At 42.6% G+C, this 72089-nt stretch overlaps 1 long non-coding RNA gene across 1 annotated transcript; it reads left to right on the top strand.

Annotated features, from left to right (window-relative positions):
- Positions 1 to 25396: 25396 nt before the first annotated feature.
- On the top strand, positions 25397 to 31213 carry LOC308397317. The gene is made up of 3 exons (XR_013971716.1): positions 25397 to 25700; positions 30673 to 30873; positions 30954 to 31213. It is a non-coding gene; the product is annotated as an uncharacterized lncRNA (long non-coding RNA).
- Positions 31214 to 72089: the final 40876 nt, after the last annotated feature.

Raw genomic sequence — 72089 nt, 5'->3', positions numbered from 1 at the left:
GGCCCAGGAACAGAGCGATGAACCGAGACCAGCTCTGGGGTTTGGTTCCTAAAACATGCGGCATATGGGCGAGTTACACAGTGTTCTCCTGGAATGCATTACACAGACGTTTGAGTGATGGGACGCTTACAAATGTGATTTTAGGTCGGCGCTGGATCCGAGGAGGAGCGACGCGGGTAAAGTGGTGTCGCTGTTCCTCCTGCAAACCTTGTTTTGCCATTTGGCGGCTCGCCTGCCGACCGACATGCTCCGAGGCCCGTGCTTCCACGGCTCGGTGGGCAGGTGACCTCGCTCTCCCCCTCTTCTTCTCTCTCCTCCTCCTTCTCTCTTCTACGCCCACCCCGGGCTTGGCACCACCAGCTGTTGAATGCATCAAGGCCCCAAAATGGCTCCTCAGCTGCTGCTGTGGTACAGAGCAGGAGAGAGAAAAAAAGCCAGACAGGCTGCAGCTGCTGGGCTCAAATCTGGTAAGGTCACTCTCAGAATGAAATGTAGCTTTAGTACCTGCTCAAACACTATTTGGTACCGTGTTATTGAATCAATCCAGCTCGAGAGCTGGACAAATTCAACTGAGAGTTATCAAAAGAAGCACGCAGAGTCATCACAGCGGTCTGAGTAACACTGTCGATACGTGCATCCATGAAACATCTCAATCAATGTGCCTGTGGCTCCAAATATGAGTCACTGACTGCTCTAAGTATCTCCTCTTTACTCAGTTACCACTTTTTGTAATAGGATTAGCATCATTTGTAATCAGATTGATGTAATTATGCTCCATAGGATTTGTCACTCTCCAATCTCGTTAACTGCCGTGTCAGTGGTGAGATAAAGAGCGGGCAGCTGATTTACTGTTGGCGTTGACACGCAGCGAACGCGGCCCTGTGGCAGTATACGGGGGCACCACTCCCACATTAGGGTCTTAAAAGACGGCTGTGTCTAATAAAGCAGCCGGCGGTGTCAAGTTCATGGAACATGTGGCATGAAGCGGTTTCATGTCATCTGCTCTTTGCCAATACTCCCAGAGGGCGAAGCTCCGAGTCGGGTTCAGTTTGCTCAGTTGGTGGATGGATTAATAGTTCACAGCGAGGGGGCGGCGCCCCTCAGGGGGTGGGCTACTCCTGCAGCAGACGGAGGGCACAGAAAGGACTCCTTCAATTTATAAAAAGAGAAAATATCATTTAATAATAAAAAAAACCCTCCATGTTTTCTCAAACAATAAGAATGACAGTTAATTAAAAACTGTGTCTGACTGAACTCACTGTTGAGAAAAACAAACAGCCTCCAACCCACTGAGTTCTGCTTTCCTCACATTAGTGTTTGGGCTAAAACCTGAGAATAATAATAATATCAATAAACATTTTTATAGCACTCACACATGTGAGGCTTTCAAAGAAAGTGTCAAACACGGTGGTGGCATCAAGCTCTCTGGCTGTTTTGTACATTTGATGGAAAGGAGATGGAATAATGAAATCAGCAGCTACACAGGTGAAACTTGTAGGCAGCCAGGATCATGCCAGATGCTTGCTGATGGCTACCTGTGAGTTCTGGTAAAGGTTCAGCTTGCTAAAGGAAATTTAACTAAATATAAACGGAGCGGTATGTTGAAGTAAAACTTGAAAAAGTGCGATGCAAACTGGAAATGCAGAATTTCCCCTTCAAAGTAAAAGCTGTCCTTTGGCTCACCGTTTCCTCTTAAGGCGAGCAGACTTTGTCGGCAACTGCAACTGCTGGCAACCTCAAGTTACCATTTGCAGAACACACATTTTTCCCAAGTAGCTGGTGGTTACCAGCAGGTCACCGATCAGTCTGTAGCTGTGCTACTGGGGTTACTGGGGCTTTAGTAAAAGCGGTTTCACAGCGACTTCCAGCAGCTTCCAGCAACTACTCCAAACCAGTTGGGAGAATACAAATTTATCCTTAGAGACCAGTGCCAGGCAGTTACCAACCAGTGTCTAGCTCTGTGTGACTGGGATCTTAGTAAAAGTGTCCACACCTGTAACTTTAATCGCTAACAAATTTGAACAAGTGATTAAAAAAATTCCCCCATTGTACAGTTGTCTTGAAAAGAGTGATAAGCTGAGACTGAAACTGCTGTTTGTAGCCGGCTGTAACTATGTTACCTTCATAGATGACGTTGGACATTTGACCATGGGAGCCAATGAGGTTTCACTTTCTTAGTCAGCAGCTGTTTAAACTGCACTTTTTGGCATTTCAGCAGTGGATTATCTTTCACCTTTTATACTATTCAAACCAAGGGAGCTATAAAACAAAGGTCTGCCTCTGGCACAAAATAATAATAAGAAGAAAATAACATAACAAAATAAGAATAATAACAAAATAAAATACAGGCATGCTACCAGCTTGTAGCAGGAAATACAGTATCTGTGTTTGGGACAGCATCCAAGCATGATTACAAATCGCTGTGATGCTGATTTTTGTAGATGGTGCATGTCATATTTAAGCTAGCAGCTATGACTGTCAAGGACAGATGATGGAACGAACAGTTGAGCTGAAAAGCACAACTAACAAAAAGCCAAAAAGAATTAGCCCCAAATACTGGATAAAGACGTGTTGGGCGGGTACGTCAGACAAAAAAGGTCTCAGCTAACATCCAAATGGCCCTGAGAGCTTTAGACCGGCTGATCCACTTATTAACGAACACTAAGCAGACCGACGGCTTTCCTTCTGAGAAAGGCCCGATCCTTGGAAAGTCCATTTGATTGACTTAAACAACCCCTTCCCACCCACCTACTCCATCTAGCCGGTGCTAAAAGGGTGTTTCCTGACAAGTGAGGTCGTTTTACATTTATGCGTAAAGGTTTTAAGGCCAAGGCTTAGGTTCAAAATTTATTGGCTATTGTATAATGTTTCACGTGGGAGACTGGGCGACTTTGCCTTGTGTTTTGCCATCGGCCCGCACTCAGGAGAGAGCCCATGTATTTTGATAGCAGTGAGAGCTGAAGCTGTCAAAGGCTTTGCCTGAGGGAAGCTCACCTTTTGCATTTCTGACTGATTGCGTAAACTCCTGTCACACAACAAAAGCAGCTCTGTGAGGTCCCCGCCACTGTAATTAACTCTGACTCTGCCTCGGCGGACTGCTTTTACACGAACCTCAAGGTAGCAAATGTATCAAATATTAATCCGCGGTGTGGCGCACACAGATAATTAATTATAAATGCGTATTTGCACAACACGGCACTCTGTTGAAAGCATCCAGCAAGGAAAAATGGATAAACATTGTTAAGGTCGTTCCAACAGCTTCCAGAAAGAGGGATGGCTCGGCTCGATTCAGGTGTTTTCGCTGATTTCAAAAGACCGGCTTCAGGTAGCAGTTTCACTTAAAGGAAATTTAATATAACCTCTGATTGAAAGTCAAGGGCGAGTTTGAGAGTGGGAGGTAAATAAAGTGATGTGAATAGTTCTGCTGCTGCTGTCGCGGTGTCAGCAATAAATGTTTTATCCCTCTGCACTAACCTGCTCATCACTGAGACTCCCGGTTTAGTTATGGCTGCCTTGACCTTAGTCAACACTTGCGCTCGGCATTTCCTTTAGGATGTACTTTTTTCTTTTTCCCCTTTAAAATGACACCCACAGAGTTCAGCAAGCATGAGAAAGTGCCCCCGGAGGTTTTCCTGTCTACGTGTTCCTGCAATAAACCCTGAGAGCCAGTGTTCAAAAATGTGGACAGACGCACGCACGTCGCACCCTGACAGAAGTTGGCTCATGAGGTCAGCAAGCACACACCGTAACCCTTTAACCCAGCAAACACACACTAATGAGTCATACGACCGGCCGTGTGGGTGTGTGTCACCGCAAAGATGCAGAGTCAGTAAAAAGTCTCTTGTTAAAGTCAGCTGAAATATGGATTCAAATTACGCCTTAAGACTCCTCTACCTTCCCCATCTAGATAAACAGGAAATCAGCTTTTGTGGTTCCACAAATGTGAAACGAAGCCAAGCTGATCTGTAATTTTGTTTATTGCAGGGCTGCATTAGACTCGCCGCAAGCCGCTTATTTTGGCTTCTCTGGGGCTTCTCGTGTTGCTTTTTTTTAATCTTTCCACCGACTCCTTCCTGCTGACTTTCTTGCATTATCATCACGCTTCATTGACTGAACGTGCAGTCCCAAGTTGCATCGAGCATTTTTTCCCCTCCCCTTCCTCTTGTACTCAGATAAACAATTTAAAAACCTCGGATGTGCCGCACACACATCGGAACAAATTACATGGTCCGGGTATTTGCACGCTCCTGCAAAAGCAGCCATTATGGCACAATTTTTTCATTGTAAACACAATTATGCAAACTGAGTTGGATCTATTTATCTGCTGCTGGGAATTGATGTGCAATTTTCCAAAAAGTGTTTGCCTTGCATTTAAAAAAATAAAATAACATCAGTTGCTCTACAGTTTGTATATGCATATCATTCCTTGATATTGAATATGTGTCGAGTTAGGATTGTACAAAAAATGAAAGACAAATAAACAAATGCAAAAAAAGAAAGAAGGAATCTTCAGCAGGGTTTTAAGAACGAGGCAGTTAGTACTGTATATGTATGTAAGCTAATTATTTTGTTTGGATGTGTTTGTTAGTTTAATTGTGAAAATGCACATAATTATTCACTCTGTCGTGTCGAGGCATTAGCGCAGTCAGGCGTCACTTTTACCGGCGGAAGTAGCTCTAAGAAGTCACAACAGCTCAAACTGTGAGCAGGGTGTGCAGTTTCTCAGGCTCTATCGCTGACAAGAGGACATATCCGCAGGTTCTGAAAGCTGTCAGCACACTTGTAGAACAACAGTGCGTCTCCCATAGTTTCTGTCTGCAGTACATACATAATTGACAAATACAACTAGAAAGCTTGAGTTCTTGCTCAGCCCCATAGCGCTGCTGAGCTCTGCATTAGGAATCATTACTTTGCTAAAGAAATAAAAGGATCCTGTTTTTCGTTATGAGTATGCATGTTCCAAAGCAATCGAATCAGTGCCTATGAATGAGCCCAAAGCCAAAACATTGTATTTATTAAAAGTAAAGAAGCCAATACAGAAGTGCCTTGAACCTGCATTTTTCCCCTCCGATGGCCCCATGGACCGAGTCCTGCCGGTGACGTAGTTGTGTAGAAGTCTTTGTTAAATTGCCCAACTTCTTATGTTATGTATGACATCAGTAAATATTTTCTTGATGACTTTATTGGGTTTTAAGTCTTTTGGAACAGCATGACTTTTGTATATAAACCGGGTATGACTTTGTGTGCTGCTAGCATGTGACTCACAAACTGCTATATGACCATAACAGATACAGACGGCCGAAACGAGGAACTCGAGGCTTCAAAGCAAATGGGTGACATCACCATGACCACATCGATATTTAGCTATTACAGGAAGATACGGCAAGCTAAAGTTAGCTTGTGCTGTCAACTGAAGAGTTGGTTCATGTCATGTGATATTAGCTACGGACTTGTGTTTAAGACTCATAAGACAACATATGAACAAGTGGTCAGATAACTTCACTCATTTCTTTATTATTTGCTTCAAAAGAGCCAAAGCTTCTGCTAATATTTTTCACTTTCAGTCAAGTCCTTGTTTCTGACTGGTTGTTGTTTGTTAAGCCAGTTATCGCTGATCTATGAACCATTCAAGCAGGAAGGCACCAAACCCAAGAGATGAACCAGTGTTGCATCTACACAAACATCAAAAAACCAGTTAGACTGAAAATGCCAACGATAACAGAGTATGAGAGACATGGAAAAGTATTTTTTTCACCAAGATGATTCCCAGAGAGGGATTAGCCAAACACTCAGCAGACTGGACAAGTGGGGGACAAGAGAAGAAGAGTCAGGCCTAAAAACTATCTACAGTAGATGAACACTATCTAAGGTCGCGTCCTTAAATAGGGAAAGAAATCCAGCAAAGGCTTGACACAGGGCCTTCAGTTGGTCCATCTACTGTTTGGTCTCCCTGGAGGGTGGCTGTGAAGAAGTCGTTGTTAACAGGGAGAAAAGGCTAACATATGCCGCATTACCTGTTTAAGGTATACACATTACATACCTGTTATTAATCTCTGTCTCTCTTCCCAGCATGTCTTTATCCTGTCTTCCTTCTCTCACCCCAACCAATCACAGCAGATGGCCCCGCCCCTCCCTGAGCCTGGTTCTGCTGGAGGTTTCTTCCTGTTAAAAGGGAGTTTTTCCTTCCCACTGTCGCCAAAGTGCTGCTCATAGGGGGTCATATGATTGTTGGGTTTTTCTCTGTATGTATTACTGTAGGGTCGATCTTACAATATAAAGCACCTTGAGCCGACTGTTGTTGTAATTTGGTGCTGTATAAATAAAACTGAATTGAACTGAATTACAAAATAACTGGACTGAAGATCAGTGGCAACAGTAAAAGGCCCTGACGATGTACCTGTGGCACTTCTTCCTTAACTTTAGTGTATTTATTGTAGACTGAACTATTTTTTATTCTTAATCTTGCTGCTGTAACACAGTAGTTTTCACCTGTGGGATCTATCTATCTACGGGCAATAGCTCGTGGTCATGGATTGGCCTCCCCAGAGCTCAGACCTCAATTGTCTTGAGGCAGTGTGCGATCGATTTTGACAGAGAAAAGAACAAAAGCCTGAAACATCTAAAGAAGATCTTTGAACCTTCTCCAAGAAGCCTGGAGAACTATTCCTGAAGACTACTTAAAGAAATGAGATGAAAGCGTCCTTTGTTCAGATGTTTTAGAGCTCAGACGTGTTGAAAATTTGACTTTCAAACAAAATATAAAGCAATGAGGCTACCTCAAGATTTTTGGACATTACTGTATGTGTACTGGTGATTATTAGTGCCATGGAGGCATTAATGAAGGAAACCCACCCGGCATAGTAGCTAAAGAGTCTGATGTTCTTGAGAAGTAAACAGCTAAAAAGAGAGTAAAATTATGAGGTGGCCTCCTCCAAATGAATCCTAACATGGCTCTGAAAGTTTGGGCATATAGTCAGGCAATGTTTTGCTTTGCTGCCAAAAAACGTGGACATAGCAGGTCTGTTCACGTTCAGGTTATGCTGCGTGCCGCCATCTCTTCAGCAGCATCGTGTCCGTGGGTCATAGCTTAGATCCTGTGCTGGTTGTCACCTGTGCGTTTGACTGGACAGTGAGAGAGAAAAATAAGAAGGCCTGAAGGAAATGAAGAAGAAAAGTATATGATATCAGACAGTGTGACATCATCATATTTCTTTCCAGGAGCTAAAAAAAAAAAGAAGAAAACGCAGCAAACCTGTTCCAGCAATCCTGTGAGCTTGGGCATAAACACTAATGCTTTTCTCCTGACCTTTTAACTTACCTCTTCCTGGCCAACTCACTCTTACCCGCCAGGTAGTGCCATCTCCCACAGATGGAGAAGAAATGCTGAGACAGGCCTTAGCAGCTGGGGGCCACAGAGCAAAACCGAAAGCAGCATCATTACAGTCAGTCACCCACCGTTTAGCAGACATGCCCTGTGTCTCCTGTACCTGCTGCTGAACAAAGCAGTGAGGCCGAATCAAACCGTTCAGCGCCTCAGAGCCGGGCAGGGAGTGAATGCACCGTAGCTGCAGTAATGGACACGCAGCCGAGTTTGTACAAAAACTTGACAGACACAAAGTTAAAGGGCAAGAGCTCCACTGCGCCGAGTGTCCCTCTTCATGAACTTTAGTCGGGCAAAGTCATATCCTTTAATAGCCTGTAGGATGTTGATGTTTCCTGCTAGCAGAGTAAGAAAATCAGGGAAAAAGAGAAGAGGAGGCAAAAATGCTACACATTTTTAGCTGCTTTGGCAGGATGACAGCTGGTCATTTGGGCTTTAATATGTTCCGCCAATTCTTCCGTGAGCTCCAGTGAAATTTTGTACACATTCAGGGTTCCAAGAAGATGAATCACATTCAGTCATCTTCATCTGCTCGATGGACTGGCACAACGTTCAGCAGTACTATTCCCAATTACATATTTTTAGAAAGTTGTATTTAGCAGTACTGACAACTCCTGAGTAGATTGCCATACAAGTTGATTTCATCCAGTGCTGACAAGCCAAACGTTGAATCCTCTGCTTGATGACGAGTTTGATTTTAGCTGTAGTCTTTTTGTGTTTTGTTCTGCTGAGAAAATGTTAGAATGTTAACACACGCGCACAAAAAAACAGTAATTAACATCATCTACCTTATACATGCTAAACATTAGCATGCTTATGTGAGTATGTTAGCATATATGTCTTAGTATTCTGGTGTGCCCAAGTATCTCAAAGCAACCCATTTTAAATCCCAACAATGTTATCAAGAGAACCTCAACAATCAATCCCCTGGAAGTAATGACTTTGTGACTGTGGCAGTGAAGAAGTCCCGTTTAACAGGAAGAGACCAGCTCAGGGAGAGAAAAACGTTACACTGGCTCTGCCTACAGTGCTGATTATAATTAATATATAGCTTTAGGAGCAACACCAGGCTCTTCACAGAGCTGTTACCACAGCTGCCACAAAAGACGAGGAAGATGTTGTCACGATGCGTTAATCACGATACAATGATACAGCGATTTTGCGATGTGCCGTGAATTGCACGAAACTATATTGCAATAAACTGCGAGTTATATCATCTGCTTTCTGTAATACAATAAATTAATTTGATTTGGTTCAGTTGCTTTTGTTGGTGCACAGCGGGACTGTGAAGCAGATAAACTGACCACAAGTGTCATTAAAACTTGTGTATGTGCATGAACATGACAACCAAGTTAGTTGTATTACAGTCTAGGTCAACTGAAAGCACAAATGTGTGGACTACTGTGCTGCCAGTGTTGGGAAGGTTACTTTTAAATGTATTCCACTACAGATTACAGATTACATGCCCCAAAATGTATTTTGTAACGTATTCCGTTACGTTACTCAATGAGAGTAACTATTCTGAATACTTTGGATTACTTAATATATTATCATGCTTTTTACAACTACATGAATGTCCTATTGCTGTGTGATTTATTACTATTACTGAAGGTTACTCTCCACACCAACACCAACTAGATGTTTAAATCTTGATATAAATGAGTAACAGTAGGTGGACATTAGGTAAGGCTGCACTTTTTGCAGTGATCTCGTGTAGAAAACTATTCCACGCGTATATAAAACAGGTCCGCGGCTCTGAACCGTAGTAAAGGACCTCTGACTAATACGTCGGGTTCGTGTCGGGCTCGTAGCCGAAAACTAGCTTTACTTTGTTGTCTGGGTCAACTTTGCTAGCAGAGACAGAGAGAGGCGTTGAAAGGCTGCTTATTGTTTCAGAGGAAAACAGGAACACAGCGTACAGTCGAGTCTTAACAGCTTACTTACAGCTGGGCTCGACAGGCTCCCTGTTTGGCTGCAGTGGTTATTATTATATTTACATGCTTCCAGCTCCCATTTCTGCTCCGTGACAGCTCGTACTTTTCCTTTTTCTCCCTCCCTCGCTCACAGACACATAACGGGTATGGCAGTCCATCCTCCCTGCAGCACGGACTACACTGCCCATCAGGCTGCATGCTTTAGGGCGATGCCTATAACACTCTGCTATTGCCTTCATATTAAATCATATTTTGAACAATAATTTTTAAAAATATTTCTTCACGTCATTATGTGGCCGCAAGTAGGGGCAACATGGGCCGCGAGATTGAGACACAGACATGAGAGCCTCTGAATGTGTGTTTTGTTTGTGTTTGTTTGGAATCACCAAAATTAGAGAGGGGACAGCCTAACATATGAAACAGGAAAAGACCGCCATGTAATCCATTTCAACAAAGTAACTGTATTCTGAATACCACCTTTTTAAACGGTAACTGTAACGGAATATAGTTACTCATATTTTGTATTTTAAATACGTAACAGCGGTACATGTACTCTGTGTACTGCTGCACTGTGACCGTGAGACAGCAGGCTCCTCTCGTCCTGTATGAAGTAAATAGCTGTTATAATCACATATGAATTCACAGCCTGTGATACCCACACATGTAACTCGTCACCTTTCTCTAGAGTCGGGGTCTCTGCAAAAAACTGCAGTAAAAGTATCAAGTAACAGGGTTCCAGTGTCTTGAGTAACAGAAGCCCTTGATTTCCACCAAGTTGTATAGACACGGGTCATTTCATATGAAGAAGATGATAGATTGTACTATTTTCTTAGCTCACTCTTAACTGTCAGGTAGCTTTGTCAAGCTAAGTGTCTCCAGTGTTTGTTGGTTTTTCAGTTGCGTTCATTTAAGGTTAGCTTCCATAGCTAACATTATCTCAGGCGTCCTTGCAAACCACACATCATATCTACATCAGAAATGCAGCCAAGAGGCCCATGGTGACTCTGGACAAGCTGCAGAGATCTACAGCTCAGGTGGGGGAATCTGTCCACAGGACAACTATTAGTCGTGCACTGCACAAAGTTGGCCTTTATGGAAGAGTGGCAAGAAGAAAGCCATTGTTAACAGGAAACCATAAGAAGTCCCGTTTGCAGTTTGCCACAAGCCATGTGGGGGACACAGCAAACATGTGGAAGAAGCTGCTCTGCTCAGATGAGACCAAAATGCAAAACGCTATGTGTGGAAAACTAACACTGCACATCACTCTGAACACACCATCCCCACTGTCAGATATGGTGGTGGCTGCTTCTCTTCAGCAGGGACAGGGAAGCTGGTCTGAGTTGATGGGAAGATGGATGGAGCCAAATACAGGGCAGTCTTGGAAGAAAACCTCTTGGAGTCTGCAAAAGACTTGGGACTGGGGTGGAGGTTCACCTTCCAGCAGGACAACGACCCTAAACATAAAGCCAGGGCAACGATGGGATGGTTTAAAACAAAACATATCCATGTGTTAGAACGGCCCAGTCAAAGTCCAGATCTAAATCCAATCCAGAATCTGTGGCAAGATCTGAAAACTGCTGTTCACAAACGCTGTCCATCTAATCTGACTGAGCTGGAGCTGTTTCAAAGAAGAATGGGCAAAGATTTCAGTCTGTAGATGTGCAAAGCTGGTAGAGACAGACCCTAAAAGACTGGCAGCTGGAACTGCAGCAAAAGCTGGTTCTACAAAGTATTGACTCAGGGGCTGAATAATTACACACACCCCACTTTGCAGTTATTTATTTGTAAGAAATGTTTGGAATCATGTATGGTTTTCGTTCCACTTCTCACGTGTACACCACTTTGTGTTGGTCTTTCACGTGGAATTCCAATAACATTGATTCATGTTTGTGGCTGTAATGTGACAAAATGTGGGAAAGTTCAAGGGGCCGAAAACTTTTGCATCCACTGTATCTGATTTGTCCCATCATTGTTAAAAAAAATGCAAAAAAATTTGATATTTGATTTTTAGAATATGAAGGATTTTTTGAATATAGTTTTTGGCCTTTTTGTGGCTTTATTGGACAGATACAGTGAACACTCACAGGAAAGCGAGAGGTGGAGACAAACGGCCACGGGTCAGATTGAAACCCGGGCCAGCTGCTCTCAGCCATACGGCATCTGGTCGCTTTCTCATCCAACTGAGCTAAACCAGCACCCGAATCTAAAGTGATTTAAAGCAATGCCACCATGTTTGTTTTACCAACTTCCTTCTGCACACTTTATCACCTCTGCTGACCTACCAGCTGGATCCACATGTTTGATGTGGCACAGATTTGATGCCAAGTTGAGTTCCTGACACAACCTTTTCATTTAAGCTTGTGAAGTTTACTAACTTCAGACTCTTTGAGGTTGTGTCTGTTCCCAAAATGAAATCAGACTTCTGCATATGATCACTGTGTTAACAGCTTCCCAACAAAGTACTAATACGTTCAAGTTATACGAGCAAATGATATTAAAAAACAAAATATTGCAATGTACATTTTTTAAAACTCTTTTTTTTATTTGGTCTTACAAAACAATTAGTAAAATCATGTTGTGGTAAAAGCTGATGGGTAAAAAGTAACAGATGGTTTAAACACTGCAACATAAAAAATTCTTTCACAGTTACACTCTTCAAACTTTGTGATTTGATGCATTTTTTTAAACGCAGCAGTTGTTCCAATCACGTGAAACGACCCTTGAAACACTCTGAAAATGCATTCGAGTACCATATGTTTGATGTGTCTCCAGCCAGTTTTTACATAAGCAGTCCTCGCTAAATATTCCCAAAGTAATGTTTCATTTCCACAAATCTCATGAGTCTTAGCAGCGAGGAGACCTTGATTCTCCCCACTTTGAATAGACCTTCATGTGAACATTATTATTAATTCATCAAGCTGCCAGGCCGGGCTTTAGCCTTAATACATTTTGAGATTGAGCTATCTTCCCTGGCAAGGCTCGGAGTGATTAATGATTGAGGAGAGGTGAGAGCATCAGCTTAGTCCACTACAAACGTATGAACCCGTGAAGAGTCTGGGTCAGAATTCCAAATGATCCAAAACATTCTGTTACACCGCTCCGCATAACATCAAAGTGTTTGCATAAGAACGCTAAAAACGGCGTCTCTCAGGCCGCCCTACAAAGTCGAGCATCTCCGACAAAGCCATGGGATCAAATCTGGTTACACACAGCTTTAAGCTTATCCTGTTTGTGTGATGGTTGCTTTTGTCAGGCCTCAAAGGCTTCTGAGCACCAGAGTCACCTCAAATAAGAGGGAGAGAGCTTCAGAGAGCAGAGAGTATCAGCATATGCCCCAGCGGCGAATGAGATTCTGCTTAGATTATTCAGCGGGAACACCAGCTCAGTCCTTATTTTTCCTCTGCTTGGCTTTTTTCTTTTCGTCTCTCTTGTTTTATCTAGTCGGTTGAAAAGCACACACTCGCTTGCAAACGGCGCACATCCCTCCACACTCCAAACTACCCGACACTTTGTAGACAAAAGATAAAACGAAACCTTTTGAAGGTCGACACGCAACAGGTGAAAGATGTTGGGGTCCTGGTGGTGCGGCGCGATTGTTTTGGTGTGCGCGAGATGTCTGGCCTCTTATCTCTGTTGATGTGATACCTTCTTTCCACTCTGCCCCTATGTTGCTCACACTCCACCTGCTCTATGATGTCCTCGCCTCCATCTTCCTCTGGCTGTGTTGGTAAAGCAGCCGTACTGTGCGGCCAGCGAAAAGCCCTGAAAGCCAAGACTCAAAAAGCTTTGGATAAACACACTTTCTTTCTTTTTCCTTTTTTTTCCCCCAATTGTGCCACATTCTCAGAGGCAAACGGAGGAGGAGTTTGTCAGATAAATGTCAAGGCTGATGGCTGGCTGAGCTTAGCCATCGAGCAGCAAGCAGAGACTCGCGCTGCGGTTTTAGTTTCACGTAAAAATCTGTGTTTTGAAGTCTTAAACTGCCGGCCGGATGCTGTTGCAGTCCAAACCGAACACAATCTGTTCTCATCAGTGACGAGTGACGATACAGTCCCACCGTGCAAAGATCTGTTGTAACTTGACTTAGCCCCAACGTCGACCTACCTGCCGCAGTTCGCTCTGACACCTAAAACCTGAGCTTGCACTGTTCATGAGAGTAGTGTGAGATTTCTCAGCTATTTCTGGCCCTTGACCTTGTTTCTATAGGTTTCACAGTTCTCAAGAACTTAGCAAGTAAAGAGCTGTCAAGTTGTCATGTTAATTCCACTGCTGCACACCTTTGTCTTTGTTTTTTTTGTTGTTTTTTAAAGAACTTGGATGCGGTTTCTCCTGTTATGAATCATTTGGCAGACAAAGAATGCCACTGAGAGCTGTCCACACATTCTCCTGCTAATAGTTTAGTTTGTCAGCTTCCTTTGGGGCGAGATTGTGAAACTTTCGAAGAGTTAACAGTGTAGAATTACATCTATGAATAAAAAGCATAAGCAATACAATATATCAGACTCCTTTCTCGGCAAAACATCTATGGATTTTGTTACTGGAGCCTTACTTGGTCTGATCGAGAAGCAGCCAGCGCCAAAAACTAGAATACATACATGTTCTCAAAATGAGCCCCGTGTGTTACTTTGTTTCATGTCACTGTACTGCTCCTCACATACAAGGTCTTAAATAATCAGGCCCCATCTTATCTTAATGACCTTGTAGTACCATATCACCCTATTAGAGCACTTCGCTCTCGCTCTGCAGGCCTACTTGTTGTTCCTAGAGTATTTAAAAGTAGAATGGGAGGCAGAGCCTTCAGTTTTCAGGCCCCTCTTCTGTGGAACCAGCTTCCAGTTTGGATTCAGGAGACAGACACTATCTCTACTTTCAAGATTAGGCTTCAAACTTTCCTTTTTGCTAAAGCATATAGTTAGGGCTGGACCAGGTGACCCTGAATCCTCCCTTAGTTATGATGCAATAGACGTAGGGATTCCCATGATGCACTGGGTGTTTCTTCTTCACTCACTATGTGTTCACAGACCTCTCTGCATTGAATCATATCTGTTATTAACCTCTGTCTCTCTTCCACAGCATGTCTTTATCCTGTCTTCCTTCTCTCACCCCAACCAATCACAGCAGATGGCCCCGCCCCTCCCTGAGCCTGGTTCTGCTGGAGGTTTCTTCCTGTTAAAAGGGAGTTTTTCCTTCCCACTGTCGCCAAAGTGCTGCTCATAGGGGGTCATATGATTGTTGGGTTTTTCTCTGTATGTATTATTGTAGGGTCTACCTTACAATATAAAGGTCCTTGAGGCGACTGTTGTTGTGATTTGGCGCTCTTTGGTGGCAGATGGCCCCGCCCCTCTCCGAGCCTGGTTCTGTAGGAGGTTTCCTCCTGCTCAAAGGGAGTTTTTCTGTCCCATTTCTGGGTAACAGCCATAAAAACTAGAGTTAATGCTTCAAAACAAAAGTCCAGAAATGAATGCATGGTTATATTCATGGCACAATAGGATATCACAATATTGGTGTCCTCCCTGCAGCTTTGTGATGAGTGTTGTGTTACCTGTTGTGTTCCTGGTTTTAATGAGTGCACTACCTTCAATATTTTTGCCTATGTCTATACTCCCAACCCTCAAAGTGTGAAGAATCGCATACACCATGTTGGTATATGTAGTGTATCATGAAGTGGGTAAATCTGATCTAAGTTCAGCAAAGATTTAGACACATCCTGTTGTCTATGACATAAGCAAGTTTCTTTACTGACTGATACATCGTTCATGCGACTCATGAAATTTTTTAAAACCCCGAGTAAACTCATCGCACTTCTTGACCTTTCTCTCTGAAGTAATCTACTGACAATGCAAACGATTTAAACCAAATGAGAAATCAAGGAAAATTCATTCAATCGTCATCACGTAACTTTCTGGAAGTTTAGCAAACTGCTGCAGATGCTGCAGAGCAAACATCCTGCTGCACGCTCCTCTGTGATTAGTCTAAGTTAAGTTGCATCCAGATGGCTGTCACTAATTACTTGCACAGAGAATGTTAAATGTTGTAGAAAAACATCTCAGGATTTAAGAATAATGACAAACTTGTCAAGTGAATTATGACAACAAGCATAAATAGACCATGAGGTATTGCAGCTGAGCACAGAGCAGTTAATGTGCAAAATGTGCCAAACCAGGTCACCATGGAGATGCCTTTTCCCCCATTGATAATTAATTGTAATTAATTGTAAGGGTGGCATTGCTGTCCTTTCTGCTCTTAAAGACTGGGTTGCAGCGACACTAGAGAATAGTAAAACACTTTAATAATATATATATATATATATATATATATATATATATATATATATATATATATATATATATATATATATATATATATATATATATATATATATATTATTGTTTTCAGTTTTTGCATCTATGCAACAAATTAAAATTAATGAACTGTGTTATGTTTTGGTGATATCCACTATTCTTCAGTTCTCCAAAAATAAATCTGCCATATTTTTGGATTAATTGACTTATTACATTAAAAAAAAACATTATAGTATATTTCATCTACTTTTCTAAGAGACAAACACAGGACGCTTTTCATAGTTTTCTCTTCTCCCAACCTTTTCCTTTCTAATGCATGTAATTCACTGGTACAGTCTGGTGTTTGTGTTGCTTTAGCTGAAGCTCATAATCATTTATACTTAGTTCCCAACATCTGTTTTAGTAAGCATGTCTAGAATCAGATGTGTCAATAACAAAACGTTTTTAATAAGATATCTCATGTGTTTAATCTCATTAGATCTTGCTTCTTTACGTTTTCCTCGTGTCCTTTTCTCTGGAGCGTTCGGTTGTTCTTCAAAGACTCATTTGACTGAAAAACCAGTGAGCAAGAATTCTTCATCTGAAGTTTCCTTGTATAAAAATGGATTTTGTGAAATTTGATCATTTCGACACTTTGTAGGCCGGGGCAGGGATAAGGACACTTTTCTGTTTCTTAAACAGCTCCAGGGATCAGAGATCAGAGTGATTTGTTGCTTCATAAGCAACGAATGCCGCTGCCCTTTTGGTCTGTCAGTTCAAACGGATGAGGTCAGGGAAACTCATCAAGCTACGGTCTCTGTTAATCACTCTGGTTCAGCTAAAGTCATTCTCTCCTAGCAATCTATGTGTGCAGAGTTAACTGGGCTAACTGGGAAAATGTTACCACTGAAGTTGTTGTAACCAATGCTCTGCATTCACAGCTGATCAAATGAAAGCAAACACTGCAGAGAGGTGGTGCACGGTGGCAACAGACTGGTTTTTGACCTTTGGCAAAAGCCCCTGTAGTGGCAAGCATCTTTTGCAGGTTGTATCCAGGTGAACTCAGTCGCAAAGAAGATGCGTCACTAAAGTCCTCCTCGTGATTGCTTTGGTCGCTAACGTTTTCTGCGTTCGTCAGTCGTTTGCATGGAAGACACAGACTTGTATGTAAACAATGACCAGCTAACGCTCCAAGAGGAACTTAAACTTTTAAAAAGTGCGATTCAAACTGCAGAGATCGGCCAGGCCACACCGCGACCTTGATGTGCTTCTTCTTTAGCCACTCCTTTGTTTCCTTGATGCTATGTTTTGTTTCAGTGTCACACTGGAAGACCCGTTCACGACCCACGCGGTCCATCAATCTGCAGAAAGAGGTCCCCCCCCAAGAATTTACGATGCACGGCTCCGTCCATTGGCCCTTCAGTGAAGTCGTCCTGTACCCGTAGCAGCAAGGGCTTCCTTAGGTCATAGCAACACATTTTTCTGGCACAACTTCACCTGTTTCAAGGTGCATGAAGAAGACAAAGATCTGATGACAGCAACACTTAAAATAATAGGGAATAACTTTACTAAGTGACCAACGTGTTTCAGCCTGTGGCCTTTATCAGGGTCTACTCAGCATTTATCTTCCTCAAAGACTGAGGACGACTGATGATCACTGTGTATTTCTTCTGCACCAACAGTTGTCACCTTCTCATCGAGCCTCTTTCTGACGGCCTTGTAGCCCATTCCTGCCTCGTGTCTACAGTCTTTTCCCTGATGTCCTTTCACAGCTTTGGTGGTGGAGAGGCTGGAATGGAAGACGCTGATTCGGTGGACAGATGTGCTTTATACACATAACGAGTTGAGATCAGGAGTATTTATTCAATTCAGTTTAGTTTTATTTATAGAGTGCTAACCACAACAACAGCCCCTTCAAGGCTTTGTATAGTAAGGTAAAGACCCTACAGCACAGCCCTATGATGACAGAATATATAGAACAGATGTGTAACTGATTGTAATCAGTGTGGCACATCTGCTTCATTCAATCATTCCTGCTGGTTTGTGGGTGATCAAATGAAGAGTTCACTCAATGACACGCAAATCAATTTCTAACTTTTATGAAACGTGCTTATGTAATCTTTATTTTCTGGATTTTTGAGTCTCTCTACCCCTAAAATGTAGAGACTCTTAGTTTCTTTGTAAGTGAGCAAACTTACAAATTAAGCAGGGGATCGGATAATTATTTCCCCCGCTGCATAAGGACCAAGTATGTTTTTGAGTACGACACATTTCAAAAGGTGCAACTATTCCTATGGCTTTCACTCCCAGACAGTTAATACAGCGCTTTTGTTAAAGCCCTTGAAACGCAGCTTAAAGGCCGTCCTTCTATCACATCTCGATTGATTTAAAATCCATTCTGTTGGTGTGCAAAGGCAAGATTGCGAAAAAGTTGTGCCATTGTCCAAATCCTCATTGTTGGTTTGATTTTGTGTACAGCAGGACATTTTTATTACGGAGCCATTCAATACTCGGAGGACTAAAATGAAGTTCCATTTAGATCCATTGTGAAGGAAACAGAATGAAACTAATATAAGCACGACTAGTTCAGGCAGAGATAGCTACATGATACGCTTTTGTTACTGTTAGGCTGCGTTTTATTTGTGTCTGACGAGGGCATCTATGTTCTGTACTTGCTCTCGCTCTCATGTAGCTGTTCAGTCAGTCTACATAAATATCCAGTGAAGCTAAAAGCACCCATTACTCGCCTGGAAAGTTGACAGACAATGGCATTTGGCTGAAAAAGCAGCAAGCGGCAGAGTTTGATTGTCACGGGGGGATAATGTTTCATTTCTTTTGTTGCGGCGCGGTGAGCGACCTCTCACCCCTCCGAACCGCCCCCTAAATCAGTTGCTCTGATGTAGATCACATTCCTGGGTGTTTACATTACCCCCCCATGCCAGACGCTGCCACCAGCCTTTCACACCTGTCCCGTCACGTCCACGGAAAGGAAACTGTGATACATTTTCAGAGTAGAACAGAAAGGCCTTTGTGTGTGTGTGTGTGTGTGTGTGTGTGTGTGTGTGTGTGTGTGTGTGTGTGTGTGTGTGTGTGTGTGTGTGTGTGTGTGTGTGTGTGTGTGCGCACAGACATTCACACTGAATCAGAAGTGCCTGCATCCATAGGCAGCTGAGAGCTGGCCCACACAAATTCACCACAAACTCAATGAGACGCACATATTTGTGTGCACGGAGCTGTCAAAGCGTCAGCTCAGTGAGTTATGGAGCTGCAGGATGCGTCTGAACATGGAGGGAAGATTCCACTGCTGTAAGGAGTGATAAATTAGGGAGAAGTGAGGAGTACGAGCTCCTAACTCCGACAGAGATGCCACAGTCGCTCACTGGAGAGGCCAGGGAGGCCGACATGTGCCGTCACCTCAGTGCCATGTTTTCCCACCCCATACATATATACTTACACCAGCATGAAAACTGGTCAGTTTTAAGAAAAGCTGTAACAAAGCTGCTTTTCTTCTGCTGTAACAACAATCCTTCACATGTTAAAAAAGTACATTTTCTTTTCACGCTTGCAGCTGCTGCAGGTAAGATAAATACAGCTGTCCATACAGCAGCTTACTGAGGTCACTGAAGGTAAAAGACAAAAATAAATAAGGGACTAGGTGGGGGGGGGGGTGAATTTCAAAGAGAAACATCATTAAAGTAGCAAATTTACACATTTTTCTATCACTGAGGAAGACAATAAAGAAGCTAAGCTTATTAAAACGAGATTGTTGCAGCATCTGCAGCGATGCGGACACTGCACCAGTCTGTTGACATAAAGAGGGAGCTAAGCGTAAAAGTGAAGCCGTCAATTGACCAGTCGATCCACATTCTCACCTCGCCTACAGCCATGGGCTCTGGGTAGTGACCAAAAGAGATCACGGATAGAAGCAGTGGAAATTAGCATCTTCCTAAAGGGTGGCTGAGCTCAGCCTTAGAGACAGGGGGAGGAGCTTGGTCAGCCAGGAAGAGCCTAAGAAGAGACACTAGTCCACTACACTGAAAGCCAGCTGGGGTGGTTCAGGATTTGCAGTAGGATGCCTCTTTGATGCCACCTATGTGAGGTGTTTCTCCCCTAAAAGATCCAAAGCAGGTAGCTGGGGGGAGAGTCAGGGCATATATGTATGACCAGGACCTGGATACGTGGCAGAAATGGTTGGATGATGTATCAGAAGGTGCTGTAACATATCAGGAAGTGACTCCATGAATATTTACCTCAGTGCTACATCTGAACACAACTGAGGAGTGGTGCTACACATATGTGAATATGTATTATATGCAGACTGTTTTTTTTCTCATAAATTAGTTCAATTCTTTTTATATAGCAGCGGATCACAGTAACAGTTGCCTCAAGGCCCTTTAAAGATCATACATGGCGACAGTGGGAAGGAAAAACTCCCTTTTTACAGGAAGAAACCTCAAGCAGAACCAGGCTCAGGGAGGGGCGGGGCCATCTGCCATGTTGTCTCAGTCCATATAAAGCAAATGTGTGTTTTCATGTAATTCCAACAATTATCCAACAGCAAACTACTGAAACCAAACACAGAAATGTTTAAAGCTTTTTATCGATACATTTGTTTCTCTTAGGACATTTTGTATCATAAGGTCTGTTATGAGAACCTCCACACCTTGTTAACAATAATCACCCCTCACTACAAACAACCTCCCGTGTAGATCAGTAACAAATGAGTTTTTTCTCCTGTAAAAAAAAACCTTGTTAGCATTGATGAGTGTGCTAGCAAAAAGTCTTCCCAAGCCCCCAAGTTTTATTATTGTTCTTTTAGGCACTGCATTTATTTAATAAATGAAGAATGGGGGAAGGAATAAATCAGCAGCTCTGCACTCCATTTCAAACAAGTAAGAAGCTGCTAATGTTAGAAGCAAAGTGTTTTTCTGCTGCTTGTAGCAATAAGTGATTGATGATGATGCATCTGAAATACTCTTCAGTGTTTTTCATCTGTGATGATGATGAAGACGCTATCATTTTGCACACACATTCCTTCCTGTTAGTGGAGTTTTCCTTCCAGTTTCTCTCTTTGTGCTGGTACAGCGTTTGTGAGATCTTATATTTTCTCTGGTGTTTAGTTCAGTTATTCTAGTTTGGTTTCTCCCAACCAAACTGCGTTCTTTGTCTCGCAGCGCTTTGTCAGATTTGTTTAGTAGCTAAACTAGACGAGGCTCAAAGGAGGGCGCCGCTCACCAGTCAGCCAGCTTCTCCGGCTCACGTTCAAATTGTCTTATTATTTTTTAAAGGACCAATTATGAGCATTTTTACCAACATTCATGGTCTGACTGACTGGCATAAATATAGAGACTTATGTTACTATGTATCCCAGTCACCCTGGTGATAAGTCATGGTAACCGCCAACCAACAGAAGCTAATCTTTGCATTCAATGCTCATTAAATATTATCATGCTTACGTGCTAACTAAGGCGGTGACCAAACCTTGGTGTATGACTAGTAATATTTTCGTTTGTTAGGTAAAGATGTGTCTGTTCAGGTTTTAAATATGTCTTTACTCACACATTTAAAGAGAATAGTTGATGCACGCTGTTTCAGCTTGTTACTAAAAGACAGTTTAAAGAGTCGTCACTTTAGTTCTTCAGTACACATCAAGCATGTTTTTGTTATTGAAAACTCCATTCTGTTAGTGTGACAGTGAATTACAGATGAACTTCATTAGCTAAACCCAGCTAGCACTCGTGTAAGCTCCTCTGTTTCTGTCCAGGCTTGATCATATCAGCCAAGATTTCACACTCAAGGCTTCAAGTCCACAAATTATCTCATGGGTGACATCTGGGCGACTGTTTCATCTTTTATAAGCACTCTGTGCTTTTTGAGTGATAACATACGTGTTTCCATGTTCAAGCGTCTTCTGTGTTGGCTGAATCTCATCTCTTTTAATGTGTTGCAGAGTTTTTGGAATAGACACGAACCTCCCAAACCTATCCAGCTGTCATTCTAGGCACCTAAAGCTTTTTATTAGCACTATTCATGCGAATCACACCTTTAAGCTTTAAGTACACTGTGGCTTACTGCGCCCTAAATACCAATATCATGTACTTATTGGTCTTTGGGGACTAAAAGAGCATTTAGACCCAGAAACAGCAAATAACTGCTGAGTTATTCAAGATGATGTGTGGTTAAGCCAAACTCTGTTTAGCTAAGCTCATCAAAGAGGAAGGGCTCTAGCACGTTTTTGTTTTTGTAAGATAGAAACTGGTGAAATAACCTCACAGGGGTCTCTAATAAACGGTCCTCACATTAACAAGAATAATTTCTCGTCCTGGCAAAATATGCTGCCGAGTAAGTACAACTAGCTTGTTTGCTGTGAAGCAGCCATTTTGAAGCATTTATATAAACCACAGCTGCAGATACAGTCCCCATCAAAAGTTTAAGACCACTCGGAAAATCCTATTTTGCATGGTTGGATCTTGACAAGGTTCCAAGTCGAGCTTCAACATGAGCAAGAGACAAAACAAGGCTGTTTTACAGCTCACTCACAGGACTGTAAGGGCATGGGCAGATATGCCCAACATGCTTTTTATTTTTTCAGTACGATTCCTATGATGTCACAATGATGCCATGAGGTTTTGTCATACACTGCATGAACACAGCAGCCGGGCCCTGAGCTGCAGCCTCCGGTGTAGAAGCTCATTTTCATCTTCGCTTTCTGATGTCAGCTTTGTGTTCATACAGAAATACTAAGAGAACGATTCTAACGAATTACTTTCTCCTGGTAAAGTACTCACTTGTACTGCATTACTCAGTGTTCAAGTACATATTAAACATGTAATATGTATAATACAGTACTTTTCTGAACAATGACCCCAACACAGATCACAACACGATGGGGATATACCTTCAGCTTTGCACACCTAGACTGTGCTGTTATGGTCTCTTCAGCCTTTCCAAACAAGACATTCTTATTCAGCCTTTTTCTAATTCTTATGTTGTGAACGTTAGCATGTAAGCTCCTCACTGAGGCCTCTAGAGGCTCACAGATGCAGCTCGTGGGCTTCCTGCTTTTTCTCTGAGCACTGCACAGTCTGACCTCGGGCTGAAACACACCTGGATAGACTGTACTAACACGTATGCCTGAAATGGGGCAAACTGCCCAAATTTCTTCTTTTATAACGGTGCTCACACTTGCTGACAATCAGTTAATCAAGTGTATTTGATTGGCAGCACCTGGCTGCTACTTACCCTCTTCATTCTCTGGAAGCACCGAGGAGATGCTTGGGTTTCCCACATGACCGTACACGTTAGTGTATGTTGGACAAACACTGACATATCTGTTATCTTGTTCTTTCTTCCTCTCACCACACAGGTTTCAAAGCCATCCATTAAACCACACAGTCATCACATTCATCACAGCCCACACACACACACACCTGAGATCAGTCCACGCAACCCGCATTGCTGCTATTTCATTTCTCATCTTCCTCTCTCAGCACCGGAATATTGGACTAATGGGCCTAATAGCACGCCCACTGCTATTCAAAGAATCGGCGGCTGCACTGGAATAAAGGATTATCTGTGTGTGAAGAGGAAGAACCTGACACAGCGAGAGGACCAGGAGACCCAGTAAGAGGGGAAAAAATGATGGTGAGAGAAGAGGAGCCATGAAACCGACATGCTGAGAGACAGAGGCGGGATGACGGGGCCAGACTGACAGGAAGCACCAGCAGAAGGAAAACCTGAAAGTGCATCCGACTGCAGTCACACAGCGCTGCTGTCAGCACCCCGGCTACAATCTAAACAGCGGCACCTTTGATTGTGACATTTTTTGTTTCTTTGTAGCTTTTGTCTGAGCTCGGTGAGGTCGGGTAAAATGAAAGCATCGAGAGGGGAAAAAAACAACAACACTGTCTCGCCAGTCACGCACAAACGAAAACACTTGTCTGTTCGGACTCTACTGTTCAAAAATGTATATCCCCGGAGCTTGATTGATGTACGCACATCCTCCTCACATGCTGTTAGACTGCTGCTGAAATCGAGACGGGAGCAGTTTTCTCTTCCTGACTCACATGAGTTGATGGATTTTCATCTACCAGGAGGAAAAACGAACTGCAGCGTGTTTCGGCTCGGCTTTTTTCTGTCTGCATGCACATATTTCTGTACGAGTAGTTATTGGAGAATTACATTCCTACAAATGTACTCATTACTGTGTAAATTAGCACAGCTACATTTTCCTTTTGTCTTTAGTAGCCCTGATTTAATAAATGGTAATTATCTCCAGGCATTTGTAATAGAAATAAAAAAAAGAGGTTTAGGAATGAAAATGAGATTGGATAGGAATATATATTTTTAATGAATTTAGTTTCCTGAGGAGGGAAACTCACAACGCCGTGTTTCAGCTGATAAAAGCTATTTTTTTCTGTTCACAGCAGAAATAGATTTGTTTATTTGGTGAATCTGCGAGCGAGACGCTTTATTCTTCTCCCTGAAACAACCTCTTCCTGCTATTTGCGTGTTGGCACTGACGACGTGAAAGAGTTTAAATCTCACTTTAGGAAAAAAATAAAGAACCAAAGTAAATCGAAGTGAACACATCTGCAGATCCTTATGACCTTTATTAAATCTTACAGCTGACTCTCAAACAAATGCATGAATTATTCATGTCTGACTGACTTGATTGCTACAAGGGGCACAGACACAGCGCTCTTTTTTCTCTTTAATTATCCCCCCCCCCCCCCCCCTTTTTTTTTTTTCACTGCAGAAGTTTCCAGATAAGGTTCAAGCTTTCCCCCAATCAGGCTAATGTTAGCTCCTTTTAACGAGCCCGGCCTCCCCCAGTTTGACTTCTATCACTTTTAAACTTTATGTGTCTATTAACCATTCCTCTGCAGGAATGAACATATCAGCATTTTGCAGTTACACGGAAGTCTTCATGGATGGGAGTAATTAATAACTACATCTAATTAAAATGCATTCTAGAGGGGATGGGGATCGAGATGTTTGCAGAGGTATGATGATGGCAGCTCATGTGAGACCGCGTACGCCTGTGAGCAGCTGATTTCTTTGTTGTCTTTGAAAACAGTCGGAGTAAATTTTGGACTGATTTTCTCACTAATGCTTCGCAAGTTTTGTTATTTTGCAGCTGATGTTTTAGGGTAAATATTCAGCAGCTGTCGAGTCAGTTCATTCAGCTTTAAATCTGGGGAGACGTGTGGCATAATAGACTGAAAGGTTAGCTAGTGGAGCAGCGACTGAGGCATGTTCCACTTGAGTCTCTGCTTTAAATTGCTGGTATTCATCAAGTTAAGTGATGAGTCCGCATGATGAATGGTCTCTCATTAATATCATTATGCTATTAGGCTACATCTCTCACACTATGCTCTACCTAGAATATGCACATGCTTTGCATTTGTGTGCTGTGTGTGTGTGTGTGTGTGTGTGTGTGTGTGTGTGTGTGTGTGTGTGTGTGTGTGTGTGTGTGTGTGTGTGTTTGCACATACCAGCAGGGTTCATTTCTACAAGAAGTCTGAAAAAGTTTTTCAGTGAGCCACACATTTTAAACCATTGTTTAGGCTCCTGTTTTTAAACAATTTAATTCATTCCAGTTTCATTTATATGGAGTCAAATCCCAACGACAGTCACCTCGAGGCATTGTAAAAGACAGACCCTGCACACACAAACAACAATCAGAGCAAGCCTTTGTCAACAGTGGGGAGGAAAAACTCCCTGTTAATAGGAAGAACGCCCCAACAGATCCAGGCTTATGGAGGGGCAGCCATCAGCTGGGGGGGCAGAACAAAAGATACACTGTGCCTTATTTAGTAGTTATAGTAATGATTCACTATATATGCACATAACACAGCTATGTGTAGTGTGACACACTAATGTGTGATCCCATCAGAAGTAGTACTTGTTAAAAAAAATGAGAGATTTGTCACCGAAGTGAACTATGTATAATGAGGTAGTTGCACCCCCCAGCCTCCGGGTGGCGCATTGTTCAGTGAGACAGAATAGCGAGGTCATAGGTCCTCCTCTCCAATATGGCAGAAGCGAGGCAAAGAGAAACTTCACCAGTCGTCTCTGTCTCATCATTTCCCTGTTTTGCAGGTTTGTAACCGGTAAAACTATATTAAAACGGTTGTAAAATATTGATAAGAAACACAGCTAAATGTGAGGGTATAAATCAGCGGGTAAACCCTGTTATTTGTTACGTTTTATGAAGTAGAAGGACTGGAAAAAAATGCCAAAGCCTAGCCAGCCGCGGGTGCCATTTTGGTTTCCTTTCTCCACTTATTTCAGGTCGTTTTAGCTGAATAAGCTCCTTGTCGTGTCCTGATTTTGTGAATATGAATGTTAATCTGCTGTTGGCAGTGAAGAACGACTGTTTACTGGTTCTGAAAAGTGATTTTGAGAATGTTATAGCTAAAGCTAAGCCTGCCAGCATACACATTACTCTTTCATGTATTTGTGAGCTACTAAGCTAAATTGGTTTAAGACCAAGCACTGGTATGTTGGTTAAAACAATCAGAATACATAGGTATTTGGGTTAAGAGTTAAATCGAGGTAAAAATGTATTTGAACATGCATTTCATATTGTTTTGAGTTGTCATTCAGAGAGAATAGCCGAGTAAATGATTTGAAGGTCACTACACGTGAAGTACTCTTGTTTCCCATGAAAAGATCGTGGTATTGCAGCTTGAACATACAGACGGTTTTATTGTTATTTCTGTTGTATATAGAGAATGGTGATGCTGCAAGTTAAAAATACATGTGATTGTATAAATAAATATGGCAGAAGCGAGGCAAAGAGAAACTTCACCAGTCGTCTCTGTCTCATCATTTCCCTGTTTTGCAGGAACATTTAATCTGTTTTACCGGCCCATACTCTGGGTCGGTTACAGTAGCTAGAAAACATGGTTGAAATCTCAATATTATCTTCCTGTTATATATCGACGTCCTTTCTGCCATATTTGTCCTATACGTCAAATAATCCCAAAGAAGCAATTAAACATATTTATCTTTTGCTTTCTTTTGCTAGAAAGTCTGAAAAGGACATCTAGAAGTACCAATGTTGAGGCATTTTCTAAAATCTTTGGATTTATTTTTCAACCATAACTAGAGATCGAGAAAAACCCACAGGTGGGCGGATATTCAACGTTGAAATGTTTGAACAAATGTCTATTGAAATGATTAAATACAGGAACAGGAGAAGTATAGATATGATAGTTCACATACAGTATAAAAAACCAACCACAGCATCAGCGCAACCTGCACAACCTCTATAAGCAAACACTGAAAATAATAATAATAACACTATAATAGTACAAAGTACATTTCTACATTTTTTGTAACATGTCTAACTTTTGTTTAATGTATAGGATTATCCAGAGGAGGGGAATATCTCAGTTTAGTTATGAATTACCCCCCGAAAAAAAAATCTTCCAAATAGAAAGCCAGGGCAGGGTTAGGGTTAGCACCTATGACGTCATAGTAGGACTCAAATGGTTAACACGGCTGTTTACTGGAGATCTCGTTTAACCTCCTAGGACCTGCGTGAATGTCCTCATATGTGCATCTAGTTTTCTCAGAAACAAAAATCAGGTAAAAAGAAAAAATCTGGTTATTCTTTGTTTTTACATTCATCAGGTCCCAATCAGCCTAAACCCAGACCCGCACTACCAGACACAGGGACAGTTTTTACCCACGAGCCTTTTGAACTGCTGACATTCCACACACACCACTACAATTACAGGACTGCACACGGTCACTTACACAAATGCTACTTAAATGCTCACTGCACAACTTTGTACAAGCTGTAAATACTCTTGCACAAACTTATAAATACCAACTTGTCTTAAATGTAAATACCAACTAAATTCTGTAATATTTAATACTTTTTCCTCTCATTATTATTATTATTATTATTATTATTATTATTACCACTGCTAATTTCTGTTATTTTCTTCTGTAAATAACTGCACACTCTCTATATGCTCATGTAAAGCTGAGGACTTTCATTGGATAAATGTGGCTGCACTGTTTATCTGTACATGACCATAAAACTTGAAATAGCAAAGAGAAATTAAAAATGAATGTTTAGAAAAAAATATCAATGGAAAATGCAACACAAAGCAACACTGAGACATTGTTAAAAGAGTTGCTATGAAAAGCAGCCACGATGGTGCGAAACATATTTGTGTGATTGAAGTGAGTCCAGGTCATGAAATTGTAGCTCGATTTGTAGCTGATCATGTAAAGAGGCCTGTGAAAGACTCCAGATAGAGACATGAATCCTGCCTCTTAGTACCTCTGTGCCCTTGCACACAAACACACCTAATATGTCTATCGCAGTAGATTTACTCCCACCTGATATAAAACCACAGACCTTTCCAGCTACGCCTGACCTCCTGCTGAATTTCTCCAAGCAGATGTTCTTGAACCCTCACAGCACATAGGCAGGATGATGCCTTATAATTATAGATATAAACAGATTGTGCACATGGTTTAACCTGCCATGGGTGATAAATTGCAGCTCGGTCTTGCTGTATAAACTGCCAATGCCAGAATAGAGTCCTCTCGGCTACAGAGGGTCAGCTGCAAGAGGAGGATTTAATGAGGAGGGCCACCCAAACAGTCTGGGTGTCCATCTGTTTGCTCTCTCTGCTTTTACATGTCACACATCTTGTGACGGCGGCAGCAGCGCTGGACCAGCGGGGCTGCTCAGAAAGGTGTAAATGCATCACCAAAAAGTGCACTTTCACTGAAAACGGGGAGAGTGAAAAACAAACAAAAACCTTTCAAGACTAAAACAAGAAGATCAAGACCTTTAAAAGCCAGGAACTAAAAAAAACCTCCATTTTTACACTGACAAGGTTGCCAGCATACCTGTTAACCATGGAGGCTTTATTTGTTGTACACTGTGCTGCATGCACACATGCAGTGTCTGCTTGTAGGCAGAGAACAGAAAAGCAGTTTAAATAGTTTTATTAGCTTTAGTGTGGCGAACGTTGTGATTTATGGTTTGAATTTAAGCAGAAAAACTACAAATAATTAAATTATCAAGAAAACATTTTGATTTTTGTTCAAGGATCACATTTTCACTAACTGTTAAAAATTCCCAGCATTCAGGACTACTGCTGCGTAATGATTCAACTGAAAAACTGTAACTAGGTTTAACAGCTTACTTGTTTAAGAATATTGATCATTACAAATAATTACCAACAACTCTCATTCAACAATAAACAAAGGGAAAAGACTCCTACAACCAGCTGTAGGCAACACGCCCAGCTAAGCTTTGGTTAATATTTTGGCACAGTTGAGTTCTGATAGGTGTCATAATGTCTTACAGAAAGGTGTCCATGTGTCCCCAGACACCGCTTATACTTAAACCCTGTGTTTCTCTTATCACTGTAGATCAAACATTTAGATTTGTAGCTACTAGGTAACAGCTTACACTACAGTTACAATCAGTGTTGGGAAGGTTACTTTTAAAATGTATTCCATTACAGAATACAGATTACATGCCCCAAAATGTATTCTGTAACGTATTCCGTTACGTTACTCAATGACAGTAACGTATTCTGAATACTTTGGATTACTTAATATATTATCATGCTGTTTACAACAACATGAATGTACTATTGCTGTGATTTATTACTATTACTGAAGGTCTGCGACTCCGAACTGTAGTAAAGGGACCTCTGACTAATACTGGGTCACTGTCGGCTCGTAGCCGAAAAATAGCTTTACTTTGTTGTGTGGGTCAACTTTTCTTGCAAGAGACAGAGAGAGGCGTTGAAAGGCTGCTCCAATGGAACTTATTGTTTCGGAGGAAAACACGAACACGGTGTACAGTCGAGTCTTAATAGCTTACTTACAACTGGGCTCGTCAGGCTCTCTTCTTGGCTGAAGTGGTTATTATTATATTTACATGCTTCCAGCTCCCGTTTTTGCTCGATGACAACTCGTACCTTTCCACTCCCCTTTTTCTCCCTCCTCGCGCTCACAGACCCATAACGTGTATGGCAGTCCATTCTCCCTGCAGCACGGACTACACTACCCATGATGCTACATTCTTTAGAGCTATGCTTGTAGCATTCTGCCTGTTAGCTTAGCACAACAACAACAACAACGAAAAGGCGCTCTCTCACCCAGGAAACACACAGTCGCAGAGAGAGAGAGAGAGCGTCGCCCTGTAACCATGGCAACCGTAGCGCTGCCGCCTGGAACAACAGAACGTAGCTGTCAAACAAAACCCAAACAGTCCTGACCCGCGACAATATGAAACAGGGAAGTACCGCAGTGTAATCCATTTATTTCAACAAAGTAACTGTATTCTGAATACCACCTTTTTAAACGGTAACTGTAACGGAATACAGTTACTCATATTTTGTATTTTAAATACGTAACGGCGGTACATGTATTCCGTTACTCCCCAACACTGGTTACAATTAGTCTCAAATCATCAGCCCTTTTCATTTGCATGAAAACAGAATTTAGTCATAGTTTGAACTGGTCTGACCAAGAATTTGATGTTGAAGTGTCCTGTGGATGTCACATCACATGGCTGATTTTCTACAGTGAAATGTCTGTTGATGAGAACCACAGATACTATAATAGATGGACCTTTCCATTACGCCTTCACCCGGAGGTTTTTAACTCTACACCCTGAATCTTCAGCATTAACTATGTTAATGTTGTTTTTTCTTTGGAGCCAAAAGTCACATTATATGGATGACAGGCTGCAGCGCTAAGTAATCAGTCAAGGCTTGCTAGCACCTGTCAGGGTTAATGTGTTGCAAACCTGTCAGCTAACAGCCACAACTCTAACTCGGTTAATATGTGTTATAATTACTCCTGCTCAGAGCTGTTATGAAGCAGGAAAATATCTATGGAGACCAAAACCATTGTTAATACCAGCTTTGAATTAAAAGTTCATTAATGTTGTAAAGCTCAGTGTGGGAGTCTTATGGGAACTGACTCCATTTTCGAGCAAGCCTCAAGTGACATCTAGAGAAGTCGGTGCCTCAAATTCGTTGTTGCTCCTCAAAACAATTCTGAACTTTTTGCTTCGTGGCAGGGTGCGCTATCCTGCTGAAAGAAGCCACAGCCATCTGGGAACGATGTACGTGCTCTGCAACAATGCTTAGGTAGGTGATACGTGTCATAGCAACATCCACATCAATGACCCAAGGCTTCCCAGCAGAACATTGACCAAAGCATCACACTGCCTCCCCTGGCTTGCCATCCTGATGCCAGGTGTTCCCCAGGTGACCCACAGGTATCTGTCATTTATTGGAACCAACATTCATTTTTCAGGCAGTTTGACCCTGTCACAACAGTTCCTTTCACTTTTGATAGATACGGACCATCGCAGACAGGAAGCCCCCCAAGAGCTGCAGTTGTGGAGTTGTGCTGACCCAGTCGTCTAACCATCACAGTCTGTCCTTGACGTTTGCCCAGTTTTCCTCCTTCTAACACACTAACAGGAGCCATGCTGAAGAGATAATCAGTGCACATCAGCTGTTATTGGTCGTGATGTTTTGCCCGATCGGTGTTTTACCAGAACCAGCATACAAATTTAAATAAAATGTCCTACTTGCAGTAACGGGTTCAGCGAGTTTGAAGGCAAATGCACACATGATTGCAATTCACTGGCACAACCATTTATTTTTGTTTGTTTGTTTGCCAGCTGGCACGAGGATCTTATAATATATACTAATCACAATCAGCCAGCAAATCTAATATTGCTTTTTTGCATGAAAGCCTGACAGAAATCAACACAATCTGTTACAACCTGAACCTTCCCCAAATATTTGATTTGTTCAGCTATTCGAGGTTTTAACATCTGAGAGTCATTTCTCGACAGACGGTGATTCTTCACTTTTCCACGTTGTTAACAGATGTCTTTTCACAATAATGAGACAGTTCGGCAGTCTGTTTATGTGAGACGAAAAAAAGACCAAAAGTTAAACAGCAAACAGTATTTCTTAAGAACAACTGAGTGAAGAGGGAGATGAGCGACTGTGATGATAATTAATTGCGTATGTCTGTACATTTGGGGAGCGTCATCATGAAGTGTTATTCTTTAAGTATTTTCTGTGATATATTAGAGATTTTAAAAATGCAACTGCCAACAGTATTTCATGAGAAGGAGCAAAGAAACAACAAAGACGGAAATGATTTTGGACTCAGAGCAGCCACTGCTGATCATAACCAGCTTAGAATAGAGTAGAATTCAACTTTATTGTCATTGCACATGCACAGGTACAGGGCAACGAAATGCAGTTTGCATCCATCCAGAAGTGCTTTAGTGATATAGATATATTACAATATATATTAGCAATAATATAGATATGTGAGTATATTACAGAAATGGGTCTATTATGGTATGTTATAATGTACACGGTATGAAGTATGTTGTGAATATTCTATAACTAAGTATGTACAGGCTGTATTGAGTACAAGCTATGAACAGGATATAAATATGAAAAATTATACAGAATATGAAATAAATAACTTTACAGAATCTGAGATATACAGCTATACAGAAATGGGAACTATGCAAGTTGTAAACAGTTGTAGGGTTAAAAATTATCGTATGTACAGAATGATTATTACAGAGCTATACAGTAGTGCAGTTAAGATAAGTGAGATATGTGGATAATTTCTACAGAGGTATATAAAGTGCTAGTGGTTGTGAGTGGTGGTTCAGTCCATGTTATTATTGTGTGTTTGAGGGTACAGTTGTCCATTGTGGGTGTGTGTATGTTCAGTCCATGAGTTTAACGTGGGTCAGATGTCAGGAGGCAGAGTTCAGGAGTCTGACAGCTGTGGGGAAGAAGCTGTTCCGGTACCTGGAGGTCTTAGTCCGGAGGCTCCTGTAGCGCCTCCCGGAGGGCAGGAGGGTGAAGAGTCCATGTGATGGGTGACTGGGGTCTCTGATGATTTTCCCAGCCCTTTTCAGACACCGCTTCCTGTAGATGTCCTTTATGGCAGGAAGTGGTGCTCCGGCGATGCGCTGGACAGTTTTCACGACCCTCTGCAACGCCTTCCGGTCCGAGGCAGAGCAGTTCCTGTACCAGACTGTTATACAGTTGGTCAGGATGCTCTCGATGGTGCAACGATAGAAGTTCACCAGGATGTCTGAGGACAGGTGGTTCTTCCTCAGAGTCCTCAAGAAGAAGAGGCGCTGGTGAGCCTTCTTGACCAGCTTGGAGCAGTTGGTCGTCCAGATGAGATCCTCATAGATGTGGACTCCCAGGAACTTGAAGCTACTCACACGCTCCACAGCCGTCCCCTTAATGTGGATGGGTGGATGTGGGTCAGCATTCCTCCTGTAGTCCACGATGAGCTCCTTGGTCTTCTCAGAGTTGAGCTGCAGGTTGTTTGTGTCGCACCACTCAGCCAGACAATCCACCTCCTCCCTGTAGGCGGCCTCATTGTTGTCACTGATGAGGCCAATCACCGTGGTGTCATCTGTAAACTTAATGATGGTGTTGGAACCATCAGCAGGTCTGCAGTCGTGGGTGAAGAGGGAGTGAGTTTGTCATGAGGTTGTCACCTGACCCCCCTGAGAGTTGCCAGGCAAGTCTCGCCAATATGACTTTTGTATTTGAACTCGTCAGTATTATTAGCACAAAGCAAACAGCTCTGTCCAACTGCTAAAAAAGTCAAGAGAAACAGGAGACAATGTTGGTTTAGAAGATTCAGTCAATACAAAGAAATATCAATAACTTTAAGAGTGAAGCTGTCTCACTCCTAGAAAGGATGACCAAGACGCTCCTCTGCTTTAAGGAATAAAAATATTACTCACCATCCTCTCAGATGAGAGCCCACATCAATACTTGCCAGAGTTCAAGTAGCAGACACAACTCAACAGCAACTGTTGGGAGGAGACAGTGTGAAACCTTCATGGTTGAACCACTCCTGAGAAACCACTACTGAGGAAGACCAACAAGAGGAAGACAACTTCTTGAGCCAAGAAAGAAAAGAAGCGGCTGTTCGACCAGTAGACATCTGGACTTGGATACAATGAGTCTACAGTATTATGTCAGACGTTACCTCGTCTCTCTGAGATATAGAGAAGAAAAAAAGCTGGAGAGATGGTTCTGACTGTAAACGAGGAGGAGGTGAGTGTGTTTACTGAGACCTCAAGGCCAGACTAAAAATGTCATTGCTACAAGAACGAATACAACATTCAGGAGTGACGCACCATCCCGTCTAATTTGAGCTTAGTTGATCTAACAGGTTTCAACATCATACAGACGGCATATAAAAGATGCTGCTATCCGGTCGTTAAGTGATGACGTGACGAATCCTACTTCCAGGCCTAAAGTAGTCTGCGTTTAATATGGCTTTTGTGTTGTTAACATGTTTAATGTTTTGTATTTTCTTCTATTTAATCTCAAAAAGCTCCTAAAACAGTCAGTGATCCCTGTTGACCTTCCTCGGCTTTTATTACCGCTAATCATTTATTTAAGCTCAGTTTTTAAAACCTTAGGATGTAACTACAGCCCAGCCCATGCAGCAGTATATTAATGACTAACCTCGTATTGTGGCTGCATTATCTCAGTTGTTCTCCTGGCTGAAGTTTGGTCCTTTTACAGCACCCTGCCATGCGATTACATTTGTTCCTGACCACCGAGAACACTCACGTTAACTTTTATCGAGTGGAAAAAAAAGTTAGCTTGTTTATATTATGCTAACATAGCTGTGTCGCTAGCGGTCACGTAGCACATCATTATATACCAGCTAGCCCAACTTCAGTAACCCTACAAACGTCACTGCTGTTTAGTTTTCTGTCTTCATTTATGTTGGAAGTGATAACAGAGCTGTACATTTTAATTTGTTTCCAAAACCCCGCAGTCAGGACATGCTATATTGTATTTAGATAGAAGCTAGCGAGCTAACTTTCTGCTAACTTCTAACTCCCCTCCTCTCTGGAGGGGAGAGGGAGGGGAAACAGGAGGACAAAGGAGGGGGGAACAACTAAGCTGTAGTGCCTCTTCACCTCACTGTGCAATACCTTTTGTGCAATACTTTTGTAAATAGTCAACGGTGCAATAGACTCAATACTTGAAATGTGCAATTCACTTGTATTTTTATTTTTATTCCTATTTATTCTATTTATCCCCTTCGTATATTTTATTTATATTGTCTCTGTATTTATATATGTGTGTGTGTGTGTGTGTGTGTGTGTGTGTGTGTGTGTGTGTGTGTGTGTGTGTGTGTATATACACTGAACAAAAATATAAACGCAACACTTTTGTTACTGCTCCCATTCCCCATGGGATGGACGTAGAGACCTAAAATTCATTCCAGATACACAATATAACCATCCCTCCCAAACAGTGGTCACAAATCAGTCCAAATGTGTGGTAGTGGGCACATCTGCTATATTGAGATAATCCATCCCACCTCACAGGTGTGCCACATCAGGATGCTGATCTGACATCATGAGTAGTGCACAGGTGTACCTCAGACTGCCCACAACAAAAGGCCACCCTGGAATGTGCAGTTTTTTGCGCTATTGGGGGTCTGGGGACCCAGAACCGGTCAGTATCTGGTGTGACCACCATTTGCCTCATGCAGTGCAACACATCGTCGCATGGAGTCTATCAGATTGTCAATTGTGGCCTGTGGAATGTTGGTCCACTCCACTTCAATGGCTGTGCGAGGTTGTTGGATATTCGTGGGAACTGGTACACGCTGTCGTATACGCCGGTCAAGCACATCCCGAACATGCTCAATGGGTGACATGTCCGGTGAGTATGCTGGCCATGCAAGAACTGGGACATTCTCAGCTGCCATCTGCCCTGAACAATGTGAACCATGATTCATCCGTGAAGCGCACACCTCTCCAACGTGCCAGACGCCATCGAATGTGAGCATTTGCCCACACAAGTCTGTTATGGCGACGAGCTGGAGTCAGGTCAAGACCCCAATGAGGACGACGGGCATGCAGTTGAGCGTCCCTGAGACGGTTTCTGACAGTTTGTGCAGAAATTGTTTGGTTGTGCAAACCAATTGTTCCAGCAGCTGTCTGGGTGGCTGGTCTCAGACGATCTTGGAGGTGAACCTGCTGGATGTGGAGGTCCTGGGCTGGTGTGGTTACACGAGGTCTGCGGTTGTGAGGCCGGTTGGATGTGCTGCCATATTCTCTGAAACGCCTGTGGAGACGGCTTATGGTTGAGAAATGAACATTCAATGCACGGGCGACAGATCTGGTTGACATTCCTGCTGTCAGCATGCCAATTGCACGCTCCCTCATTGCTTGTGGCATCTGTGGCATTTTGCTGTGAGACAAAACTGCACATTCCAGGGTGGCCTTTTGTTGTGGGCAGTCTGAGGTACACCTGTGCACTACTCATGATGTCAGAAGAGCATCCTGATGTGGCACACCTGTGAGGTGGGATGGATTATCTCAATATAGCAGATGTGCCCACTACCACACATTTGGACTGATTTGTGACCACTGTTTGGGAGGGATGGTTATATTGTGTATCTGGAATGAATTTTAGGTCTCTACGTCCATCCCATGGGGAATGGGAGCAAAAACAAAAGTGTTGCGTTTATATTTTTGTTCAGTGTATATATATATATATATATATATATATATATATAAAATATTCTGTAACTCTGTAACTTCTGTCGGTGCTGTGCTTTTTTGGAAATCGAATTTCCCAGAGGAACCCACCCGAGGGATTAATAAAGTTCTATCTAATCTAATCTAATCTAACTCCGTTAAATGTCATAAATTCCGTTTTCATGGATGCCTGGATGTTAAACTCAGTTGTTACACCTGGTAGAGTAGAACGCTGATCATTTTATTAAAGATGAAAGACTTTAGACAGTTTTTCAACTCTCAGTAAAGCCATAGTGATCGTTTAATATATGGACCTGCAGCGGAGTTTAGGCCCAGACACAGCTAGTGACGTCAGACTGAACGACCGGGTTGGTTGGCGAGGGTATTAAACATCTCACTGAGCTTTTTCATCGTCTTGAAACAGAGTGTGATGACACAAGGGCGGATCTGACAAAACAAGACACTGACCACACACAAGGTAGCCACAACCCTGCTTTAGTCTTTATTTTTTAAACTCTAATTGGGATCATCATTTAAACTCATCAAGAAAATGTTTCCTGAGGATCAAACGAGCCAAAACGTCATTTTCCCAAAGACTGGTGTGCAATTAGATGTTTTGCCACCATGGGAATCGTCCCCTGTTGGCCATTCGTAAGAGAGAGTTTCCTAATGGCTTCTCTTTTCAGACGAAATTACATTTTGTTTAAAAATATACAATACATACCCAAAACACACCTCCAGGGTACATTGTACATTGTTTTCATCGAGAAACAGAAAGACGGTAGAATAACAATCAAAAATCACCAAAGCTGAACTGCAGACTTAAGGAACAGCAACCAACATGTTCCAGAGAGGGGTGCGGGCTTCTTTGGGAACATAAAACTTCCCTTATTTTGCTTTATTTACAGCTTTTTCACCAATGAAATAAATCCAGATGTTTCATTTTATAGTTGTGATGTCTTCAGTACTCAAGATGAAACTACTTTTGGCTGCTCTCGTATTTCCCAAGGGTTCAACACAGCAGATGGATCCGCATGTTGATTTGGCACAGATATCACACTGAGCTTGGCACTCGGGGTACACTAACCTGAGGCCCTTAAAGCTTGGTTTGTGCCTCCTCCAGAGCTCAGATCAGGGATACGTTAACAGTAGGGATGGGTACCGGTGTCCGGTGCCATCATGACATAAACGGTAGTAACCAGACCGAAAAGCAGCGCACATTTCGGTGCTTTATTTTTTTCCTGAGCTGTGATACACTTCTAGCCAATCATTTTACGTTTCCGAGGATAGTAGGCGGGGCCAGGTACATACGTTCTTTTATGCAGAGCTACAGATTAAAAATGCCCAAGGCGAAGCGGTCAAAAGTCTGGCTGTACTTCACAGCAAAATATGCAAACTCAGCAGCAACAAGTGCTTTAAGCTGATACTGTGATACTGTCAAAGGAGGTAACACCTCGAATCTGATGAAACACCTGGCGACGCATAGCGTTTTTTTTAAAAGCCCAGAAATGCGCCGTATTTGATGGCAGCAGCAGCCGTTCTTCTCTGCGTGAGTAGCTTAATGTTGTTCGTGTGTAATTTACGTTGAGTAGGCTAACCACGTTATTAAATTAATGCATGTAAGGTGAACTAGCAAACATCATCATAGCTACATGCGGCTGTCTTCTTGTTTGATGGCAGATACTCCCTGCACCCTGGCCAAAAAGGCTAAAATGACCAAAGAAAAAGAGGGAAACAGCTAAACATGAGAGGTTTTTGGACAAAGTTTGTGTTTTTTCTATTGTTTAAGCACTGCTTCCAGCCAAGACTGATACCATATATGCTCTATAGCTGCAGAAAAGGCTAACATTGTTATCTTTTTACAAAAAACCAGCTGAACATGAGAGGTTTTTGGACCAATTTTGTGTTCTCCATTCTTTAAGCACCGGTTTGAGCACCGTTTGAGCACCGGCACCGTTTCAAAAGTACCGATTTGGCACCGGTATCAGATAAAACCTAATCGATACCCATCCCTAGTTAACAGCCGCACCACAGAAGACAGTGAAAACAATGACAAAACATTGAACGAGAGGGTTTATCTTTAATCTGACAAGTAATGTATGTATAGGTAATGTTCTACCTATACAAAGCCCCAAGTATTTAGACTGTTATCAAAACCAAGAATGTAATTATAATGAGTACAAAAACATAGATTACATATAGACTGGAGCAAACATTTTCTATACTGGGCTGGTGTCTGTATTCTGTACATAAATCGGAGTTTAATCACGGGAGTTGTCTGTTTTTTCTCAGAAATCTCTTTGATGCCTCACTTATCAAATTCCCTGAAAACCAACCACACAAAATATGCAAACATTATCTTTACTCTAGGTCTGTTATGGTGTTATCAGGCATTATGGGTATTTCCTGAAAATTAGGGGCTCGCCGTACGTGAAAATGATTCCAGTGTATATACAAAGCCTCATTATGCACTCAGGATAACCTCCATCACCTTCAGTGACCATGATGGCAGGAGAGACACATCGAGATGCTGACGTAGAGCTGCAGAAAGCAAAAGATATCGCAATGAACACACATAATGGCAAAAAATCGATCTGCCGCATTCTTCTCGAAAACAGAAACGGAAGTTGTTTATGGTTTGTCCAACAATTCTCTTGCAGCAATCTCCACCGGCAGCGTGATGAAAACATCCTGTTCGAATCAAGCGGCTGACAACATTGTCTGGTCTTTATTAACAGTCTGAGGATCGCCTGTGTAGTCAGACCAACGCGCGCCTCCTCATCTAATATTCGGCCAGAGGTTGTATGACATTCCTCGGGGCATGTGCCTGACATTTGGAAGTAGACTCTTATAGATAGAGTAATAATGTCACAGGGGCTGTGGGTGTATTTTTGTCTGGAAAACACAGTGAATGAAGAAGACAGGCAGGCATTGTCTGATGTGGAGAATGATTTAATTTGCAGAGACAGACGGCGGAGAGACGGGAAGAATGTTTAACTTTTTTCCAACTGCAAATGATTGTCTGTACATTAACCGAGGAATCGCCCGAGGAACGTGCAGACAAGTCGTAGAGGCTGTAAAGTAAAACCTGCGCAATTAACTTTGTGGTTGTTCTGACATTAAACTTAAGTTTGTTTTTTCAACAGCTAATCTTGTGTCTGCTTTGTGCTAAAGCACGCGGCTCACTGAACTAGACTGAACAAGCAGAATCCAAATGTCCACCTAGCTTTCTTCTTTGTCAGCTGATCTTGTTTTTGAGTGTGTGTCACTCAGTCGTTTTCATCCGTGCATTGACCTGAACACGTATTCAATAAGGGCTGCAGGGAGGCTGTTGTGAAAAGGCAGGGTTGACAGTGGACGGGTTGCCAGTCCATCACGGTGCTAATTCCTCAGTCCCACACACCTAGAAACCAGTTGGAACTGGCAACCACAGGTCATTAGAGAAAGGTGTGTTTTTCAACCATTTGGGTTGCACCAGAAACTTCCTGGTAGACTGCCATGGTTGGGCCTCGTAAGACTTGTTTGGAAACACTCGCCACCTTCTTGCTGAGCAGTAGTAAATCTTAAAAAAGTGCGACACAAACTGGAAACAGAGAAGTTTCCCCTTCAAAGTAAAAGATTTTCCTGTGTTAGCAGAAAAGGTTGGCTGTTGTTGTGATCTCGACACTCAGCTGGTTATTCAGGAAGCAGGAAGGAAAAAAACACAACAGTAAATATGCACATGAGTTAAAATGTGATTCAACCACATGTGGCATAAAATAAAAAGCCTGGCAGCCCTGAGAGTCATTTTCACAACAAAATATTCAGGGCAGTCAAAAACCCACAGACTAGCAGTAAGTTGATTTTCACATGAGATTTGCTGTTGTAAAAACGAACTAGTCGCTCACTGCTGAACCCACACAGGCAACACGTGGAAAACTCAATACCTTCATGCACCGTTGGACAAGATTTATTTCTCACTTTTGTGTTTTCCCACAGATGTAAGTGCGCCGAAGCAGCCAGACTGGTGCAGAGCAGTGCAGCGTGACCGTGCAGGGCCGGTGAAGCTGCGTGCGTTGCATCTGGCTATGCATGTTCTTGTAGTTTTTGGTGGGTGTTCCTGTGTTTATCCCGTACAGGTACGTTTGTTTGTGTTTGTGTGTGCATGTAGGGCTGTTTGTCTTTGTGTATCTGTGTATTGTACACAGAAAGTGTAACGGGTAGAAATGTGCACACGTTGCTGTCGGTGGCATTTGATGGATGGGGTGGAACACCGTTTATTGACACAACACCTTCATGTTTCACAAAACCATCAGTCATACAGAGTGCCCATCTGCTACTCTAGGCCAGCAAGACCACCGATTCGCGCACACAAGCACACACACAGCTGCTGAATGTTTTTATACATTTTCTCCCAGTAGTCATGACCTTCACCAATTTCCCAAATCTACTAGCAGAAGATGCAGCAGAGAGATTTTCACAATAGAGGCCATTCAGAGTAAAGAATACATGTCAGTAATTCAAAAGGACACTTCCTGTTATTATCAGCGTATCAGTCTTTCAAGACCTTAAAATGTCAGGAGGATATCTCGATAAAAACAGTCATTTCTGGAATATTGAGTAAAGTCATTCTTCCTCCCTTGACTTCACCGTACAGATGCCAGCAGGTCAGCCGCCATACTCTTTTCTCCCTGCGGTGCCTTTTTGTTCACTTGCTGCACTTAATAATGTTTACATGTGATCAATACCTCAGACATCTGAATGTAATGTGGAAAGGGTGGATCGCGCTGTCAAGCCCACTTATTTCCATTTATCGCCAGATCCTGTTAGTGAAGCAGCATTCTGTCATTTCACTGTTGGTTCTTTGGCCTCCACTTTCACTCTGAATATACCGTGATGCACCCGCCGCTCACTGGCTTTGGACTCCTCATTTTGAGTTCATAAGATTTTGAAATCATATTTAGAAAACAGGACTAAGTGTTAAGTGATTGGCCAATGCTCACCTCATGACCTGTATCCATAAACTGTACAGATGCCCAGCGCTTACGCACTGTTTTGACTTTATTCTGTATTTTTTGAGTTTCTTATGTTCGGTTTGTCATTATAAGCTCTTGTGTCATTCTTATGATTATTACGTCTCCTTGGTTTTGTATTCTGTTTCTTGTCTGTCATGTGTTGTCATCTCCACGTCTCCATGTTTCCTGTTTTATTTTGAAAGAGTCTGGTGTGTTCCTGCTCATTGTGACGATCCCCGTAGCGTCATCAGGTTCATGTGTATCAGCTGTTTCCTCGTGTGTTCTCACTTCCCCTGATTACCTTTGTGTGTATTTAGTGTTTCTGTTCACTCCTTATCAGGTCGTCAGTTATAATCTTCACAGTCATCGTCGTCTCTCATAGTCTTTTCATAGTTTCATGTTTGCTGCTGCCCTCGGCCACAATAAAGTCTCTGGGTTTTTTGGTTCTACCTGCAGTTCCTCTCTCACGTCTGCTACTGGGTCCTTTTCACAACATGTGACATGTGCTGTAGCACACAGCAAGTCGCATTATTTAACACAATTCTGTTATTAATGACCAGAAAAAGAAACACAATCAGTCCAGCGCCTCTAGTCAGTGAAGATGAGGCCGAAAAGGTACCGACCTCTCAATGATCAGTCTACATGGTATATTTTTTACAAAGGGAGAAAACATCCATCAAAACCATCTTTTAATTCATGAAACATGTTTTAATGCAGCACAGTTGGGATCTTTTCCATGTGAGATGGATGACCCCTGTCGGGGGTGAACTCGGTGGACAGTAGAGGACGTGCAGTTTTTGGGGTTAGCTTTACTTTCCAGTCTTCTTGGTTTTACCTTGTTCCTCACAAGCTGCCAATTTTTAAGAGTTATTTTCTGCAACTAATCAAGTAATAAACAAACTGTTTCAGTGTGATTTGAATAAGATGAGGAGAGATTCAAGCCATGCGACAAACTGGGGGGTGAACTCTGCCTCTTGGGCTACGGCAGCTGGGATGGGCTCCAGTCCACCCGCAGCCCTGAGCAGCCAAAAAATGTGTCTAATTGCAGCCGGACCCTTTGGGAAAAGTTTTCCAAGCACTATTTTTTGTAATAATATATTATATACATTGCATCAATACATTATAATTATAACCCACATAAACCGAGCAAGTGTGTTTTGCACTCTGCCTCTGTGTCAGGTGGTGAGAGCTTTCACCAAAACTCATTCAAACCTATCTGAGTGGCACTAGCTCACACATATTTTAGTTTGCTAGATGTAGTTTTCAAATTGATATCCAAAAGATAATTTAGTTATATTTGCCTGAATATTATAGATACAAATATTTAAGCTGTAAAAATGCTTTTACACCATTTATAGATGAGAATTTGAATTTACTTCCACCCAAAAAGTTATTTGGCATCATCAAATCGCTTTGAGCAAAATACAAAAAACAAAGTAGCGAATACGTGTTTTGTTTATTTCTTCTACACGAAGCTCAGAACGAATGGATTCAGGTTTCATCCAAGCACATCAACAGAGAACCATAAGATAAGAGAGTGCAGTCCACCTTAGATTAGTCATAACCTATTTTATCTACAGCTCTGCGCTTATTATTTTCATGGCTCTCTACAACCTCTCCAATCTCCCCTTCCTGAGAATCAAATATACACTCCAAGCAAACAGGGAAGGATCCTCTCAGTCTCAAACATACAAATCTATTATGAAAAATGTTTTTTCTTTCTTTTTTTGAAGGATAAAAAGAATGAAGCCTTTGATCCAGACGTGTGTGAGTCTGTGTCCTTGTACTTGGGGACCAGTTTATACTGGTGAAATCACTTCACGTATAAATCACAACAGCTATAAACAATCACAAATACAAGAGTCTCACGGTACGAACACGTGAGTGCAGTAAGATTTCACCCTAATCTTTAATTGCATATGAAAAATGTGAGCTTTCAAATGAAATTCTTACAATTTAAACAGCAATCACATCAGAGTTAGCACAGCTCTCATTATTCTTTTCTACACAGCATGACTAACCAGTTCCTTTATTTTGACTCTAATTGTATCGTACAGACTGATTGGCTATTCTACAGACTCACCCACGTAATAAAAACCAAACCAGCCTCGTGTGCAGTGAAATCATCAACTGGCAACCACAACCCAGTGTTTTCCACAACAACAAATGGCACTCAGACAGCAGTGAGACAGACACATGCACATACAGACAGGTAAAGGCAGATACAGATGTGCAGCTGTCGTCTGGTGAACTAATTACACACTCTGTCAACCCCCCCAAAAAACTGCCAGAAATTTAAAAAGAAAAAGCAAAATGCTAATAATTGTCTTATTTTTTTTAAGTTGGTGAAACCCAAAGTCAAGTGGGCGATCGTGGCTCAAGAGTTGGCAGTTCGCCTTGTAATCAGAAGGTCGCCAGTTCCCGGTCGTTGTGTCCTTGGGCAAGACACTTCACCCATTGCCTACTGGTGTTGGCCAGAGGGGCCGATGGCGCGATATGGCGGCCTCGCTTCTGTCAGTCTGCCCCTGGGCAGCTGTGGCTACAGCTGTAGCTGCCTCCACCAGTGAGTGAATGTGAGAGTGAATGAATAGTGGTATTGTAAAGCGCTTTGAGGGTCTTGAAAAGCGCTATATAAATCCAATCCATTATTATTATTATTATTATCTAATCAGGGTTGCAGGAGCCTATCCCATAGAGGTTGGGTACACCCTCGACAGGCTGCCAGTCTGTCACAGGACTAACTCAGAGAGACACACAACCATTTACACCTGTTAGAATCACCGGTTATCTTAACCTCGCTAACTGCATGTCTTTGGACCGTGGGAGGAAGCTGGAGCACCCACAAACAAACAAACCTTGGTGGATTCAAACCTTGTTTCTTTGAGACAATAGTGTTAACCACTAAAAAACGAATGTTTTCACAAATTAATTTTGCTGACTAGCTACAGTATGAATGGTTAAAGTTTTCAGTGGGTATGTTTTACAGTCTTGCTTAATCTCTTCAATTACACAAAAGCAGAGTCCAACATTTCAGCCATGAGTCATATACAGTATACGTTTTCTAAATGAATGAAAGTTACTGATTGTTAGTCATCAGCTATCATCTGATTACTGCTCTGCATGACACTTACACTGAGTAATCAATAAGCATCCACAACACAGATTTGCTTTTCTATTTTTAATAAATAGCAGATCATTACCCTGCATTACTCAGAGCCCAGCTACCCACTGGGTTGGCACACACGGCGTCACTCAGAGGTTTTCCACTACACCAGTGTGTACTTATTTCCAACCCTTTCCCCGGGTGACTGTCGGGGAACACACATTTTGTTCCTAACAGCCTGTGGTTGCCATGGTGTCGTCTAATAACGTCTAGACGTATGGGGGTGTCCAAATTCAGGGACTGCATCCTCCTGAGGCCGCATCTGTAGGCAGATTACGTCACAGCGACGCGACAAAGGTTGTCCAAATGCGTCCTCCTTTTCCCCAGATTTGAAGGATGGGTCGGGTGTTTCCTTCGTGGCCCAACCGGTCCCAGAATTCATAGCGCGGCCCAGCTCAGTTTACAACAATGGCAGCAGCTACTTAGTTTTAATATTACTCTTATTACTCTTTCTGGATCACAAAATACACTTTTAAGATATTTTCAGGTGAGAATGTAGCTGTGTGAACTTCAAATATCTGCTCAGTTTATCACAACGTCACAGCTGAGTTTATCAAACTCCACCGAGACGGCGGAAATCTGAAGGCTAGACCAGGGGTGGGCAATTCCAGGCCCCGAGGGCCGGTGTCCTGCAGGTTTTAGAGCTCACCTTGGGTCACCACACCTGAATCACATGATCAGTTCGTTACCAGCGGAAATCTGAAGGCTAGACCGTCCAATTTCTCCACCGCTCACTTCCAGCCTTTCGGAGGACCCGGCCCACATAGACCGCGAAGGCCGGGTCTTCAGGAGGATGCAGCCTATGAATTTGCACCCCCTATGTGTCTGAGGTCGATTGTTATAATTTGCTACCGTGAGTCCAGAAGTTGCCCGTTGCAGATTAAACTTTTAGTTGTACTTCAAAAATCATCAGCTGTATCGACTGAAAAGGTGAAAAAGTCACAGAAATGAGAAAAATACCAAATAATAGTAGAATAAAGAGACGCACTCGATCTATTTTGACGATTTGATTAAAGAAAGAAAATGTCCATGTTGGATCGTACAGTAAACAGGTTGTCCTGTACCATCCAGTCTTCCTCTCAGCAGCTTGTCACAATGATCTGAAAATCATGTGCTTAGCACAGAAACTACCTCGACATGACGGACTGCACTTTGCTGCCCGGGCTGCCTCGTGCCGCTGTTGGAGAAAAATGGAGTCATCGGGCAGAGAAATGAAGGAAATATAGGATGTGGGAGAGGAGAGAGAGGGAGACGGGTGAAGGCTGCTGTATTTCTCTTAAAGCCAGTGAGTGTGGCGTTCTTCAGCAGTGACACATGCTGCGACTCTTCCTTTCCTCCCCGCTGCGGTGTCCTCATTACGGTTAATACAAGGATGGTGGCAGGGGGCTGGGCCTGGGGATCTCAAGGGAGTAATGAAGGGGGCCAGTGGCCAAGAGCCCCAGGAGGGTGGCTTGTTGGTGGTGCTTCCCTGCTACTTATGTAGAGGTCACGGAGGTCATCTTCACCAGCTCATGCTTGCGAGCTCACACACTTAGACAGCTGCAGCTCGCTCAATTCTCTGTTTGCCCTTGGGAGAAAAATGGGAAGAGAGAAGCAAACAGCGGGGAGTGTTTGCCCAGGCGCACACCACACCCCATCCATCTCTGAGCTGCCTCTCTCTCCATTCGCCGGGAAGACACAATCATTTCCCCCTCTCCTCTCTCTCCTTCGCTCTGTCCTTCTCTCCATCCCCTCGGGTGTATTGGTCCAGTCTCGGTCCAGCGCAGATATAATCCTTTAACGCCTCTAAATGATCCAGAGGTTGAGTGCTCCTCCTGGATGCCAATGGGGCCTGCTGGGCTCACACCTGCTGGAGCAGGTTAAGATAAATGCCAGCGGCCAGCGGGCATCTGGCCCCACATTAATATTTAACAGGCTAACTCTCATCTCCACGATGCTCAAGGTGCCAAACCCCAAAGACATATCGCAGCTTAATATGGATTTGTGCAAACCGCAGAAATGGAAGAGCGCTGATAGCGCGGCGAGATTCGGGCTGCATGTTAAGTTTGTGGCTGCCCACACGTACCGGCGAGAACTTTGTTCTTGTGTGGATGGCGAGAGCAAACCTGCACATGTGGCTCTCGGGGCAATTATTCAAGCATCATGTGGCTTTTAAGCTCCTCTGAATTCCCGATCGATTCTTCTTATCGTCTGTGTCGGGCTTTTTGAAATGATCCCCAGATTTCCTTCAATTAGCTTGTCAACAGTAAAAGCAGGGGCGCTTTTTTAAACAATGCCCAACTCTCTCTGTGCCGCCATGACTGTTTCCTGTGCGCCGAGGTTAAGTGTACGACAGACGTTCTTTTGTGATGAAGTTCAGAAACGTTACTGAGAGAGTATCAGCGGGGTCTTGCTAAGAATCCATCCTGACAGCTTCGACTGAACTCGGGTCAGCTCGTCTTTCTCAATCACCTCTTAGCTGGATGTACCTAATTGCCACTCAACCCAGAAAGACTTTGACCTTCCTAACAGGGTTAAATAGTTCACATGTTTGCTTTAGAGGCTTCCTTCGAAACAGCTGTTTCGGGGATCAGGTGCTGTTGACCTGCAAATCTAACCCCGATTAAGATTTGAAAGCAGCTCAGCCACTGGATTTGGTTTACATGTGCACATTTGAAATTTGATGAAGGTAGCACATGTTACCTCACTGAATCAGCTCGAATCCTTTTTGAACACTTCTGTCCATTATGATGCCACCACTTTACAATCACTTCTCTCCAACAGACTTAATTCAATTATTTTTTCTCAAGAATAATAATAATAACCTTCTGTAGAAAAAAGACAAGATCCAATCAGAAGTAATTAAGTTGAGTAGAAAGGTTTGGAAGTTTATCCATCAGAGGTAATTTTCCTTAAACATGCACATTTGACCTCCCCCTGACAAAAAGGGGTTCAGCTAGCACCCACGCTACCAGTTTCTCATGCAAACATAGAAAAAATGTCAACACTTGGGAGGAAGAGAAGAGTAGACATATGGACACATTTGATGAAAGTGGATGTAGCAGAACATCCACAACCCAAAAGCCTCCTAGATCTCCTAGAAGCAAGTCTTCCTGCTCTGCTGCATTCTTGGCAATGACAAGCTGTTATTCTGCAGTTTTTTTAAAGCTCCCATCTTAAAGAATGAGAAGAGATTTATACATTTGACTGGTTGAATTTCAGTGGTTACTGAGACATAAAAACTGCAAGTATAGACTCAGGAGTCGAAGATGAGTCTTGCATCAAAAGCTTGAGACTCGCTCCAGAGTGCTGACAGGACGAGATCAGCCGATCCCAGCACGGGATTGTGCAAACGCTATGCCAGTAACATTATGGATACAGCTAGCCAAGAAAAATGATCAGCAGCCTGCTTCTTGTGAATCTCAGACATGAATGTGCATACATTCAATAACATGACATTTCCAGGGTTAATTGGCTTCTTTCAGGGCAAGGCTAGGACCCGCCAACTTTAGCTTTTCAGACTCCTCCCAGAGATTTCTACACAAAAGTTGTTCAGTGGCCCAGTTTCTCATCACGTCTGCCTCCATCTGTTCCGGTTGTAGTCTCCGTTCCTCCATGACTGTCCGGACTCTTAATGTATGTAGTTACTCTCTGTGACGCTGTACTGGACGACCGGCTGCTAAAGCCACACAGACACCAAAGTTTCATGTCGTTAATTCAGTGAAAGTGAAATTAAGACACAACCTCACTTTCCTGAGTGAATACATGTAAAAATGCAAAACAAAAAAAGATTTTTCAGGACAATAAAATGTCTCAGTCAAGCTGATCTCGTAGCTTTTACATGTAAAACATTATTTTATTATCATTTGAATTGTGTAGTAATTCCGACACATTTTAATAAGTTCATTCTTGAGTTCAGGTGAACTTTTATTCAGATTTAATAAACTTTTCCTGCAGTTGAGATATTAGTGTTGATAAGAGTGGGACCAGCTGACAGGCTAAAACGATAAACGCTCCCTGGAGGTGGTAAAAGTGTCTTCCTGAAGAGTTTGCACAGTCCCAGGGAAGAGTCGGGGCTTTTTCAGGTCAGATCTTACTCACTGCTGGTGTTTCCTCCTTTTAATGTTGCACTACAGACAGAAACCTGTTTCATGTGGTTGTCACTACTTCGGTTTCCATGTTCACAAGTTAAGTAGAACACAATCATTCTCATACTAACCTCAACAAAATGTGTTGTATTTGCTGCGTACAAGGCATGTAGTGATTGGGGTCATCTTGTGGTTGGCTGACGTGGAGGAAAATTTCTGGTTTCATTACATCACTGAGTTTTTGGCAGCTGTGGTAATGTGAGGGGAGTGAGTCAGTCACTTTATACTAAATACCAACGTTATGATCAGCTGTAGCCTCTAAAACTCCAATCATGTAATGACTTTAAAATGAGTTGCTTTGTATTCATACCTTGTGAATTTTACCTGCTAAACAGCAGCATAGTATCACACAGGCATCATTTTACCGATGCCTCACTCATAGACTTTAAGGGCTGATCCAACACACGAACGGCCTGAGGATAAAAACTCCTCTTGAGCCTCTCTGTTCTTGTTCGGATGGTGCAGAACCTTCTGCCTGCTTTCAGAAGCTGGAACAGTTCGTTGCTGGGATGGGACGGGTCCTTCAAAATCTGAGTCCAGCATCTCTTGACGTAAATGTCCTGCAGGGACGGGAGAGCAGTCCTGCAGCAGCGTTCTGCCATACGGATCACTCTCAAGAAGAAGTCAAGAAGTCCATGGGAAAACAATCATTTCACTCTAGAGCCAGTAAACATGTTCCTGATGAGTTTATAGTCCCACTAGGTTCAAGTCTCCCTGAGGGAAGCATTTTATTGATTTATTGAGATTAGACCTCCAAGACTAAAACCACTGTAGACCAAAAAGAACACAAAGGCTTATCTCACATTTGCCAAAACACTTCCTGACGAGGTTTTTCTCATCATATCTGTCATGAAGCTAACACAGCACGTAATAAAAAGCAGTGAAACACGGCGGTGGCATCGTCACGGTCTCGGTCGGCTCTGCTGCTTTAGGATCTGGACGTCTTGCTGTATTTGATGGAATCACGAATTCTGCTCTCTGTCAATCCTGATGGAAATGTCTGGCCATGAGTTTGTGCTATAAAGCTCAAACACACTTGGGTTATGGAGCGGGACAATGATCCAAGATACACCAGCAAGGCCACCTCTGATTGGCTCAAAAAAAAAAACCCTTGTGTGGTCTTAAATCTGAGCGTAAGCAGGTCGTTTGTGCTCAAAAAAACCTCCCGCGTGTAAAGAAGAGTCGCCCAAAATCCAAATCTTTCTTCGTCTACCTCATACAGTCAGTGAACTATTCCACAGTGTACCTTGTTTAGTTCGCACTGGTGTATTTCCCTTCCCAGGATGGTACTGTGTTTAAATTTCTGTGACAGGCTTTATTCTTGTCTTTGAGCATCTCGGGATGTTGTTGCTGCTGCATTCAAATGACATTATAACTCAGCTTTTCCCTTTAATCTGTTTGTGTGAGACGATCCTCACCTGCCAAAGACAACAAGATGTCAGTTTGATAAAAGCTAATCTTGCTATGCGGGGATAGGGGTAGGGTAGGGCGGGAGGCCGAATGCTGTTGTTTATGTCTTTGCCTCGGTGGTTTCTGAGCACGATGTCACATGATAGCTGCTATCGTGTGACATCACTCGGATAGATTACGGTAGTTCATGTGCCAGCAGGGTAAAAGCAGATGCATCAGGCTAGCAGTGTGAGTTAGATTAGGCATCACCCCATCTCGCTACGGGGATCAGAGCATGAAAACCCAGCGACACAACATCGGGCCGGCCCAGCCTCTTTTTACCATCCATTTCTCTCTGTGGGTGGGAAGCCACTTTGACACAGAGATTTTGTTTGGCACTAACCTAAAGCTGCAGCTCGAAAACCGAGAATTTTGAAAAGAATGGACAGAGCAGGTGGACAGTAGAACGTCTGTATCATTTTCAGGGTTACCGATAGGTTGACAGACTCAAAATAAGAAATCAGTCGTGTGTGTACACACTGAGCGTTCTAATAGACGTGGCTTTCTATATGCACACAAAGAGGGCTTTTGCTTTCTCGAAGCAATATAATTCTATCACCACAGCTGAGCTGATAGCAGGAACCTCGGGGGTGCCTTTTAGCCGCGCATCACAGTTTTTCCTCCTCTGCCTTTTGCCTGTTGGTGGCCTTTCATGCAGCAGCAATATCAGCTCATCCCAGGGCAACGGGTAACAGCCTCAGAAGCAGTCGAGATCACTTTGAATTATTAATATTCGCTCTCCGCAAAGGGGCAAGCGGGGTGTGACTCCCAGTCATTGACACAGCCGAGCATTTGCACTGTCACCGCGCCAGTGTCAACACTAGGAGTCAAGCTGTGGCCTCCCACGCAGACGCACAAGCGCACATTAGGCTCATGCACGGGTGACCTTCCATACCTCAATACAGGCTGTGACAAATGCAAAGAGAGGCGCACATACAGACACATACAGTTGTACTGGGTTTTAGTCAGAGGTGGTGCTGTGTGGGCTCCCACCTGTGCAAACGGCTCCATTTCCTCTGACACGACTGAGGACGATTCAAACTGCGCGAGTACGAAACAACCTCTGCAGCGTTTTTATGCGCTTGCATGTAAAGACTTCCTGTCAAATGAATCAGAAAGCGTCGGCATGATCATCAGCAAACAATTGTATTCATCTGGTATTGTTTTTGTCGTACTCTGAGAACACAGCTGACGTGTTTTCTTCTCCCCCAGCACGTCTGCTTATTTCTAACCTCTTCATCTTTAAGTGCTTCTCAAGCTGAATACACATCTTTTTTCCTGGATGTAACAAATAGTAACTGCTGCGGCTCCAAATCCCAAAGCTTGAATATACTGTTCTGAAATGCAAATGTAAAGCACTTAACTCATACTGGGGATTTTCCCTCATACTGGAACTTGGACACCACATTTCTGCACATTGCTGATTTGCAGCTACTCTGTGCTTCCAGAGGACCGTTACTCACCACACTGGGAGCTGTGGAAAGGTGATATCTGCAGCGGTGGACAGCCAGCTGACATAATGGCTATGTTGTGGATGACTTCGACGGGAGGACAAAGGTGCGGTCAGTGAGAGTTTTTGTCTGTGCGTGTGTGATTGCACGAACAGATGGGAGCTGACGCGCTCCCATCAACAGGAAACACACTCGGTTTGTTTTCTGCAGGGATGTGACATCAGCAGGCAACAGGAAAAACACAGCTTCATCCCTGCAGGGACGCTCGCAGTCAAAAGCCACAGGAATGTAAACGACGCCTGTCGCTTACCTGCACAGATCTGGAAACACAATAGACTTAATCCATGAATTATTCCTGCGCACAAACTGGACCTTTCAGTTCTGCATGCAAATGTGCTGTTCAGGTTCTGTTCTGCGCTCTGTGTTCTCTGTTACGATTACAGCACGTTCTCAAGCAAACATTCAAGCATGACTGGCTGCACGGATTTATCATGCATGTACACATTCATCTTTTTTTTCTGTCTTTGTTTATTAGAAGTGTGCTGCAAAATATCCAAAGGCAGAAATCTGACAATATGTTTTTAACTATTATTCATCTTTATGTACCACAGCTGGTAACAGCAGCTCTGCTTTGTTTAGCCTGCTGGTTTGTTTTTAAAAAGAAAGCTGTTGTAATGTATGTTGATGCTGAACATCTCAAAGCAAGCAAAGGGTGAAATGTAAAGTGAAGATGAATATCTGTTGAAAATGAAGCAATTTATATTTTATTTCAAAATACTCAAAATACAGTCAAAGATATCACCAAATAAATGCACTCGATTCTTGGTAGCAATGTATTGTTTTTAGATTTTCATGCTTTAAGTATTTGGTTTGCATTTGCAGTGGAAAGCAGCGAGTTTGCAGCTTACAGCTCCAGACAGGCGCGGTGAGGAAGTCATGCTAACTCCTTTCATGAGACCAAACAATGCTTCCCTATTTCAAAGGCCTACATAGTGTAATCTACTAAGGTATAGTGTGACACTACATTTTTCTAAGTAATGTATTTATGTACAATTTGAGGTGAAATGAATCAATTAAATGAATTTACAATTCTCCTCTGATCCCTGTATGAGAACAGAATTGAATGATTTCATTAAGAAAACATGAACATTATTTACTGCTTCTACTACTGATAATAATACCGTATTTTCACGACCATAAGACGCACTGTACTAAAAGGCGCAGTCTCAGTTATGTGTGCCCTTACTGTATTTAACACACACATAAGGCGCACTGGATCATAGGGCGCATACAAGTACCGTATGCGTATTTAAAAATAAAGCGGGAGCAAACCTGAGTTCGGTACCTTACTCACATTTTTATTACCAGTAATCGTCATCATCAACAACACACAAGCACACAAGTGTGCGTATTTAAAAATAAAGCAGGAGCAAAACAAAGTTTGGTACTCACATTTTTATCATCAATCAAACCCATCGAAGTCCTCATCCTCTGTGTCTGAATTGAACAGCTGCGCTAAATCTCCATCAAACATGCCAGGTTCACTTTCTTCACTGTCAGAGTCACTTTCCGTGCCGTGCGGCTCCTCGGAAACGATGCCGGCTTTTGCGAAAGCTCGAACAACAGTGCCAGCAGACATGTTAGCCCAAGCATCTACAATCCATTGGCAAATTGTGGCGTAACTCGCCCGGCGCTGCCTTCCACTCTTGGTGAAACTGTGGTCTCCATCGGTCATCCATCGCTCCCAGGCCGCCCGCAGCCTTACTTTGAACGGGCGGTTCACACCGATGTCCAGCGGTTGGAGTTCCTTTGTCAGGCCTCCCGGAATGACAGCAAGCTCACAGTTCATTTGTTTCACTAGTTTTTTCACATCGGCTGTGAGATGGGCACGTATAGAGTCACAGATTAAGAGCGATGGTGATGCGTGGAAAAAACCACCTGGTCTCCTTACATACACCTCCCTCAGCCACTCTTTCATCATTTCCTCATCCATCCAGCCCTTTTCATTTGCCTTAATGATGATTCCTGCTGGAAACTTCTCTTTAGGCAAAGTCTTTCGCTTAAAAATCACCATAGGCGGCAGTTTCTGTCCATTAGCATGGCAGCCAAGCACAACAGTGAAAGAAGACTTTTCATACCCCGTTGTGCGTATCGCTACCGTGCTGGTCCCCTTCTTCTCCACAGTGTGACTCACCGGGATGTCAAAAGTGAGCGGGACCTCGTCCATGTTTGTGATGTGGCTGGGCTGGATGGTTTTGTCGCCGATGTGTTTTCTGCAGTAGGAGTGGAGGATGGCCAGCTTTTCCTTATAATCCGCTGGAAGTTGCTGCGCTACCGTAGTCCTGGTCCGGATGGAAAAATGGCACCGTTTCATAAAACGAAAGCACCAAGACGGACCTCCTTGGAAATGTTCAATGTTCATCTCTTCAGCTAGTGAAACTGCTTTTAGCCGAATGGTGACCGTCGAAACGCTTCTCCCGCTCGCGCTTTGCTCGATGATCCACCGCTCGAGTCTTTCCTCCAACTCGGGCCACCTCGCCTTATGTCCGCGGAAACTCAGCTGCGTTTTCTTGACCTGCCGGAGCTTGTTTTCTAGCTTCCTCCATTTTAACCATCGATTCGTTAATCTTAAATTCTCTCGCGGCTGCTCGATTTCCATGTTCCTCCGCATAGCTGATGGCCTTCACTTTAAACTGTGCTTCGTAAGCGTGTCTCTTTGCCATTTTCAGGGTTGTTAAAACAACGATGTTCCACATAATGCACATACCTGTCCTTTTATACAGGTATGTGCGATTGTCCGGTATATACGATCAACGCCCACACTTCACCCTTTAGCGTTCTCATGGTGTTCTCTACTACGTCCTCCTTACAACACACAGGGCGCACTGCGCTATAGGGCGCGCCGCACTTTTTGAAGAAAATCTAAGACTTTTAAGTGCGCCTTATGGTCGTGAAAATACGGTATTTCTCATCTTCATGTATTTTATAATAATTGTGGAGATACAGAAATTCTTTTATTGCTGCCATATAACCTGCATCATTATAATTGCATTAATAACATTCTTTACAGCATTATTTCATTTAATAATATTTCTCACAGTATTGATACTGCATTAAAGTTGTTTATTGAAGATGTTCATTTGAGGATCCTTCCATTATGTTAACTTTTATTACAGGTACGGCCAGAAGTATTTCATGCACATTGCATAATATTTGTGCTCATTCATTGTTGCTCAGTCTACAGAGGGTCTTAAGCTTTGTGAAGCGCGACGTCTTCACAATCTATCGTGTTAAAGACTAGAGCATAGAAGGATAACTGCAATACATGCTTACAATACACATAATCTCGAAATGTGCCAGACCTGAGGCCTTAACTCATTTAGCTTCTAACTGCATTTTAGTCTACTTGGTAACAGATGACCGGAGTCAATAACCAGGCCTCAGAGACCCTGAAGGCTTGAAGTTATTACCTTGTTTGGAAGGTGTTATAGAAATGAGAAGTATGTTTGTTTATAGCCATCTAAGATGTACCATTTACTGTAACTAATGTCTTTAACCTATTTTTACGCCTTGGAGGGGCGGATACCTCACTGCTGTAAAAGTGTTCACAACATGTATTTTTGTCAGAAGACATATGCTGATGTTTTCTCTCCTGTGTGTTAATAAACTCATCGTTTGACTGCACTCTTCTGGGCCTCTGTGGTTTGTGTCACTGCTCTACATTGATTGATTCCGCAACATAATGTAGCCATTATTATAAAGTAACAGGATTAAAACGTGCAATGAGAGTCAGCTGCTAAAGGTTAACTATCAACTTCATTGATGATGTTGATGGGGAGAAAGTCATTTTACTCTAATTAGTGGAAATTGGTGAATTGACTGGATAGCTGGATGGTAACAGGAAGTAAGGACTTCCTGCATTCACAGGAGGACTTCCTCATTCTGAGTTTCTAACAGCGCGCTCCTCTAGCTAACCAAAGAAGAGGGGGGTGCTGCTGCATGCAGAGGTTCCCCTCGCAGGACTGGGCTGGTCTTCCCAATCAAATTGTTCAATCTCTTGGTTTTGTCTCAGCAAACAGCAACAAAGAAAAATGGCACTAGCAACTGCAGATTAATAATACTTCGCAGCAAGGTGCCACACATGTGAAAGATTGCCTCCTCTGCAGGAAAAAAGCCAGAGTCCTAAATAATACCAGGATTTCTGGATCTATCATTCCCGACTCTGGGCTGTGTGCGTTTAGACAAACTACAGTCTGATTGGCCCACAGCAGAAACACCTAGCTCTGGGTGAATCATCCAATCACCTGGCTGTTAGCTAGCTTTCAAAGCTAGTGCTTCTTGTGATTAGTTAAGGAGATTTTTTGAAGTTGGTCCATTGTAAACTGTGACAACCTGATCTAATGTATTTCTTACCTGAATTTTGTGCAGTTAGCATTTCTACTTTGGGCCTCATGTTTTGAAAATCAGCATAAAGAGAAGCAACATCCCTCCTTTGACTTAATGCACTTGATCTCTTTAAAATGCACAAGTATTGTAATCCAGATATATGAAAGGATACGAAAGACTAAAGTTAAGGTACTGGAACATTAAGAAGTGTCAGAGAACGTAAGGCCTTCAGGTGAAGACCACATTATTGGTCACTTTGTTTCTAAAGCCAAGTTAGTGCTGCTGAAACATTATTAATGCAGTACCACCCAGTGCAACCCCAGGCCCCGCATGCCAGCGTGCAGATGGCGTATCACGTGTGACAGCGTGTTTTCCCACAGCAGCTTCCTTGTCGGCGCGCGCAGAGGACGAAGCGCTTCAGAAGTGCTTGACTGGCGCGTCCTGAAGATGTCAACAGAGGCAGGGGGAGTGTTCAACACGTACCGCTGACTCTCCCGGGACGGCTTTAACGTCTCCACCTGCCAGGCAGCAATATGCCATCCACTCAGCAGTCATTCAATCATTCGCCCCGAAACAGCAGATGGTATCACCTGTGATGAGGCTGATGCACAGCTCGGCACACGTTTGGGGCTCTGGGGTGATGCGCAACTAAACTTAAAGTGCCGTTTTCGCGCTCGCCGTGTCACTCTTGTTCACATGTTCTCGTCTGCGTGGCGGCCCGTGGTTGTCAGCCTAAACGCAGTCTCACTGAACAGATGCCCGTCGCCGTGCCTGTGGGCGGTAATAAATCGAAACACCGTGTTCTCTCCTGCAGGTTAATTGTGCTGATTTGAGCGAATAGGGGGAAACGTTTTTGGCGGCGCACAAGCGTTCGCGGGACTTTTTATTACGACTATATTTTCCAGAACATTAATTCTGTGGATTTTCATTTTTACAGTATGAAGTGAAAGCAGAGACGATGCCGTATACAGGACTGTGTGAAAGTCATTTACTAATGAGAGCTCGTAAATAACCTGCGTGGCAGGGGCCAAAGTGATTTTGGCTGTGGCTACATTTACATAGCTTGGTGCTTGGACAGTTTTTTCCCTCTCAGGCAGCAGTCGGAGTCAGTGGATCTTAAATGAATCTGTGTGTTTTTATTATTCGTTTTTAGAGGTTGAATTTCATCACGTCCTGTGGTAGTAACTCATAAGCAGAATGAATAAGTGGTCCCGTGGCACTCGGGTCCTACCTGGGCGAGTCCAGACTGCTTTGAGTGTAAATGTGCGATTTATTTCAGACGTGGAAAAGAAAAGAAACACTTGAAATGTGGTGAAAATATGAAAGCGCAGAGGAGCTCTGTTTGTTGCTGTCTATCGCACAAACACTTATTTTCAGGGGACATCTCTGAAGGGCACAGCAGACTGATGTTCTCCCTGGTATCTGTCATGTCGAAGCAAACTCATCGACTATGAAAAGAAGCTGTGAAAACAAACAGCAGCTTACACTGTGTCACATCTGACAGTGATCTAGCGGCCCCCATGGAGTAGCCGCAAATTTCTTTCCAGGCACAATAATATTAAGAGAAAAAAAGAGAGGATTTGGATGTTGTACGCACACATCCGCCATGAAACCTAATTTAAAGACACCTCCACCAAACCTAATGTCAAATACCATTAATGCCTCACATTTCCTCTAATATTATGCCCCGATTCCTTTCATTGGACCATCGCAAAGCACATATTTGAGATGTACCAGTGTGGACTTTTAGGTCATTTAGTATTCATGCTTGTGATGATTTCCTTTAGCACCCCTGCTGGAAGTGTTTAAACCCCTCCCTGCGAACAGTAAAGCCACACCTGCACAGGTCATGCTGCGCCTGGCATCAAGGAGGCTTTGAACATGGCAGTCGACTCAAACGTAATCCCCGGAGACGTAATTAAGTTCGCACACGACAAGTAGTGGTGTTGAGGAGTTGGCTGAATTACTGAAATGGCACGTAAACACTAAAAAATGGACAACAACTGTCAGAACAAACTCTCATTAATATCCATTATGTCTCCGAGTTCTGGGCCAGATGCACAGAATCCTCTGTTGGCTGTACAGCCTGCAACAACTGCACAGCAGCATGTCAGCACTTACCATTGTTTGGTCACAATGCACTGCTACAAACACCCAGGTGTTCCTCCACCATCAATAACCCAAAAGGGGTTAATATGCTAATTAACCTGGTCATTAACCTGGAACACAAACTGCCATTTTAATGTATTAGAACGTGCTCTACAGGGTGCTGTACGCACTCCCCCTGCTTAGACATTTCCACATTTTGGGAACAGTAATATGTAAAAATGTAAAGATGCAATGTGATTTATTGCAATATCTATTTCAACAGAAATGATGAATCTCAGTATGTGTCCTGGCCTAAAACCGTAAACAGGACTTTGACCCAAGACAGACTTTTAAAACAATATGTCATCTTAAACCCATTATTCATCATTTCACTGTTGAGTCAAAGAACTGTTCTTTGTTGTTCATTGATTTACTTTTTTGGGTAGAAGTAAAGAAGGAAATGTTCTTTTCCATTCAGTCACATAATAATAATAATAATAATAATAATAATAATAATAATAATAATAATAATCAACTGTCAAATACAGACGCTTGTTGAAACTCACGTGCGACTGGCTACACACCCAGCGACCACGCTATTTGGTAAGTTCTGGGTTGGATCCGCTTCAACAGATTCAACAAGGTGCTGGAAACATTCTTCAGAGATTTTGGTCCATATTAACATGTTGACATTGCTCATTTTCTGCAGATTTGTTAGCTGCACATGTATGATGTGAATCTGTAGTAACGATGGAGGCCACTGGAGCACAGTGAGCTGCTGTTGTGTTCTAGAAACCTGTTTAAGATGATTTGAGCCTTCTGGAAGCAACCATCAGAAGATGGGCACAAGGAGGTCATAATGGGATGGAGATCACCAAGGGGTCCAAGGTAACCCCCACAACAACTTGAACCACTGATGCAAGGAAGCATGGATCCATGCCTTTATAGTGACTACACTAAATTCTGACCCTACAATCCAAATGCACGGCACAGATTGAGACTCATCAGACCAGGCAGTCTTCTATCATCCAATTTGGGTGAGCCCGAATGAACCAGTGGCACCACAATACAGTCTTCTGCACCTGTAGCCCAACCTGCTTCAAGGTTTGATGTATTATGCTTTCAGACAGACTCTTCTTCACATCTTGGTTGTAAAAGTATTTTTATTTAACCTGACTTCATATGCTCTCCTTTTTAGACTGTCCTCTGTAAACCCTGATGACCAGTCTGTTCGGTCCCAACAACCATGCCACATTCACTGTTCCCCAGTCATGGTGTGAACGTCAGCAGGATGCCGTGACCACATCTACATGCCTAAATGTATCAAGATATTGAGTTAACAGTTTAACTCATGGTTAGGGATGGGTATCGAAAACTGGTTCTTGTTGAGAACCGGTTCCCACTGTTTCAATTCCTTGGGATCGTTTGCCATGTTTGCAAACGATTCCCTTATCGATTCCAGTCGCCCCGAATGACGTCACCACGTTGCGGAGCGTCATTTACCTGGCAGGAAACACGGCGCCTAAGCGGCTCAAACGCTCAAAAGTTTGATTATACTTTACGAGAACGGATGACAACAGGGCAACTTGCAATACTTGAATAGTAGATATTTCATTTAAGGGAGGAAACACTACGAATATGCAAAAGCATTTGCTCACAAACACGCGATGACCTCAAATGAATGTCGTGTTTTTAATTCCGCTGCAGACTCGTGAATCTCAACCCAGCAGCAGCGGTAACGTTTGTACGTCCTCTCCCGTTAATGCAGCAGGTAAATAATCAACTAACAGTGCATATTATGTTAGCGCGATCTGCCTTATTACAAACCTGCCATTACTGTGCATTTAGTGACCATGATGAGACAGAGTCTGGCTCAGATGCTGGCAGTTCTCGCTGCAGTCTGCCGGTAGCGTCTCCTTTCAGGCAGGATAGACGAATGTCACCGAGCAGTGACTCAGTTTGTGGTCAAAGGCTTGCACCCATTTGCCACAGCAGATGATTTTCAGTAAGTGAATGTGTTTAATTGTAGGCAGGGACATTACTGGATATTCTTCTGTAATTGATACAGAATAGTCCTGGCCACTCCCTGTTCGAACTGTTGCCCTCAGGCAGACGGTACAGGGCAATCAGAGCAAGGACTAATAGACTCAAACACAGCTGTTATCCAACTGCAATAACACATCTGAATACTACAAAAAAATGTCCATCACGCCACTCTTGTGTTAATCTATGCACGGTCTGAAGCATGTGTGTGGGAATGTATGTGAATGTTTTACTGTTATATCTTATTAGTATTTTAAGTATTCTATCTATTTTATTTATTGAATTTTATTGTTTTATTTATATTTTGATATTGCTAGGGATGATGCAATGATCGGGGACCATTCTTAATTTCGTTGTTCTCATGACAATGACAATAAAGTTTCTGATTCTGATTCTGATTATACTTTGTTATTGCTACAGGAGAATATTTATTTTATTATTTTACATTTACATTTTTTTTCCTGGGGACCCTGTGACACCCCATTGAAGAGCCGTAGGCTGGATCTCTTAAGATCTCACTGTTGGGTTTGTAAGGCCATGTTACTCCTAAATGTCTGTCTTGTTCAAAGAGAAGATATAAAACAAAGTTCTGAGCTAATCAACCTTAGTGTTCTCCTTTTTAAAAAAAGAATCGATAAAGAATCGAATCGTTAAACAGAATCGAAAATGGAATCAGAATCGTGAAAATCTTATCGATACCCATCCCTATTCATGTTTCTAATAAAATGATCGGTGAATGCAAAAGAATGGGACGGTGCAGTTTTCCTCTTTCTGGTCATAAAAAGTATAGAATTTACAGTAACAACTACGGTGGCTTGGAAGCTCAACTCACTCTAACTTAATCAAAGCAAATAAAGAAAACAGATGACTACAGAAACATGAGGTCAAAGTAGCCCAATCACCAAGCTAAGCCAATAAATAAAGCTGTCAGAGTCACTCCAAACATCAGATGTACTGTGTGTGGGAACAGAGACCTTCTAACCTCAGCGCTATATAGAAAGTGATTGATGTCATCATAGAAAACATACAAGATCTACCTTGTTTACCGTGCTCTGTTTCAAGGTCATGCTTTCATATAGAGCAGCTTGAACAGCGTCTACAGAAATACCCGTCTCTCTCAAAGATAGCATTGATCTGAAACGGGCGTATAACCTTGTAAAGGTGACGCACTTGCATGTACCTGATAAATATTACAAGCACATGGCAACGATGCATACATGACACGCATTTACACCGAATGCATAACTGTTAGGTGCGCTGTTTGTCCTCGTGGGGCGTGTTTGAAAATCCGGAAAAAGTCAAAGACATAAATTTCCAAATTAACAAGACACACCTGGCTGAGCCACATGTCAGACGCTGGCACGTGGCTTTAAGTGACAGAGAATTGAGGTCTCCGGGGGATCGGCCATCGGACGTGCCGCAATAACCGTGTGAGGCGGTGGCTTATTATCTACGGCCAGACAGTGTTTCTGCCTACCGGTTGCCCCCAATGACCGTGGCTGTTTGTCTGTCACCCTCACCGTCTGCCTCATATCTCGCCCGTTCAGCTGCCTCGATGATTCGTCTTTCCCCTCCCAGTCTGCAGTGCTGCTGCGCACCCTTTGGGAGAGATGTGGGGAGGAACGCTGTCCATCCCAGCGAGCCGTATCACACTTTAAGTGGCATTTTAGCATGATACTTGATCAGCCAAATATCATTACGAGCTTTTCATCTCATCCATAATTCACCTGTGGGGGAGCTGGCTAAGAATAGTGTGCACTTTGGGTGCTTATGGCAGCAGAGGAGAGAGATGACACGATGAGGATATGAAATGGGTACAGTGCACGGCTATGGCAGGGCAGTATATTGTTCATTATACAAAGACAGCCCGCAGGTCATGTTTCCCCATTTTTAAATAGAAGAGAGACGAGCGCGTGCTGATCTGAGCTCATCTCCGCCCTCTTTCCTGTCTCATTGTGTCGCGCCTTGGCGTTGTCACTCAGGAAACAAACAATTAGGCAGATATAGATGAGTCAAAATTGTTTCAAGCATTGCGACATTGTTCTGCCCTTCCCCTCGCCACTCGGTTACTTCAGCCAAATCCATATCTTGTAAGCACACGCGTTTGCAGGATGTGACTTTTGTGAACCCTGGAGTCTGCAAAAGGATTGTTTGAGTCTACCTCATCAGGAGCCAAGCCTGTAACAACGAAACCAGGAGAGACAGCTTAGTCCCCCAAGGGGCCGTTCTGTTTTTGTCAGCTCAGACGGTCCCTTTCCGGAGTGACGATGTGGACGTATCTTACTATTAATCTGTTTGGACGGGATGTCAGTCTGAACATGACACATCTCTCAGCCTCGAGTCTGACAAGAGCTCTTAGCATGCCAGTGGGAGAGAAATCCAACTCCCAAGTCTTTGGCCTTTTTCTGTTCCTGCCCAGGGACGCTCGCTATTCTTAGAGCCCGTAAAAAGCTGACATTTGACCTGAATAAAAATGCATATCTGGTCATAGTGCTGCAGTGTCGGCCAGAGAGTCATTCTGACTATAGAGCCTCTCATCCTCTTGCAATGTCTGAATCAGCACAGAAAGGCCATCGACTAACCGCACTCCTCTCCCAGTGCAATTCTCACATTCCTGCAGCTGAGCAGAGAAAGTGTGAGATTGTTCCCCATGCAAATAGGATGGAAAGAGGAACAGCATGTCTGTGAATGGGCCTGTTTCTCCTCTCTGGTGGAAAATAAATAATTAAAAAAGAAAAAATGTAGAAAGGTTTGGAGAGGAACTTAGACAGGGAAGGCTGGGAGTCACCCAGTCAGTGCTTAATTCATGCATACCAGAGACATAATGTGACAGTAATGCAATTTGCTCTGGGCCAAAAGCCCAGGCGCACTTATCTAACAGTTACAGGGTTGATTTGTCTTTTTAGCCCTCCTCTCAGGCCACCCTGCATTAAAATGTCCTTTCTACACTCTTTGCCAGGTTGGGGGGATGGTGCCCTTATTAGACGTGACTGAATGATAATGAAACATCGTATTGCAATGTCAGAGCAGTTGACACAACACAAAAGGCTAAAGCTGGTGAAATTCCTAATCAGCTCTAAATGTCACAGGGCTCACCTTGGGTCTGAATCACAGCCGCGGACAGATTAGTTCTCCACATCGATGTCAACCTCAAGGATGCTTCTCCTCTCTGGTCTATCTCAGATAGTCACTCTGACTCTTGACTTACTCCCTCTTTGCTCCTCTTTTTTCCTCTTAGGCTTAGCACCATATGAGCAGCGAAAGCAAAGAAGGCAAAGCTGAAATAGCTGGCAAACAGCCTCGAGGATAGGATTCAGTTTTGTGAAAGAAGAATGCACATTGAATCCAAACCATTTTCATCACATTTGTCGCACCTTACTTACTTCCTCCTGTGGCCTGACTTTACATTTTTGCACGTGATATAAAGTATTTTACAGTAAGAACATCGGTATATTTCCCCACTTCACTTTGAAGTAACACATGTTCAAGTTTGTGCCGAGAGTATAAAAGCAAGCTTTCATTTCTTTGTTCGAAAGTGTTACTTAGTGCTACCATAGCATTAGCTTCAGCTAGCGACGCATGCTAGAATAGCTACATTTCAGACATAAACATAAGAGCAAGCTTTCGTTTCTGCAATCTGAAAATTGCACTTTATGCAACCACATTATTAGCTTTAGCAAGCAATGACCAAAAATCAAGCTCTATTTTTCTGCTTTGTGAAAAAGAAAATTGCTTCTAGCTTAAATAAGCAAGCTAATATTTCAGAGAGGTTGAACAATGTATTTTTCTTCACAGCTTGCTCCTTTTAAATAATGTGAAAGAGATCATTTATTAGTATAAATAGTATTAAGTACAAGTATTAACCAGCGTTAATATTTTGCCATTACTATTCCATTTTCTTTTCATTAGGAGTTTTTGAATTCAGTTTAGTTTTTAAATTTCTTTTTAAATGTATTTTTTTTATGGGATTCAGTATTTTTAGTCTTCTTCATTCATAGTCTTCTTCTTTGTTATTATATGGAGAGCAGATCTCTGAGGCAAGATTCAGGAAAACAGGTACAGGTATTACTCTGAAAAAGCACAAAATAAAAGCTTTTTGAAAACAGTCGCGTCACAGTCTTGCAGACAAGTATCAGTAAATATGAAACCCTTTAACATCAAAGCCTTTACCAAACTAACACATACTAAGACATTTCCTCTGTAAATGTACTTTGAGTTTTTCAAGTTCACAAAATTGTTTCAATTATTTTTTAGTTTATATTTTTAAATTTGGATAACTAAAATGTTTGTTCACATCTAATTTCAGACTTTAGATAAACGTGTTGCTGTGTGCCGTGGTTTGTGTTAACATGACACAGAATCTTCTTTGTTATAAAGTAGCTGTTTGACTTCTTACCTTCCAGAATCTGTCACATTTGAAGTGTTTTCAGCAGGAGAAAAGGTTTTATGATGATGTGTTTAGTTAACAAAATGCTATCGCACTTTACATTAATGGGGTTGCTGGTTTATTTGCTCAACATAGTAAAAGAACAGGACCGAGCTGCTAAATTTTATGTAACCCCACAAACTCATATAGTTAGTTAATGCGCTCCTTGGCTTTGGCCATAAAGCACAGTTACAGCTGTACTTACGTAAGAAGCCAATTAGCTAGGCATGCTGATGGTTGCAGCTTGCATTATAGCAGATAATGACAGCGCAGGCAACAAAGCTGATGAATAAAAAGCTGAGGACACAGTGATTCTGTAATGCAGTCAGAGCTCTCACTCTGTTCAGTGGTCGAAAAGTTTCCAGCTCTACACGACGTAAGCAGTGTGCTGCAGTTCAGCATGTGTTTGGGGTTTTTATTCATAGTTCGCCTCGGAGATTAAACTCCACCTCCTTACTTTTAGAATCACAACCCCTATGAATAAATCTACTTTTACTCTAATACTGGATCTTTGTGGTAAAGTAATAACCGGAGAATTCACCATGAACAGTTCAGTAGAAGCTGGTCCACTTTGGACCGCTCTAATGTAATAGAAGATCCTGTTATCACAGCACTTGAACACGCTCTGTTTATTTTATATCGCCTGCAGACCCAGTTCATGTCCACTGCCTTGATTCAGCACTACATCACACCTCATTAAGTACCAAATCTGGATCTGGCTATTTATTTGGCTACACTTCTGTGCTCAGTCTCGTCACACTAAAGCAGACAGCAGTGCCTCGCCTGCCCACTGGTTGCTGCAGAGGTAATTTCAGGGTACGAACCAGGGCAACATGTTCATTCAGGGGAGAAAAGAGCACTGGCACTTGGTTTTTAAAGGCTGGAAGGTTATTTTAGTGACATATCCTATTTACAGAGGAAAGACCGCCCAAACAAACCCATAAAATATCATAATAAAACAGCATCTAGAGTATGACCTTCATTCTTCCTTATCCCTGTAACTGCTGGTTTAAACACTGTTAGCTTCAACATGAATGCCTGTGTCACAGATTTTCTCAAATGTACTGACAAATGGAGGCAATGACAGAATATTGCATCAAAGGTCTCGTTCATCTGATTATCATCACTATGCTTTTTGCAAAAGTCTCCTTACAGCGATTACAAAATTGTGAATATCCAGCAAAACTTCCCGAAACTCTCCGCCAATGTTTATGTTTTTAAAAGATGCTGGCATAGAGGCTTTGTGTGAAGCAAGTCTTTATCTTTACATTTCTTACTGAAAAGCAAATCATGGATGTATATAAACAATAAAGAAAACTGATGCAATTCAATGCTACACATGTGTAAAGCACAAAATCACAGGCCCTACAGTAATACACAGAACACAACAATAAGACGAGCAACACTGGTAAGAGTGGAAAGGATAAACTCCATTTTGACAGGAAACATACCTCCAGCAGGGAGAGGGGGCTTCCTGCTGGGAGGAGCGGGGTGAGGGGAGGGAGACAGGACAGAAAACACTAATGCTTCATCAAAAAGCAAAGTTTTAGCTAATCTTAAAAGTAGAGACGAGTCTGTCTCCTGAATCCAAAATGAGAGCTGGCTCCATAGAAGAGGGTCTAAAAGCTGAATCACCTACAAAAAGATGGAAATGACAAACAAGGCCACACTACACCTGCAGAAAGTGTGAACAACTGGAAAGAGTTACAACAATGAGGCATAAAGGAGATAATGTAACAAAATATAACGTGCCCAATACTTGGGTGAGTATCCAACAGGCTTCACACCACGCATGTTTCTCATTTTTTTAAACGCTCACGCTGGTCATTAATTAATGCTGCAAACCTAATTTTAATATTCATCTCTTAGGCAGCTTAACAGCAAACAGAATAAACTAATGCGTTTGCTTCAGCTCAGCACAGTTATTGAACGATCACAGAGCCAAAAAAGGATTATGGATGGAAAGGTCCTTTTACCAAAGCACAGCGTGCAGTTTGATGACTTCACTCAGTGTTAGAAATGAAGCTTAACCTGAGCAGTAACTAAACAGCCACCCGTGAAGGCACATTTCATCAACCTGTCAAGTTTTTTTTGCAAGTTGGTATCAAGCATATATATTAAAAGCTTTTAGCAAAAAGGCTTCAAACTTCTAAACACTTTTTTTCTGCTCTTCGAGCTGTGTGAGGTCAACGAGACAGAATATCCCTCACTGCGAGCTTTGCAGCCACTTGCTGCTCAAATCTTTTGTTTAGCAGGGATAGCCAATAAGGAGACAGAGAGTAAAAACAGAAAAGAGTAAATTAGGTGCCATGTTAGCCAATAAAAAGGCACAGTGAGACTCAAAAACAGGTAGTTTAAAAAAGGCAGTTTCACAGGCAGAGGTGCTGAATAGTTTGTTTATGATGATTATTTTGAACCGTGTGTCATGAAAAGTCCATGTACAGAAATATTAAGCAGACCAAGTTCACTTTCACACAGACCTCTGTGTATGAAGCAGATGTACTGAGAGAGGCAGACTACTTTTACTGAAAGAGATGCAGAGATGTTGTTTTCTGTCACTGATGCAGAAAAAGTCTGTCAGTAAAGGCACATTTCTAACAGAAGGGCTGAAATGTAATTGCAGCTCTGCACTGGAGAGCTGTGCAGTCAGGAGCACAGTCTTAATTCCACCAGGCACTGGCCTTGCAGCATTTTCCTCCTGATTGATACTGCTATTGGTCCGGTCTGGTTAGCCAGTGGAAACCACCATAAATTCCGGGCCCGTTTTATCGTTAAGCTTAGTAGCCCGGGAAATAAAATTAGCTGTGTCCAATTTTGGAAAGGACTGCGTAACACTATAAATAACAATTTACAGTTGGTGATAAATGAACAAAAATGGAATTAAAAAGAGAAATACAACTTAACTGGTTTTTATGTAAGTGTGTATTCTGTGTGTTTATTGGGAGCTTTTACTATACGGTTCGCTATTGTGATATAATAATGAATTTGTTATTGCTGGTGCATTATTCAGGCAATTTGGTTTTGTTGTCAGCACATAAAGACAGCATGTAAGTGCAGTCTTGACTACACATGCCAACAGGCCCATCACAGGGAAATGACTAATGGCTGGGCCTTTCTGCTGTTTCTCCCCCTACATATAAATATATATATATATATATATTTATATATATATATATATAGAGAGAGAGAGAGAGAGCGAGCACAGGCCCTGCGGTTTGTTGAAGGCTGTAGCTGTGGCTACACTGAGGCAGAAACAGCTACTATTCTTAATGTCAAATAAACATGTAACCGTACTTTATCATTTTTGACTGCACCTTATTGCTAAATCTCGAGCAGGCCGGCTGTGCTCCCCATTTTCCTTTCAGTTAGAGCCGAGATCCTGCTGAGGAGGAAGCAGGGCTGAGGCAAAATAAATGACATGTCCTACATCTCCCCGTTGAGGTATGTTTTCTCAGAGCCTTTTGTGAGTATTCGAGGCCCTGCGAGCGCCCGTGTGCAGCGCCGAGTCTGTCTCTCGGTATCCTCCTCACACTCGCCGGCATGTGTTTACCATTACAACCCTGCATTCCTCTCTCTCCGTCTCTCTCGCTCCCCTCATGTGGCGGTCCTAGCGTCACGTCTCTCTGCTGCGGTATCCCATGAAGCCGCAGTGCACAGCGTATGATGAAGCTTCCCATGGTTGCCCTCCTGTATGTCTATTTTTCTGTCGGAGGAAGCTGCATTGTTAACAGATGGTAATGTAATAAGCTGACCTCCCGACCCCGAAGTAGCTGCCATGCAACCTCGGCTTCGTGCTGGATGATATGTTAAGTGTGTCCCGGACAGCTTGTCAACAAACACGTAGGGGAAGCCAATAAACGACGCGTTGCGGTTGTTTTAACCCCAGGAGGGCAGAGCTCATTAATCACAGTTAAGGCAGCGATGATGATGAGGTGTTTGGTGGTCGACTTGAAATAGCTGGTAATGAAGCTGCGATGCTTCGGGCTGTTTCGCTGCTGGTTGTTTGGGCAAACCCAGCAAGGGACAAATAGTGGCTTACATTAACGGGACCCAGTATGTTTGTTTCCAGCTACAAATACATATTCTGAGACTGTAGCAGAGAATCTACGCAGTATTTTCAGTTCAAAATGAATTTTTTATTGGACCTTGGAGCGGCCTCTCAGTTCATCTACTGTCTGAACCGAGCTGTCGCAGCCGCCTAGTCAACCTGTTTCTGATTTGCTGCCCCTCGTTTCGACAGCAGGTGCGTCGAAACGAGCAAACAGCATCTGTACTGACAACCAAAAGCTGTGTGACCGAGGCATCATGTATAAGGAATTACACTCTCCCTGACACACTGATCCAAGAGTAAATCTCACTGTTGAGATTTTGGCTCACAGTGATGTGAGCATTTTTAGAGTTGGGCCCGGAGGCTCTAAAGACCCGAATACAGTCTGTTTCAGTCTTTTCAGGTAAGCTTTGGTAGGTTCTGACTTCACAGAACTTTATGGAATTATTAACTCAAGGAGGAAAAGGTTGCAGTGTTCAGCATCACAGCTGAGGCGATATCCTCGTGTCTTCTCCTTTGGTTGTGGACATGAAAATTACAGATATGCTGCTTATTGGCTTTGTTCTTCCAGTAAATGGAAACAGTAAACACTGTCTTCCTATCAGAGCTTTCAATTCTGCATTAATACCGTCATCAGCAGAGATGGGCAGTAACGTTACTGTATTCCGACTACTTTTTTCAAGTAACGAGTAAAGTAAGGGATTACTATTGCAAAAACAGTAATTAGATTACCGTTACTTTCCCGTAGGAACGCTGCGTTACTGCGTTACTAAAACCGTGATTTTTTTGCGAGAATGTCTCACGACAGTGACGTAAGCGAGTGTGACGTTCGTGACAACAGCTGTGTGCAGATCAACAATGGATCACATATCGAGTGCAGAGAGAGTATGAGCGTGCAGCGTTTAAAGCGTGGAAGTACTGACCTTACTTTGAGTTTGATTCCATAAAAAGTGACAAAAACATTAGTGTCCGCTGTGCGTGGGAAGAAAACTTCTTTTTACAGCGAAAAAACCCCTAAACTTTAATGGGAAACTCACAGAGAAACTCGCGGATTCTTCCACTGACCGCTGCACACCTGCACCAGGGTAAACCTCCGCCTACCGTAGTCCTGCTTTACAGGTGAAAATAGAGCAACAGGACCGCTGAGTCTTTGACTTTATTTGCGACCTAAAATCCAAGTACATTTGCGATGTCTTCCCATATCTTGGCAAGGACCCCAATCGTCCCACTGGGGAGAGACTTTCTGAAAATGTAGTAATGAGAGTTGGCTCACTCTCATGTAGCTGCGAAGAAGGCAAGAAAAGAACAGTTGCTTTGGACACAACCCTCCACACCTAGCCCTGGAAAAAGAGCCATGTGTCAGGTCAAACACAAATGCAAGAACAATCATGCCACTGTGCGATGTGTTCACTGCAACAGATACACATGTGGTAAATGCAGACCACAATGTTAACCCCCCGCAAGATGACAATTGCAATAAATGCCATTAGTTCAGGGAGGTCCATGAACCAATGAACATGCTCCGTGCACCACTCAGCAGGCCATTTGTAAATATGTGTACTACAAATGGTTGGTTTTTTGTACTGTTTTTATCAATAAATCTCAGCAACAAAGGACATACACCCATGTGTGTTGATTTCTCCCTAAGATGGCAAACTGAAACACTCCAAGTTGGTGACTTTTGGAGATTTATTTCCCTGGATGATTGAGAATGCATCAAGACGAACACAAAAGGAAGTTCACAGCTTTTAGCAGCTCCCCCACCCCCTCATCCACACACCCCCACTCCCCTCCCTCCAGAATTCCCAGGTAACAACCTAATTTACATATGAATGACTAGCCAATTTAGCTTCCACTTGGCTGAAGCTAAAGCTTAGCTAAAAGCCTACCAGCCATTTGGCTGCTCTCCGGGTTTTAAAGGTAGAAAGGTAGAAGCCTGGCTTTGCAGGTGTTAAAGCGTGGAAGTACTGACCTTACTTTGAGTTTGATTCCATAAAAAGTGACAAAAACATTAGTGTCCGCTGTGCATGGGAAGAAAACTTCTTTTTACAGCAAAAAACCCCTAAACTTCCAACAAGCACCGAGTAGCTACGACGTAATGGGAAACTCACAGAGAAACTCGCGGATTCTTCCACTGACCGCGGCACACCTGCACCAGGGTAAACCTCCGCCTACCCCACTCCTGCTTTACAGGTGAAAATAGAGCAACAGGACTGCTGAGTCTTTGACTTTATTTATTTTCTGCTGTGTTTTACTTGCATCTATTTGAAAGAGTGAGTGTAAACACAAAAAAATATTTTATTTTTTGTGCTGGAATGTGCAGAAAATAGGTTTAAATGTTAAACTAATTTCTTCCAGTCAGAGAATGTTGCAGATAATTAAATTTTTGCTTGATGCTTAAAGTTAAAAGATTAAAACTAATAAAACAAGTTTTAAAAAAGGAGACTTTTCCATTTGATTACATTTTGTATGATGGATTATGCAGAAAAAGAAGAATTGGCTGAAAGATCTATCACTTTATCACCTATTCAGGTTGTAAATTGTGTTTTTAAAAAGTAACTAAGTAACTAATTACTTTTGAAAATAAGTAATCAGTAAAGAAACGGGATTACTTTTTGGGGGAAGTAATCAGTAATTAGTTACTGATTACTTTTTTCAAGTAACTTGACCAACACTGGTCATCAGTCACACAGCATCGAGTCGTAGCTAGTCTTTTTTTAAGCATTCTTGTTTTAGTTGGAGGGAATTTAGTTGATTTAACCTCTGCAGTCAACACAGTGAACAAGCTGAATCATGAGTAAAGTGTTGAGTATAAAGGCTGATGGGAAAAGTCACATGATCACAGTTAATACACAGAAACTGGTCACATTTAAGCAAAATAATTGGTTAAACCATCTTCTAGACAGTTCTCAGAGACCCCTATGATACTTGTAACATGCTAACATTGTACATACCTGCCGGTAAAAGCTGCGTACAGAGCGGCGAATCACTCGTCGAGCATAGTTAATATTAATGAAGCTGACAGCTGGTCACTTGTTGACAAACCAGGCTATGGTTATGTGGTGTTTACTACCACGTATGTCAGTCGACAGCGTTCTTCACTCTTTAGATGCACACCTGGACACTCGGAAGAGTTTATTGCATGCCCCTCCCACTTTGCATCGCCAGCTATTATTTTGAAGTTGGCAGTAATTGTTCACTGAGGTCTGTCGTTGCTGTGAGTCACTTCCAGTTTGTACACAGCTTATGACAGGACAAACAATAAACAGACGATTTGTAGAAGTCTACTTAGAATCTGAAAATTGAGCGAAATGTTTTGTTATAAAACTCTTAATAAAGCCATCTATCTTCCTATTAAAGTCCGGAGAATGTGAGTTCTTGATGATATCAGAAGTTGTTTTGATGCGTGCTCAATCATCCAGGTAAGAAAACCCCAAAATGTTGATTCTGTTCATCTGGATGTAGCGTCCAATGGTCAGTGGCTGTTGATCAGTGGTCGTGGGAATCTGCATATTAATCACCAAGGAACTGACCTCACAGCCCACTGTTCCTTCAGTGGTGCTGGTTTCAGTCATTATGCAATGTCTTGTTTATAAGGTTGTAAACCTGCAGTCAGCTGAGACTGAAGACGTCACCTGATGATGATGAAACGTTTCTCCCACTGAAAACGTCCAGATGCACAGAATCAACCTTTGGGAAATATCAGAAGCTGTCTGGTTTTTCCACTTCATCCA

This window comes from Rhamphochromis sp. 'chilingali' (genome assembly GCF_963969265.1).
Source record: "Rhamphochromis sp. 'chilingali' genome assembly, chromosome: 5".
Taxonomy (NCBI): Eukaryota; Metazoa; Chordata; class Actinopteri; order Cichliformes; family Cichlidae; genus Rhamphochromis; species Rhamphochromis sp. 'chilingali'.
The sequence above is the reverse complement of the archived record's forward strand: the minus strand, read 5'-3'. Positions and strand labels throughout refer to the sequence as shown.